The sequence below is a fragment of the Camellia sinensis genome, chromosome 7 (genome assembly GCF_055761805.1).
Source record: "Camellia sinensis isolate YWXY chromosome 7, ASM5576180v1, whole genome shotgun sequence".
Lineage (NCBI taxonomy): Eukaryota > Viridiplantae > Streptophyta > Magnoliopsida > Ericales > Theaceae > Camellia > Camellia sinensis.
Genome location: NC_138967.1, coordinates 39,461,192 through 39,533,280, shown reverse-complemented (window position 1 = coordinate 39,533,280; position 72,089 = coordinate 39,461,192). Strand labels below are relative to the sequence as shown.

The following is a 72,089-nucleotide window of genomic DNA, read 5'->3' as shown; positions in this document are numbered from 1 at the left end:
GATAAGAATTTTGCTCGGGACCAGAGCATTTCGAGTATAGAGGACATTGAGCAGCAAGCCGCACTGAAACAGTTCCAGCGGGAAAGGATCGAGGATTCTGAAAGAGTCAGGAAAGCCAAAGCCCCTGAGGGGACAAAACGTGTTGTGAGCGAGGGAACGGAAGGTACTGTGGGTACAAGAATAGCTGTAACGAAGCCGGACAGGCATTTGTCGATTACCGATGGCATGTGGTGGGAAGATGACGACCCATGTCTTGCCCACACAGATGACGACTGGGGACAAAGCTAGCTAGATGATACCTGGTATGTGGGTGAAGTAGACCACATGACTAGGAGCGGGCGGTATTTTAAGCCCCCGCACTTAGATCAACCAGAAGTGTCCAGGAAAGACAAGGAGGTGGAGAAATAAAAAGAAAAGTTACTCGAAGAAGAGGCTGTGCTGAAACAGCTGATGAGGATACAAGCAGACATCTCCATCTGGGGATTACTGATGGCTTCAAGAGTACATAGACAAGCTGTCGTTTCGGCGATGGACAAGGCCAAACTTTCAATAGACACTACACCTGAACAGCTGGTAGGGCTGGTCTTTCCGGGAGGAACTTCCCCGACGTTGACCTTTTCAGACAAGGAACTGCCGCCTGAGGGCTCGGATCACAACAAACCACTCTACATCTCTGTGGAGTGTAGAGACAAGTGGATACCGGTGGTTCTTGTCGACACGGGATCCGTCATTAACGTGTGCCCATCGAGGACAGCATATGCAATCGGGTTGAAGCCCGCGAACTTCATGCCAACTACCCAAGTGATAAGGGCCTACGACAATACAAGCAGAGACGTAAAGGGGACTGTGCAAATTCAGACCAAGGTTGGTCCAGGACAACACGATGTTGATTTTCATGTCTTGGACATTCTCGCAACCTTTAATCTACTCCTAGGGCGGCAGTGGCTACGCCAGGTGAAGGCGATTTCTTCCACTCTGCACCAGATGTTAAAATACCCTCACGGGAAGGGGGTAGCTATAGTTTTCGGGAATTCATCAATTCATCCACCACCAGAGGTGTTTACACTAGTTTTGGAAATCGAGCATGGCACGGAGGATGTCTTCTTATCAGGATTCATCCTAGCCGAGGCTCGGGTTGTTCAGAACATCTTTGCTATTGATAAGGGGTTGTATGTCGGCGCACAGTCTGTGTACTTCATGAACAAACTCCAGTACATCCCCTGGATGGGATTAGAAAAAAGTGGCTGGAAGGGCATTACTGCATCGGCCGATATGCCGCACAATCCATATGCCTTTGGTTTGGGTTATGTGCCCACCAAAGAGGACTAGGTAATGAAAGGCAAAGAGATGGCTGGAAGAGCCAGAGCCAAGCAGACCGGAAAACATTTTGAGTTGATGCACCGACCCATCCAGGTACCCTGAACGGACGCTTTGTCCGGGAGGGGGAAGACTTTCCATTTTGCGGCTTCCCAGAGCCATGGTTGAACGCAGAAAAGAGGCGCATGCCGTGATTTGAAATCTTCTTCGACTTGCAGTTACCCGAGGATGATGTCGCCGAGGAGCAGACAGGTCCATCAGTTGAGGTTGAGCAGTGTAAGGAAGTGGATTCTAAGAACACCGAGTTTGAAATAGGGGTAGCACTGGCTTGTCTACTATCAGATCCTCCGATTGTACATGAGTGCTTGGGAGATGATCTCTCGGTGTCTATGATTGGGAATGAAACGGCTGCGAGCCCATCTTCTAACATTTTGGATGCATCCGTCGCACCCTCCCTCGTCTGGCAGTACGAGGAGGGATTCTTATCGAGCAGCATCGGGTCAGGTAGTGAGCCGGAATCTGATTCCACTGAGTCCGTAGAGTCAGAATCAGGTTCCAGCTCGTCTGAGTCTGAGTCCGGTATTCCTGGGAGTGACAACCCGGATGCCACAGTCCTGTCCAGGTCGTCTTTTTCTTTCTCTTTTGAGTCTGTTGTAACAGAAGAATCAGATGGACTAGATGAAGTAATTAATGAGAATTGTGCGGTTGTGGCCTTTGAATACTTTTCTGTGCCTTTGATTTATTGTATTAATCAGGACTTTCAAAATTTCGATGAAAAAGACGAGGGAGAAATTCCTCCAGTTTTGAAATATTTGCTTGAACAAGAGCATGAGAGGTTTGTAAAACCGCTGGTTGATGAGATCATCCAAATTAACGTTGGTACTGAGAAGGACCCGCGGCTGGTCCAGATCGGGTCCACATTGTCTTCAGAGGAGCGCGAGCGCTTAGTCGCCTTATTAAAAGATTTCAAAGACGTTTTCGTGTGGTCCTGCGAAGACATGCCTGGAATCGATCCTGAGATTGTACAGCACTAGATCCATCTCGACCCAAAGGCCCGACCTGTTAAATAGAAACTCAGAAGGATCTGCCCGGACTGGGCTATCAAGATCAAAGAAGAGGTCACCAAGCAAATTGACGCTGGGTTCCTGCTGGTATCCGAATATCCAACTTGGTTGGCCAACATAGTTCCAGTGCCGAAGAAGGATGGAAAAATTAGGATATGTGTGGATTTCAGGGATCTGAACAAAGCCAGTCTGAAAGGACGATTTCCCTCTACTGCATATTGATGAGTTAGTGGATTTTACTGCGGGGCACGCATTGCTCTCATTTATGGATGACTTTTCAGGCTACAACCAGATTGTAATGGCACTCGAAGACCGGGAGATGACTGCTTTTACCACCCCGTGGGGGACCTATTGTTATAGGGTAATGCCATTTGCGCTGAAGAATCCTGGAGCTAGATATCAACGGGCTGCGACCACAATATTGCATGACATGTTCCACAATGAGGTTGAGGTGTACGTGGACGACATGATTGTCAAGTCCAAGGAAAGAGAGGGCCACTACACCACCCTGCAAAAGTTCTTTCAACAGATCAGAGAGTATAGGTTGCGGCTGAATTCTCAGAAGTGTACGTTTGGTGTTACAGCAGGAAAAATGCTGGGGTTCTTGATCACACAAGGGGCATCGAAGTCGACCCTTCCAAAATCAAGGCCATCTTAGAAATGCCACCACCAAGGACTGAAAAGGAGGTGCGGGGCTTTCTGGGTAAAGTGCAATTCATAAGACGGTTTATCCCAAAATTAACCTTGACTTGTGAACCACTCTTTCGTCTCCTGAAGAAAGGCACGAAGTTCCAATGGGACGGCCGCTGCCAAGCTGCTTTTGAACAGATTAAGCAGTACTTGCAGAACCCACTTGTGTTGTCACCACTTGAGCCGAGGAAACCATTGATTTTGTATCTTTCAGTGACTGAGACTGCAATGGGCTGCATGCTTGCACAAGAGTCTGAGGACAAAGTGGAGAGGGCTATTTACTATCTGAGCAAGAAAATGCTGGAATACGAGAACCGATACACTCCGCTGGAAAAGGCTTGTCCGGCCTTGGTATGGGCTACCAGGAAGCTGCGGCACTACCTGTTAGCTCACTCTGTAATGTTGGTTTCGAGATTAGATCCCATCAAATATCTTTTCGAAAAATCAGCACTTACGGGTAGGCTAGCTCGTTGGTTGCTTCTACTGTCCAAATTTGATTTGAAGTATGTGACGCATAAGTTAGTAAAGGGGAGAGCGGTAGCGGAGTTCCTAGCTGATCACCCAGTTGAAGGGGATGAAGCAGTTGAGTACATATTCCCAGACGAGGCCATTATGCATGTCGAAGAAGAATTTTGGACGATGTACTTTGACGGAGCATCAAACCAATATGGGTATGGGATAGGAGTGTTGCTGATAGCGCTCGACAATTCTCGTATCCCTTTAGCATTCAAACTCCAGCTCAAAGTCTGGAACAACGAAGCAGAATATGAGGCACGCATTGCTGGTTTAGAAGCTGCCCTAGAACTAGGGGCAAAACGGTTGGACGTTATCGGTGACTCGAACCTTGTTGTATCCCAAGCCAAGGGAGATTGGAAAGTCAAAGAAGAAAAGATGAGGATCTACCACCAGACCTTGGACCTGTTGATTCCTCGATTTGAGAAGCTGAACTTTGCTCATTTGTTATGAAAGAACAACAGGTTCGCAGATTCACTAGCAACTCTATCTTCCATTATAGACATCCCTTTTGGAGTCCGGATGCATCCGATCATTATCGAACAGAAATTTGTGCCGGCCTACGAGCTGCTTGCTGCCATAGATGAGGTATGAGATGAGAATCCATAGTATTACGATATCTTGAACTTCTTGGAAAAGGAAGCATATCCACCAGGGCAAATACCAAAGATAAAAGGGCAATTAGAAGAATGGCTGCTCAGTTCATCGTCTGCGGGGGTAAACTATACAAGAGAGGTCATCTCGGAATGCATACACTATGTGTTGACGCTGAAAAATCAAAGCGTCTGATAGAGGCCATCCATGGAGGAGAGTGCGGAGCGCACATGAATAGGGTGATGCTAGCCCGAAAAATCCTTAGACAGGGTTATTATTGGTCCACCATGGAGTAGGATTGTATTGGCTTTGTTCGGCGATGCCATAAATGTCAAATCCATGCAAATCGCATGAACATTCCGCCATCTAAGCTGTGCAACATGACTTCGCTATGGTCGTTTTCAGTTTGTGGGATTGATGTGATCGGAGCTGTCACTCCAAAAGGGTCCAATGGGCATGCGTTCATTCTAATAGCGATAGGCTATTTTACAAAGTGGGTTGAGGCCCAATCTTATGCGGTATTGAAGGTTTCACATGTCACAAAGTTCATCAGAAACAACATCATCTGTCTCTACGGGGTCCCAAACGAGATCATTTCAGATAATGGTTCGCACTTTAGGAAGGAAGTGATTGACTTGTTGGACAAGTACAACGTGGCTTTTCACAAGTCATCTACATATCGGCCACAGACCAATGGAGCAGTTGAGGCCGCTAACAAGAACATTAAACACATTTTACAGAAGATGGTGGAGACCTACCGGGACTGGCCAGATAAGTTACCATTTGCTCCATGGGGCTACCAGACTTCAATCCGTACTTCTACTGGAGCAACTCCGTATTCCTTGGTCTACGGGATGGAGGCTGCTTTACCTATCGAAATTGAGGTTCCGTCATTGCGGGTATTAGCTGAGTGTCAAATAGTAGAGGCAGATTGGCAACAGAGCAGGTTCGAAGAACTCATGTTGTTTGATGAAAGAAGGCTGAAAGCACTGTACCATGTTCAGGGTTATCAACGACGAATTGCCAGGGCTTTCAATAAGAAGGTTAAGTCCAGGAATTTGAAAGAAGGAGATTTGTCCTCAAAGACAACTGAGCTCTCATTCACGAGCCTATGGACAAGTTCAGACCCAATTGGACTGGTCGTTATATCACCAAGTCTATCTGGTTGGGCGGAGTTGTTGTTCTAATGGACCTAGATGGCATAGAGTTCTCACAGCCAATCAACATGGACAAGTTGAAGAAATATTACCCCTGAGTGGCTCGCTAGGCCGAAAACCCAAAAGGGCGACCTAGGCAAAAGTTAGAGCAAAGAAAAATTTGAAATTATAAAAACTGAGCTTGCAAGGTTAAAAACCCATAGAGGGCGGCCTTGGCAAAAGTTAGAGCGCAGAAGGAGAGAGTTAATACTCGAGTGAACCCAAGCCGAACTACGTAAGGCTTGATTCCCATGTTTAGGAGACGTATGCAACTTCATCCTAAAGTCCAGCCGTAAACACTTCCCCAATCAACTTTGTCCATTTGATCATGTTCGGTCATCTTTGTCTATTCAACATTCCAGAGCTCGGTTATGATCTCCAGTGCAGTGCTATTCAGACTTGGGACAACTTTCCAGTTGCTAGGATCAGGGGTTGTACATCTCAGTGATAGATCTCGGGCATGTCCAGTTCTGATCCATATCGAAAATGGTTTTGAAAAGTTTTAATAAAAGTTGATCTTGTTCAAATTAATCTTTTTACAACTTAGACCATTTTTGGACCAAACGGAAAACTTTCAATACCTACAACCTTCAATTTCATTGATTTCAATACAGAGTTCTCCTACTTTTGAATACAAATTGAAGTTGCTTTTTATTACATTCATAAAGAAAATTTGAAAGTACTGATAAAGCAAAATAAATCCGAGGCATAGTCAGGTGTTCCTGCGTCCCCTCCTAGAGCTGGTGGAAGCCTCTGATGTTAAAGTAGGCCCAATCTGTGCCTCCTCGGCAAGCCGAACTGTGCACTCATCAGAGAGGGTGCAGTTAAAAGTGGGAGTGGGGGCCAGAAGCTCTTTAGTCCTCCATGCCATGGCATACCGAGCCAGCTGTGCGCCTCAGATCAGAAATGTAGCAGGATACTCTATCCCTTCCTCCGGACAAGTCTGATCATGGCCGAACTGGCGCCGGAATCGGAATAGAAAATAGAACACCCAGTATGTCAAGCCAATCAACTGAATCCCGGGCTGACGGGTCATGCTGTAACTCATTGCCGGTAGATTAAGCCAAGGACAGCGCCAAGCAATGTCTGTAGCGGACAAGCTATACATCCAATTGCACCACCATCCCTCATCAAGAGCATCAACTAGACATCGTCGGAAAAAATAGCTGCGAGCTGAGTATGCTAGACATGGGTCCGCAACCTTCAATTTGTCCATCGACCACACCTGGGGAGGGATGAAAATTGAGAGATTAAAGAATAGAGAGGCGTACATTGAGAGAAAAGTAAGAAAAGGGTTTTGAGAGAAAAACCGAGTTTGAGGACCGAGTGATGTGAGAAACATATGCAAGATGGGATGGGAAATGTTACCTGCAATAATAGTGGACTCCACGCCAATCTAGTCGTCTCCTGGTGATGAAAAGCGTCCAAACCCATCAATGTTTCGGCTAGTGTCATAGCCATACAACTCTTACCCTTGATCAAACGAGTGCTAAACCCACTAGAGCCTGGGGCAAGTAAGAAATGAGACAGCATACACAAGCAAAGCGCGTGCCACCGATAACCTTGCCAATGATGGTCGCCACAGTCACCGGCATCAGAAAACCGACAAATCAAGCTTGAAATGTCCAACTCTTTGCCGTGAATCAATGACCCAGCGTCATGCAAAGTAAGGCTGCACATCCGTCCCAAGGCTTGGGTGTGGCCAAAGCGGAATTGTGGCAAGATTTCTTCATCGTGCTCGGATTCCAATAGAGCTTGGAAGTCTTCGAAAGTAGGACACATCTCTTGCCCGCCAAAGCTAAAGACGTGTGTCACCGGATTCCAAAATCTTGCCGCGGCATGAAAGAACGAAAAACGCAGTGGGGTACGACTCAACGTGAATAGTACATTTATACCAAAGCCCTGGAAACTCAGCTTTTCCGAGCCATCCAAGTTGGCAATCCAGTTTGTGAGGTTTTGGACAAGAAATGCTTCTATTTGGTGCAAAATTGAGCTGAAGTGAAGAGAATCCCGAAGCCGGAACTCATATAAAAGATAAGGCAGTGAGTGGAGGACAAATGTTGACGTTTCAGAGAGTCTGCCATCGATGGCCGGCAGTGGCACATTGATGGCCGGCAGTGGCACATTGATGGCCGGCAATGGCTCCTCTGTGGCCGGCAGCCCCTCCCTCATGCTCACTGGCCTTCTTGGTGAAGATCCAGCTATTTTCTGCAGAGAATTCCTGTTACCCGTGTCTTTTAGGGTCTTGTGTTTGTCCTGTCGAGCTCTGTTGCTTCTCGTTTAAGATGTATTAGTATTCAATTTTGTATTGAGTTGTAATCATTTCCCTCTCATTTATCGAGTTGTCATAACTTGCTTATCGAGATGTAAACTTGTTGAGGCTTTGTTTTGCTTATCGAGTTGTTTTGTTGTTAGTCGGTTCACTACCTGATTAGTGCAATTCGAGTTTTTAGTTTTCAAAACAAAAGTTCAAAATCATTTACATTATTGTGTAAAGTGATGCGATGCGACGCGAGGCATAGAATGTACAAATGTAACACTTTTTCAACAAAAAAGACTACTTTCATTCCATCATAGATTCTTTTTACAAAAGAGCATAGTTTTAAAAAGTAAATCTGCCTGGCGCAGTACAATATGCAAAACTACTAGTAAAAAGAAAAATAAAGCAAAAAGAAGAGTAACGGCAAAATGTCTGGATCAGCGCCAATCGCCTCAAGGCTGAGGGGTCCTCCTTGTCCTCTTCCTCGACCGAGAGGCCTCTGGAACATTGCCACCGTCAGCGTCTAACTCTGAACTCGAACCATCCCCAGCTCCATCTTCATCCTGAGATGACTCTAATCGCGGAATCACTACCTCCTCGTCAAACTCACCATCATCTGGGGTAGGCCCCCATGAACTAGTCCCTCGTCCTACTCCCTCTGCTGCTCGGGGAGGTACTGAAGGACTTACCCCTGCTCCTGCTGAGGCACCGGATGGGCCGTCGTCAAGAAAGGAATCTGAAAAAGGGCAATCCACCAAAATGCATTAGTAATCAAGATGTATTAGATGCAAAGAATAATGTGCTGTGAGCAGTGAATGATTTGCAGTGAATGTGTACCATGTGCGGTGTATGGGAGCAATGTATCAAATCAGTGTAGTGTGCAATTGTGCAAATGATGGCGTGTTAAGAAAAGACTGTGTGGCATGAAGTGTAGTTTGAAAGAACCCACTGGAATACTGTAAATACTGAGCAAGTCCACGCTCGTCTGCAGCATCCCCATCACCGAAGCCGTCATCTCAAGAGACTGACGAGTGTACTCAATGGGAGCTTGCAAAAACGTTGAAGTCATTAGTATTTTGTGGGATATCCAATGAAATCAAATGACTGTACAGAATAAAAGTATAGCGCATACCGGGGTCGAGTCGTAAACTCCGACAGGCTCGTGACCGGCTGGAGGAGGAGCGCAAGGAATCTGATAAGTCTCTCCAGCCCGCCCTCGACATGTCATAGTAGCAGGCAGCACGGGCCATGCAGTCCCCTGTCTCCCCTCAGGACCTCTCCTCCTACGAGACCTGGTCGCTCCGTCTCTCCCTCTCGCAGTTGGAGTACTCTCTCTCTCTCCTCCCCGGACACCAGTCAAAGGTGGCATCAGATGCGTCTGAATAAAGGTCGCGTAGTCACCCTCGGTGCGGAAGAAATCTGTCTCCAGCCCTACCATGAATTGAATCACCTGATCGGCAAACAATCTATGTGTCTCCCTCATTGATGGTAGAGGTGCCATCGGTACAAATAGAGCGGGCAACCCCAAGGTCTGACGCACGAAGCGCTCACTCAAAAACCAGGCACGACAGATCGAGCCCTCGAAGAGGATGTGGAACTGAGACAGAATTCGGGCAGTGTGGTACTGGTCTCGGAGTCCTGACGGGATCGCATCCCATGGCTACCACGTAATCTGAGAAAAGAGAACGAACAAGATGATCAGTCGTCAAGTAATTAATGTGGACGCACTAGGTTAATTGAAGTAATCTTATTACAGAGTTACCTCTCGCGCCGTGACCGTGTCAAAGTACTGCCGAAAGAACACGAAGCTCTCTCGGGTCCTACGACGGAGCGGACCGTCGTATACGTCGGAGAATGGGACCGTCGCTAGGGTTTCCTCCATAGGCTCTAGAGCAAGTGTCGGGAAGTATGCGTACACCCACAACTATAAGAAAGATGTGATCCGTACAGTGTATGAATAGATTGTTGAACATGCAAAAAGCAGAGCGCAGTATAATGCATAAGGAGTGCAGTTCTAGAGCAGATATTAGATTTTGTATGTGCAGTATATGGTATGAAGTGTGCAGCATGTATGATGTACAGAAAATGCAAAGCAAAAAGCATACAGCGCAAGAGCAGATACAGAAAATACAGAAAGTACAAGTGTTGAACAAAGCAAAAGTAGGGAACGCTGAGCAATGCAATGAAAAGGGAAAACTAGGTTGTGTACCTCCCAAGCTCGCCCGTAGCCGCCAATCAACCTCCCACACATCCGAGAGGTCGAGCTCATATATCCGTAGAGGGTGGGAAGGCCGGCCGCGCCCCAGTCGTAGAAACGGATTTGCCGGAGCACCACCAAAGTGCCCAGGAAGTATAAACCTACGGTATTCCACCTATTCAAAAACAAGGTGGTACCGAAAAGGAACAAGAGGAAGCCCCTGGCGTACTGCTCTGCCTCCTCATCAGTATCGGGATCCTCCCCTTTGTACTGCTCCTCAAACCAAGTGTATCTAACCATACCCGCTCGAAGAATGGGTGGACGTGCTCCAAGTAACGCATCCCATGCGGCCACTCACTCTCTTATGTCTGGATCAAGGGGAATCGGATCACCTCCTACACCCAGGCCGGTGATCATGGCAAAGTAGAGAGGAGTCATCGTCATCTCTACCGCAGTGGAAAAATGGAAAGAGTTGGTGGTGTCCCACCACCACTCCACAAGAGTCCCTAGAAGAGGGTGACTCGCTATGACATTCGTCAAGCTGTAGCAAAATAAACCAAAGCCGGTCCCATCGATGATCTGGAGGACCCTCGCGAGAAGTACATCATACCAATCCCGAGCAGTCGTAGCACCATAACCTCGGAAAGACTGGGACCCATCCTGTGGAAAATACAGTTCAAGACAGATCAGCAATGTATGGAAAATACAGTTCAGATTAGATCAGTGATGTATTAAAAATACAGTTGTATCCAGAGTAGTGATTAGTGAATAGTGACGCCTGAGGTGCGCTCGCATACAGTACATACAGGGCAGCTATGCGCGAAGTACAGTTAAATGCAAAGCAATAATGTATGAAATATAGTCAGATCAAAGCATGTGATGCGATCAAATTGAAACAGTGTAAGAAATGCAAATAGTTGAAAGTAATACTGCAGAAAAACAAAGTTGGTACCTCCACAGCAATGGCCGACAAATGTGACATTGACTCTCTCAGTAAGAGGTCGTCTGGTGCGCCCTCATCAAAATCGGTAAAAGTGTGGATGCCTCCCACCACCGGAATAACGTGAGTCTCCAGGTGATACCTCGCAGGGTCGAAGGGCCATGTGCTCAATGGTAAAGGCTGAGGCTCGACCTCTGGCTCAGCTGCAAAGTTTGCCGCCAACTCTACTGGATGGAGTGCGGGCAAGCCCTCATCATGCGGGATATCGTCAGCCATCTGAGATAGATGCAAAAATGAGCCCAAAATGGGCGAAATGGTGAAATTTTGAACAAATCAAACCCTAGGGGAGAGAAAATTCAAGTAAAGATGAAAAACCCGGGGAATCGAGAGAAGTTCGGGGGGAAATGATCCTTGAGTGCGAGAAATGATGAAAGAGGCCTCAGATGCAATTTCTGATCGGTTCAAATCGAAGAGAGCTAAGGAATTTTAACGATTCAAGGTTGTTTAGGGTGTTGGGAAACGCATAGAATGCGCGAATCTAGAGAGAAGGCACACCTAAAGGGGAAGAGAAATGTTTTCTATGCAAGGGTTTGTGAGGAAATGGGTTAGTTTTGGGTCTATTTAAAGACCCATAGCCGAAAAGACCATTTTGCCCAAATCTGCCACCGATGGCCGGTGGGGGCACATCGGTGGCTGGCATCTCTTTATTGATGGCCGACGGTGGCCTCTGATGGCCGGCAGGGGGCCGGCGGTTTTCCCTGATGGCTGACAGGCCTCCACCAGCTTCCTCTGCCCATTTTGTCTTGGTATGTGTCCTTGGATGTCAACAATTCCGAGGAGTGTTCAAAATTTGGTTCGAAACGCCTCCGTGGAAACCCGAAAATCATGTCCTCAACGTATGGTGGTCATCGCCCATCGACGTGTACAAGATGTATCCTTTTGACGCATCATAATCTTCCAGGAGGTAAACCGGAAGTTGCCTTCAAGATGTCTTTGTTAAGCATGCTTTTGTTGTCACCTAGTATTTACTTGTTGTATTAAGTACTCATTTATACTTACATTGTTTTGCATCTCATTTATACTTGCATTGTTTTGCACTTCATTTAATTGCGTTGTTTCGCACCCCTTTTATTAACTTGCGCTATTACGCTCGTTAATTGCGTTGTTTCGCACCCCTTTTATTAACTTGCGCTGTTACTCTCGTTAATCACGTTGTTTCGCACCCCTTTTATTAACTTGCGCTATTACGCTCATTAATTGCGTTGTTTCGCACCCCTTTCATTAACTTACGCTGTTACGCTTGTTAATCGCGTTGTTTCGCACCTTCTTTAACTTGCACTGTTACGCTCGTCAATCGCGTTGTTTCGCATATTTTACTTGCGCTGTTACGCATGTCTTCTTCTTTAACTTGCGCTGTTACACATGTTTTACTTGCGCTGTTACGCATGTTCTACTTGTTTTACTTGGGCAGTTACGCATGTTTTACTTGCACTGTTACGCATGTTCTACTTGTTTTATTTGCGTTGTTTCGCGTTCCTATAACCTGCGTTGTCTCGCATGTTTTATTTGCGTTGTTTCGCATTCTTATAACTTGCATTGTCTCGCATGTTTTATTTGCGTTGTTTCGCATTCCCATAACCTGCGTTGTCTCGCATGTTTTATTTGCATTGTTTCGCATTCCTATAACCTGCGTTGTCTTGCATATTTTAATTGCGTTGTTTCGCATTTCTTTAAACTTGCACTGTTACGCATGTTACTTGCATTGTTATGCACTACTTCATTTGCGTTGTCACGCGCTTTTCACTTGCATTGCTGTGCATATTTCTACCGATATTGTACCTGTTGCGTCTCTTTCTTTTACAGGCACGATATTGTATGTACGGTTCATTTGAAACTAGCGCGACCAGACGAACCCGACGGTATTGTATTCACTCCGTGTCAGACGTGATGAGAATGGCATAATTTTCTTACATCCTTTCTATTGGAATATGTAAGACTGTTATTCACTTACTTAAAACTGTTGCATTTATTGTATATAATTGCTTTGTTACAGCTTTTTTTGCATAATCATAAGTTATGCTCTTGCATCATGCATGTCATTTGCATTTTACCCCAGCCTACGGGCACATCTCTGCATGGTTATATTGAGTGTTTGCCTGAGTCTTCGGCCTTGTCAAAAATAGGTCGTCTCTGGGCTTTGACATTAACTCCCGTCACTTTGTGGATCCTGAGTTCTGTCAAAGAGGGGCAACTGTAGACACCCCATTTTCGACCGTCCTCAAGACTTGGTTATGCTTGCAGGTACACCCAACAACTAGTTCGATTGCTCGCCGAGTACTCAACTGCCGCGGCAGAACGTCACAGGTTTGAGCTTTCCAAACCCTGTATCCTTCCTGTCCCATTTTTGGACCATGTGTTGGCCCTTTCTGCATTCTTTTTTGGAAGCACAGCTAACCACCTTTTGGCCCTGCCGGCCATTAACTTTGCCCTGCCGGCCATTGATAGAGCCTGCCGGCCACCAATGAGCCACTATCGACCACCACTAATGGCCAGCAGACCCCTTGTCTCAGCAGGTTTCACGCCAGATCTTTTGAGCCAGCTGGTTTTCACTCATTTTCCCTCCATAGACGTGTATGGAGGGATGAGCACCTTTCCAAGCTTGTTTAACAAGCTTTGCATTGTTTTTCTTCTATATAAGGAGAGGCCCTCTCTCCTTAGCAGGGTTTAGCCATTTTAGAAGAGTTGTATCTCTCTCTATATACATTTCTTACTCTCTCTCTCTATTGTTGTTGGTTTTGTGCCTTAAAGTCCATTCTTCTTGCACTTTTACACTACAACACATAGAGATACACCACCACCTTCGGACTGAGGTTCTTAGGAGTGTTACTTGAGCTCTGAAACTTGGTTTTTGGCCCCTGAGGTTGCTGGTTTCGAAGTTGGACTTCAAGGGTGAGCCATTTCCATTTTAGCATTTATTTGTTCCTCATTTTGACCATCCTTGCATGTTGTTTTACGCCTTGCTTTCAACTAAAAAAAGTTCTATATTTAAGTTCTTTTGGTGGTTGTTAAAGGTCCTTTTGGTGTTAAGGGTGTTCTACCCTCTTGTATGCCTTGTTTGGCCTTGTTTTGAGCCATGCTTTAAGGCCTTCGAGCTAGTCCTTGTTTGGCCTTTTAGTAGGCATGTGGTTTTGAGGCCTCAAATCAGAGGGGGTGGCCCCCTCTCTTTTTATTTTTGTTTGCTTGTATTTTTGGCCTATCAAAGAAGCATGTATCCCTTTACTTTTGAGGCTTGGTGTAACAAGCCCGCGGGGGACCTCGCTACAGCTCGGACTCGACTTTGTCAGTCACGGTTCTAAGTCTGAACCAAAGAGTCCAAATCCGGCAAATCGTTTTTGAGAAAACAGATTTTTGAAAGAAGTGCCAAACATGGACTGCTTTGCCAGATACAGAGTCGCCACCTAAATGTTTTTTAATGGGAAATTTAGGAAACCCTGACTCGGTGCCAAAGGCCACGTGTCCGTCATCACCAAAGTTGCCTCGGCTCGGGAACTTGGGTACGATTGGGGAAGGTCACTTCGTGAGCACCCCCGCTCGCCCGATCAAAGATCGGCCTCTACTAACCGTGATATCTATTTTTGAAAACTTTGTGTGTTCTTATTCCGGTTATTAGCCTAAGTTACTATGTGATGCGCACAGCATACAAGTATAGACTGGATCGTCTGAATTGGAACAAAACATTTCATGTTTGCTTTTGAAAATGGTTTGCTACCCGTAGGTAGGCTTGAAACATTTGATGATTTATTCCGATTCAGATAACCCAACCTTCACCCACAGGCATTCAGGCAGTTATATCATATAAGCACATAGCCTCATGGTAAGCATGCTATTCATGGCAGTCACTCACACGCATGCAAGGATACTAAAGCATAAAGCTTACCAAGTACTCCAAGCCAAAACAAAAACTCATTAGAAATCATGCATGAATCCTAAGTATACAGAAATGCCTAATGCAACACATGCAAAATGCAACTATAGCAGGCTCGGCTATTCTAAGATGGTATATGAAATGTTACAACTATCATGTATTCAATTTAGAATTAAAAAATACAATGCAGTTAGTATGATGCGCCGAGCCCGGTGCATGCAATACAGATGAATGAATGCAAACATGCTGTCATACTGTATGCTAATTTAAACATGCCCTAATCTAACCATCAAAAGCGGATAAATAAAAGGGAGAAAGACGTGGGGTTGGAAGACATACAACACACACACGCACACTTATTACAGTTGTACCCTCGCGCAGAGGGTCCGAATAAATAGTACAGTCCCGAATAAAAGAATATTACAGTCCAAATATTACAGTCCGAAAAATATACAAATTCCTAATTAATTAATGAATTAACTAAGAAAGCAAGTAAAACTGGCGTGCAAGCCAGGGACTGCATTGCTTCTGACGGATGACGCGTGTCCGGGTTGCCTTGCGCGAAAATCCACTAGGATGCCCCAATTAGCCTCTGTTTTACAATTATTCTTGAAAAGCGTGCCAAGTCCCGGAAAGTTACTGATTCTTGATTTTGCTGCAACAGAGAGCAGGAAAGGGGCATAGCAGTGTATTTTCACAAATATATGCATGCCTCGATCCTCGTGCCACCAATCACGCATACCGAGGCATGATGGCCGAGGAGTCGAATTGCACAATTTAATGTAGGATGAATGCACATGAAAACACAACAAAACCTAACTCCATCATGGATGATCCGGAGTGTCGGTGACTGGGAAATTAAGACACATTCCATCACTCGGAGTACGAAATGCACCTCGTTTCCCGTGCCCGGGCTAACTCCTATCCCGAACACGATGCAATATGCATGACATGCAACTAAGATGCAATCCTAACATACATCATGCTATGAAAGTGAGATGCCTCGAAATGCGTGCACACGGGCACGTAAACCGAGAAATGACAGAATGCAATCTAAGATACAACCTAGTATGCACTATGCTGTGAAAATGAGATGCCTTGAAATGCGTGCACACGGGCACGCAAATCGAGAAAATGACAGAATGCAATCTAAGATACAACCTAGTATGCACTATGTTGTGAAAATGAGATGCCTCGAAATGCGTGCACACGGGTACTCAAACCGAGGCGATGGTATATGCAATGCAAGTGATTAAAATGGCATGGAAAATGTAACATGGGCTTATACTAACATGAGAGAGCCTCAGCCACACTCACATAAGAGGCCGGTAGATGAAAATGAAGTGCCTCGAAGTGCGTGCACACGGGCACGCAAACCGAGCCAATGGCGTATGCAATGCAATATGGCAAAAATGGCATATAGAATGCAACATGGACTTATACCAACATGAGTGAGCCTCAGCCACACTCACATAGGATGCCGATGGATGAAAATGAATTGCCTCGAAATGCGTGCACACGGGCACGCAAATCGAGGCGATGATAGAATGCGATGCAATGACATGAAAACATGATATGGGCTTATACCAACATGAGTGAGCCTCAGCCACACTCACATAGGATGCCGATGGATGAAAATGAATTGCCTCGAAATGCGTGCACACGGGCACGCAAACCGAGGCAATGATAGAATGCGATGCAATGACATGAAAACATGATATGGGCTTATACCAACATGAGTGAGCCTCAGCCACACTCACATAGGATGCCGATGGATGAAAATGAATTGCCTCGAAATGCGTGCACACGGGCACGCAAACCGAGGCAATGATAGAATGCGATGCAATGACATAGAAATGGAAAGCAATCATTCTAATAGAATTTCAGCACTAAAATATGGGGGAAAACAGTCCCGAAATGAGGCGAAATGACACCAAATGCATGGAATTGTCCCGAAATGCGAATTTAGGCACCCGAAATGGCCTATAGCTATGCCAAACATGCACAATATGGACATGTAATGTAAAGACAGAAGCTAGGCAGTCCCAAAAAAGGCACTTTCACAGTTATAAGCATGGCCAAACAGCAAGCATAGGTAGGGCAAAAATGGCATGCAAGAATAGGGGCCAAGAGAGGGGTAATGAAGCAAGTGATATAAGCAAAATTCAAACTGAAAAATTTCCTTCTACAACATTGAATAGGGACCAAAAATATGAATTTTTACAGTATATGGAAAACCTCAAATCAATATACAAACATGCTAAAAAAAGGCACAAGATTGAGGCTCAAAAGGTGCTATAACATGAAGTATACAAAATAATCACCAAACAGAAAAAAAAAAAATGTTAATGAAACATGAAGTATAGACCAAAATAAGACTATTTATAGGCCTGTAAAATGGCCAAAAACAAAAGCATGGTAGGCTGCCATTGCATGCAAGAATGGGGAATAAAAGAGAAATATAACATGAAGTGGCATATGGAGGTCCCAAACCATGAAAGGACCTAAATGAAACATGAATAATGGACCAAAATAAGCACTTTTTCAGAACTGTAAAATGGCCAAAAACGAAAGCATGGCAGGCTGCCATTGCATGCAAAAATGGAACCAAAAGGGGAGTATAAAGGTAAGTGCAACATGGAAGTCCCAAATGGTGTTGAGCCCTTCTTCAATGTTGGAGAGGGGCTCAAAATAAGCCTATTATCAGTTTACAACATGCTCAAAAACAGATTACTCATGGGCCAAAAATAGCATGCAAGATTATGACATATAAGAGGATCAATGAAGCAAGTGCATCATGGAGGGCTCAAACAGGGTTTAGCCCTCAATGAAAAGTGAAAATGAGCTCAAAAGAGGGCCACTTTCAGTTAGGGCCGGAGCTTGAAACAAAAAGCATATAGGGCTTACAAATGGATCAAGAAAAAGGGTCAAAAGAGGAGAAATGTTACTCACCCTTGAAGACTAAATCTTTTGTTGCTTCTTGGACCAATTTGCAGCTCCTTTAGCCTTTCAGAAGCTCTCCTTGTTGCTGGAAATGAAGTGGTGATGGTAGAGCTTGGTGGTGATGAAGAACACAAGGTATAGGACTTAAGGTTTTTTAGGAAAATGAGAAGGATGGAGGGAGATATGGATCTTGAGGCTTGAAGAACAAATTTTCTAACCCCTATATGTGATGCCACCAGCTGGTTATATGGGCCAAAAAGGGGGTGTAAAGGTGGGGGAAAAGGAGGCCAACTTTCCCCCACAAAATATCCCCCGGATATTGATATTTTCTGGGGGATAAAGCTCTACAGCTGTAAAGTGAACAATGCAAGGATCTCGGCCGGCCAGTTACTTTGGTTGCAGGTGGCCGGCCGGCCACACCCCCTAGCCGGCCGGCTAGGGGTCAAAAGGGTCAAGCTGATTTAGTGGCCGGCCACCACATGATAGTGTCCTCCCATGTGTGTACATCACAAATATGTGGTTCAAAGTTCAAGAAAGTGGGTCCAAGGTGTTCAACATTAGCCCGGAAAGAGGGGTTCAAAAGGGTCAAATGGAATTACTGGCCGGCCACCATTTTTTAGGGTCCTCCCATGTGTGTACATCACAAATATGTGGGTTGGGTTTGAAGAAAATGGCCCCAAGGTGTTCAACATTAGCCCGGAAGGAGGGGTTCAAAAGGGTCAAATTGAATTAATGGCCGGCCACCATTTTTTAGGGTCCTCCCATGTGTGTACATCACAAATATGTGGTTGAAAGTTCAAGAAGATGGCCCCAAGGTGTTCAACATTAGCCCGGAAGTGCGAAAAACGGGCGTCGGAGGGCGTCGGAGGATGTATAACTGGTTGCTGCAACAATTACTGGCCTCCCACCCTTCAGTGACCTTCTTAGTGATAAAACAGAGGTACCTGCCAAAAATGAACGAAAACCGTTGCAAAATGAATGTTCGGGGGCCAAAACACGCAGTTCGGGGCCCCGAAAACTGCCCGTTAAACACCGAGAATGGTATTCGACCTCGAAGTGGGTTTCTCAGACCCCAGTGTCCCTCAAAAGGGATTACATAAGATGCATGCCAAAAATCAGAGCAAACGGAGATGGTTAGGCGGTCCCGAACCGAGGCACACGGCCAACGGTCCCGAAAAACCGGAAACCGGACTCCGAAATGGGCAAAATGGCCTACGACCACGAAATGTAGCCTACGGACATTGAGAGATGGTCTACGGGACCTCTCCCTTCCCTTAGGAAAAGAAACAAAGAAAACCGAGCCTGGTTCGCAAACCGAGGCAAAGTACAAAAGAGGGTTCGGAAGTCCGGAGGCAGGGCTCACGGCCGCAACTCTGAAACTTCTGAACGAGCACATTATGCAACATCACCAAGCGCTCAATCAGTGACGTCTGAGTCTTAAGGTCGGTCAAAAATGGGGTGTCTACACTTGGTTCAGGCCCCTTTTTTGTGACTTTTAGGACCTGCCTTGACTCTTTCCATGGCTAGTTTGGTCATCTTTTGCATGCTTCATGTATGTGTAATGTAATCCCATTTGTGGCTCATCAAAGTAGCATGCCTTTCTTGCATGTGTTGGCTCCATTTCAGTAGGTTTTTGGTGATATTTTACCATGCCTTAGATCTGTTTTGGATTGGTTTTGTCACTCCATGCATGCCGAATACACTTGTAGTGTAAATCACTTAACTAGCTTTATATGCTTCATGCTTTGGCAAGTCATTTTAAGCTTGTTTTGTGTCTATTTCAGTAGGTTTTTGGTGATGTTTTGCCATGTCATACCTCTGTTTTGGTTTGGTTTGGTCGTCTTTTGCATGATCTATATACTTGTAGAACAAATCTTGCTCACTAGCCTTATGTGCATGATGTTTTGACTCATCATTCCAGCATATTTTGGCTTTGCTCCAGTATGATTTTATTCTTATTTTGGGCTTTTCTAGGACTGTTTTGGGCTGCCATGGTCATATCACTCATGTTTTGTATAGCTATAGTGTAAATGCTTTGACTAGCCTTGGGTTTTGAGGCCTCTACCATGCCATACACGTGATGTTTGCATGCTTTGCCATTATTTTGAATGTTATTTCAGTCCATGAAATGTGGTCATACACCTGCATTTGGCATGCTTTAAATGCCTTGAAGAGTTTGTGTTTTATGCTTCATGAATGGATCATTGTGCATGCCATTAAGCCTAGGCCTTTGGGTCATCATATCAATGCATTTTTGGTCTAGTTATACCATGATGTAACTCTGTTTTATGTTGTCCAAGTCATACCATGTTTGGTTCTAATAGGTGTAGTATAACACCTCTTTTTGTAGCCTTGCATGCTTCATGTTTTGGCCCCTTTGTTCTAGCTTATAATGGCTAGGTTCAGGCATGTTTTTAGACTCACCTTGATCTTCCTTGGGACTATTTTTGATGCCCTCGCCCCTTTGGGGCTTGCTTTGTATAGCTACGGCTTAAATCCCTTTGCTAATTTCGAGCTTTGAGCTTTGTCGCATGCTTTGTTTGACTTGTTTGGATGGTTTGGCATCACTCCTTGCATGATTTCAGAGATTACCTCATTGCCACATTATCATGATTATCACTCCTTGCTCATGTTTGAGAGCTATGCCCTTATATCTTAATTTTTGGGCCATCACATGTGCATGCTTTGCTTTGCATTCCATGCCATTGCTTCATCATGATGGCCATTGTTTAGGCATGGCTGAGGTCTGTCTATCTTAGTTTAAGTCCATCAAGCATGTTTGATTACATGTTGTTTCCATGTTGTATCATTGCATTTGTGTATGCCATGTTCATAGCATTGCGTATGCTAGTTATTGTTCTTAGCATTGTGCGTTATGCATGCCATTAGCCTTGTTAGGTTGTCCATGTTACGTTGCATGTTTGCATGCTTGAAATGTTTTGTATACTTGCATGCTTGAGTCGCATTGTGTTGCATGCATTGCACTGTGTTTGGTTTGGATGTTAAGCCAAGCACGAGAAACGAGGGACGTTTCATATTTCAAGTGATGAAACGTGTCTCAATTCTCGGTCGCCGACACTCTTGATTATCTATGATAGAGTTCTAGGGACTTATTTGTTTATTTGTGCATTCATTTCTCATTGATTTGCACAAGTTGGATCTTTGGCCATCATGCATCGGGATGCGTGATTGATGGTTGTGGATCCAATTATGCCTCTCTCTTGATGTTTCGAGGTGATATGGGGTGGCATAGTGCGTATATATCCTTGGGTGACCCTCCATTTTCTCTATTTTGTGTTTTGCTGTAGCTTGGTGTCCCAGCACATCAGTGGCTGGCAGTGCCCTGCAGATGGCCGGTAGTCCCTCATTATTGGCCGGCAGTGTGCACTCTTGGTCGCCAGTATGGTCGGCAGTGGCTCCCTATGCCCGGCAGGCCACTGATGCACTCCCCAGCAATGTTTTGGTAAGATCCAGCAGCAAGTTCTCAAGGACACCCTGCAGACAGAGCCTCTTGAGAGCAACCGGAGAGTTTTTCAGGACGGCAACCGAGCATGCATCCTTCCTTCTTCAAGGCAGAGCTGAGGCGGCCTAGCAATCTCATTTTAATGCTTACTTGTTAGATTTAATTTGTGAATTAATTAGTTAATTTGTTAATTAATTAAGTGTTGTAATAATTAGTAAGTAGTTGTAGCTTATTATTCATTCGGTTGTGTAATAATTAATTAGCTTGTTAGTTAGTTAGTTAGTGGATTTATATTATTTATTTGGACCCTCCGTCGAGAGGGCGAATTTTGTAATAAGTGTGTGTGAGTGTGTGCATGTCTTCCAACCCTACGTCTTTCTCCCTTTTACTTAACCGCTTACAATGGTTAGTTCTAGGGCATATTTTCAATTAGCATCCTTATGCTTTGCATGCGTGCATCCATTCATCTATATTGCATGCACCGGGCTCGGCGCATCATACGAACTGCATTGTATTTCAATTCTGAGTTGAATACATGTATCAATTGTTGCATTTCATATGACATCTTAGAATAGTCGAGCATATTTCTAGTTGCATTTTGCTTGTGCTGCATTAGCCATCTGAACATAGGTTGGATCATGTATTGATTACTAACTAGCTATTGTTTTGGCTCGAAGTACACTGTGAGTGTTTATGCTTTAGCATACTGCATGTGTGTTAATGTTGCCACGAAAGCATGCTTGTTGTGAGGCTATTTGCTTATGTGATATAAACTGCATGAATGCCTGTGGGTGAATGTTGGATTACTTGAATTGGAACAATTCATCAAATCTGTATTTTAGCCTACTTATGAGTAGCAAACTTCAAACCATTTTCCAAACAAATGGATATGCAATGCTTTGTTCCAAATTAGGCGATCTAGTCTATACTTGTGTGTTGTGCACATCACATAATAATTCTAGCTAATTAACCGGAATAAGAATGCACGTGTTTTCAAAAACAAGATATCATGTTTAGTACAGGCCGATCTTTGATCGGGCGAGCGGGGGTGCTCATAGATGACCTTCCCCAATCGTACCCAAGTTCCCGAGCCGAGGCAACTTTGGTGATGACGGACGTATGGCCTTAGGCAACAAGTCAGGGTTTCCTAAATTTCTCCAAAAATAAAATATTTATGTGGCGACTCTGTATCTGGCAAAGCAGTCCATGTTTGGCACTTCTTTCTTAAAAATCAATTTTCCAAAACGATTTGCCGGATTTGGACTCTTTGGTGATTTATCGGTCTTGCATTGCACTTTGCAAGATCAGATTCCGAACCGTGTCATTTGAGTCTGAACTGTAGCATGAGGCCCGAGGGCGCGTCTACAATTGGACTTAACCGGTTAAGGGATTAATTGGTAAGCTAAAATGAGTAAACAAAATTGAATCAAGTAAAACATGACTAAGATAAGCATGTTGTTTGCATTGCATGTGTTTGGATCGGATGTTAATCCAAACACAAAAAATATGGGACGTTTCATACTCAAAGTGATGAAACGCATCACGTTTCTTGGTCGCTGGCACCCTTGATCATGCATGATAGAGTGGCGGCCATTCGAGTCTTATGTGCATATAAGCTTGGTTTTTGCGCCATCATGCATTGAGATGCTTGATTGGTGGCTTGAAAGTCGAGCGCTACACTCCTTTAAGCTTGAGAAATGATGAGAAGTGTGGCAGTACACACATTACCTTGCAAATACATTGTTGTGCCTCTGTTGTTCTCTGTTGCAACCAGAAATTTGGAAAAATAGGTGGCTGACTGACCACTTGAGGTAGCCGACCAACCACTTTCACTAGCTGGCCGGCCAGTTAAGGTGGCCGACAGCCACTTTTTGTGGCCGATCGGTCACTAGCCCATTTTTGTGCAGAAATGTTCCTGTTTTGGAGCAGAAACAATGTGGAGGTTGGTTCAATGTTCAGAAACCAAGGCAAGTGCAAACAGAGGCAATTGATGGCAAAACATTGGATTTTCGAGCAGGCGCCAACCGAGCATGCATATTTTCCTCACCCACGAGGCCACTTTATCGTTTTAATAGTTAGTTGTAGCTAATTATTTGATTCAAGTGTTGTAATATTTTAATTAGCGTAGCTAGCTAATTCAATTCGGTTTGTAATAATTAATTGGCTAAGTTAGTTAATTAGTTGGATTGTAATAGTTAGCTTAGCTTAGCGTAGCTGGTTAGCTTGTTTATTCGGACCCTCCTCTGAGAGGGCGCAATGTTGTAATAAGCGTGCGCATGTGTGTGCATGTCTTCCAACCCCACTTCTTTCTTCCTTTTATTAAACATCTTTTGACGGTTAGTTTTAGGGCACGTTTTGATTAGCATACCTTATGCTTTGCATGTTTACATCATTCATTTGTCTTGCATGCACTGGGCTCGACACATCATTCAAACTGCATTGTATTTCAATACCTATTTGAATACATGTATCAATCGTTGCATTCATATGCCATCTTAGATAGCCGAGCCTATTTAGTTGCATATTGCATGTGTTGCATTAGGCATCTTGTATAGTTAGAATCATGCATTATTTCTAACTAGCTTTTTGTTTTAGCTTGGAGTACTCTGTAAGTTTTATGCTTTAGCATACTTGTATGAGTGTGAGTGTTGCCATGATAGCATGCTTGCCATGAGGCTATTTGCTTAAGTGTTTAACTGCTTGAATGCCTGTGAGTGAAGGCTTGATTGCCTGAATTAGGACAACTTGATGATTGTGATTTTTAAGCCCACTTTGCGAAGTGGCAACATCATGTTTTTAAGCCCACTTAAGAGTGGCAAAACCGCACTTTAGCCTACTTGCGAGTAGCACTTTCAAAAGCAAGCATGAGTTGTTTTGTTCCAATTCTTGTGATTGAGTTTATACTTGTATGCTGTGTGCATCACATAGTAAGTTAGCTAATAATCAGAATAAGAACGCATGTGTTTATAAAACAACATATTATGGTAGTAGGGGTCGATCTTTGATCGGGCGAGCGGGGGTGCTCATTTCAGGACCTTCCCCTCTCGTACCCAAGTTCCCTAGCCGATGCAACTTTGGTGATGACGGAAACGTGGCCTTTGGCATGAGTCAAGGTTTCCTAAATTTCCTAAAAATAAAATATTTAGGTGGCGACTCTGTAATCTGGGAAATCAGTCCATGTTTGGCACTTTTTGATTCAAAATTGATTTTCCAAAACCAATTGCCAGATTTGGACTCTTTGGTGTTTATCAGTTTCACATTGCACTTTGTGAGATTAGATTCAGAACCGTGACAGGAGTCCGAACTGTAGTAAGACAAATTCGCGCCTTCTTCAAAAGGGGGGCGCACAAAGAAAGTTGGGTCTACAGCCCCATGAATAATAACAAAGTAAAGGGTTAAATGAATGATGTGATGACTGGCGCGTTTTGACCTGCTTTGCTCTCCTGAGATTGTGTTGGGCGTATCGTTGTTGAATGTCGGGTTTTCAAAGCGTGTGTCTGTCAACTGTTGGAGTCGTTACATTCGAGAACTTCTCCTCAAAATTTTCGCTCGTGTTTGTTTCCAATTGCGAGTTTTCACTCGTTGCGGAGGGTGCGAAGTTGGTTCTGGAGTGTCGGGGAGAAGCCGAGAAATTTTTCGGGCTAAGGCTAGGGCCGCACATGTGGGGCCTTGGGCCGCACATGCGGGGAAAACTGGCCGCACATGTGGGAAGTTTGGAGGAGAGGTAGTGAGCACATTGCTTTAAAAGCAGGTGAGGAGGTGTGGTGCGGGGGAGCCCCGCACGTGCGGCCGAGCGCGTTTTTGTTCTATTTTTCGTGCAAAACAGCTATATTTTGTAATTTTTGCCCATTTTCACTTCATTTCAGATATATCACTCTCTCTCTACAATTTTTTCTCTCTTTTTCCTCTCATCTATCTCCACACAAACCCATAAAAGTTTACATCTTCTTTGATCTCAAGAAATCCGTAGAGATTTTGATACTAGTCCTTTATACCAAAATGATGAGCGTGTCGAGGGCTTCGTCTTGACCAGTGGAGATCGTATTCCGGCGAAGTTGATTTTTGAGCTTCTTCTTCTCTTCTCTCTTGAGGTAGGGATTTCCTTGATTTTCTTCAATGCTTCCCCTATAGATAGACATGTGGTACACTCTATTGCATAAAAACCATGTGGTATGGAATATTTTCGAAAATCATGATAGAGGGTATAAGATATGGGTGTAGAGATTGAAATTTCATGAGATGGGTTGTTGTTGGTTTAAATTTGGGATGTGATTTAAAATGTTCATGATTAGAGAGACAAAGCCCTAAATTTTGTAGTAATGCCTATTAGATAAAAATGGGGGTTAACATTGTAGTATAATGACGTCATGAGTTTAAGAAATGTGACTAATGATTTGGAAATTGAATTAAGAATAAATTGAGTTTTATGGATTGATTAGATTTAAACACGATAAGTTGATGCTCTTGTTATTTGTTAAAAAGGGAATTTTGATCATGAGATTAGAATATCTTTGGGTGCATTACTGTTAAATAGAAATGGTGTAAATTATAACTTTGTTAGCCATGATTGAAACCCCTTATTTTTAATAAAAAAAAATTGAGTTAGTTATGTTTTGGTGTAATGAAATAAATGGATTGAGACAAAGGGTGGAGAACATTAATGTGGAGGAATAAGGTGATTGATTTTGAAATGGAAGAATGGAGGACTAACATTGTGTAAATTTCAAAAATTTACTTGAGATTGATCAAATATATTTTATTTTATTTTATTATTGTGTAATTAGACTCAAGGATTCATGAGAAGTAGTTAAAGGTATTATATGTCTAATATATATATTGCTTAGAGGTTTTTTCCTTGGTCATCGGTGGAGGATGACATTGTGAATGTTGAAATGTTTATGTGTCTGTAATACACTTTTGTTATTATGAATATGGTTTAATGTGACGATTGGAAAGTGTGTAATGCGCTGAGAATCAGAGGTACCATTACCTTCCAGCTAGTGCCTAGAGAATTGGTTGCGCTGAGAATCAGAGATACCATTCCCTTCCAGCTAGCGCCTGGAGAATTGGTTGCGCTGAGAATCAGAGATACCATTCCCTTCCAACTAGCGCCTGGAGAATTGGCTGCGCTGAGAATCAGAGGTACCATTCCCTTCCAGCTGGTGTCTGGTAAATTGGCATGTTATTGTGGAGAGATGCATCATTTGGCTTACCGTGCTTCAGATAGGTAGAGCCAAGGTTGTTTATTTTGTGTTCGGTTTGATTGTGTGTGTCTTGCATTAAGATGAGTATGATTTTGTAAGGTTGAACTGTCTATATGTTGAGAAGATGTGTTCATGTACATTTGGTCGTGATAGAGAGTAGTTGTGGGAGTTCCCTACCATGAATTATTATGTCAATGCGCCTCGTTAAATTTTGAGTTAAGGGTTGAGAATGTGATGAATGTGTGGAGGCGAATCTTGTTGTATATTGAGTAAAATTAATGTGATGAAAGTCGGATTGGGTGAACATGTTTTTAAGAGAAATAAAATGGATATTATGTGGTGTTTTGTCATCAATGGAAAATATGGTTAACGAGCAATACTTGTTTAAATGGGAAATGGGTAAGGAAAGCGAAACTTGGCATTGTTGTCTAAACTGAATGTTTTTGAGAAAAGTATTAAGTAAGTATACTTTGGCTATAAAACGTCACATTATTTATATGGTTTGAGATTAGTATTCATGATCATAACTATCTGTAAGTTGTTATTGTTGAGGATCATGTTGAGATCCCTACTGGACTAATGTTCATCCCACATTGCTAATCTTTTTCAGGTGAACATGGAAAAGTCTTTTCAACGTCATGGATCTTCTTATCTGTTGGTCACGGGGCCTTTATTTGTAGGCGGAATGCCATATGTGTAAAAAGGGTTGAGCCCTTTTATCTATCCCTTTTAAGATGTAAGCCTGTAGGCAATTCATTTAATTACAATTCATGTTGCATTCATTTTATGTCCGTCTAAGACAATCCTTATTGTTGTATTTCTTGTCATTATAATGAGCTTCTATGTGCTAACTCTGAAATTGAATCCATTGTTAATGGCTTTGGTAATAAAATTTCGAGTAATAAAAAGTGGGGCGTGACAAATGATGTCTCATATCAGATTTACAAAACAAACTTCATATCAGAAACAGATTTATAATCATATTATTATTCAAATCTTATACAGAAATCAGAGTTCATGCTTAATCATACGTGGTACATCCATTAGCACTGACAAATCAAATACAGAACATAAAGGGGTCATGCTTGCCAATTCCAATAAGGAACCTCCGGTATCGAGAACAGATAACAAGCTTAAGCCATAGAATTGTTACCCCCGGGCAAGGGCTATGAGACCACGGTAGTCTTACCCCCGGACGAGGACCATGAAACCACGGTATTCTTTCCCCAGGGCAAGGGCCATAAAACCACGGTATTATTACCCCCAAGCGAGGGCCTTATGAATACTTTTCAATATATAGACAATCATTCATTGGTTCAAAACCTAACATGTCAGAAAACAGAGCATTGCTTGTCATATCATATCATCAGAAAATAATTGAAGTTAAACATAACTTTACAGAGTTATTACTCACAGATGGCTCCAAAGCAAACACACAGAGTGAACAAATCAGATAACTTGCGACTTGTGACCTATACGGATATAGAACGAATACGTACCAAATTACACTCCCAGAATCATTAACTTAGTTCTTTCTTACCTTGGTGTGTTTCTACTTCTTATCCTCATTATTATGTCTTAACCATGGCCTAGGAATGCCTAGGATGCAATGTAGATGCCAAAATGCACTTTGAAACACGTAACGAAATTTGCTAGAAATAGGGCCTTTGCTCGAGCACAACTTCCTTTGCTCAAGTGGAGGCTCAAAAATGTAAGTGGTCGCTTGAGGGCAACTTTGGTTGCTCAAGTAGTTTGTAAACTCTGCAAAAGTACTGGTTGCTTGATTTTTTTGGCTTGATGCACGCTCGACTGTCACTTGAGCGTGAGACTGAGATTTTCTCTTAAGCACAACTCTTGTCGTTTTAGCGGTCTGCAAAAATGTGGAAACTTCTGGGAGCATGCATTTTACGCTCGAGCCAACTTTTGGTCGCTTGAGCGGAGGTGCAAAAATACAAGTGGTCCCACGAGCGAAGAGGTAAAATCTAGAATTTTTAAATTGCACTCTTAAGCTCAAAACTCGAATTCAAAACCTTCAAAATCAACATTTGGGCCCCAAAACTTAAGAAAACCTGTCTAAACTTGTAAAACATGGAGAATTAAAGATCATTTCATGAAATCAAGGCCCATAAGCATGTCAATTGTACAAACTCAAGCTTAAAATGTAAAAACATAACATGAACATGACATGCATGAAATGATTTGAGCTCTAAGTTTCCAAATCATGAGCAAATGAGATGTTTAGGTCAAAAACATGTTGAATTCCTTGAACAAAACCAAGATATGGACATGCATGTGGAAATTCTTGAGAATCAACTTACAAATCTTAGTAAATTATGCATGCAAGACATGTATGAGTCAAATTCCTTCATTTCTAGTTCAATTCTCAAGTTAAACACTATAATGTCTTACATTCATGTAATACACTCTAATACTCTTTTGATTTCACATGTAAATGAGCTTGCGGTCACAAAATGTGAGTTGAATCCTTACCTAAGGTTGATAGTAAGTATAAGGTTCCAAATTGTCTTCAAATCTCACCAATTATTTCTTTCTTCCTCTTTGATTTCAATTCCTTCCTTCTCTCCCTCTCTCTCACGTGTAAGAGCTCAAAAAGCTGGAGAAAAGATGAGTCTAAGTGGTATATAGGCCTGATATAGGCTCAACTAATGAAGCTTAATTAACTTGAGTTTAAGATAACTAAGTGCGATCATTTTGTTCTAATTAATTCGTTCCGAATCGAATTTCAATTGAACCTACCATAATTTTCCAAAAATTCCAAATAACTCATATATCAAGTCAATTCTGTGATCAGATGTCGATAAGGCCTTCAATTCACATAACAAAATAGAAACATGAACAGATCTTTCTACGATAGACAAACATGAACACAAATAATGCAACACACATGCAATTAATTCAGAATATTATCTTAATTACTCATTAGGCGTAATTAATTATGGTTTATCAGCTAATCATAAGTCGGGGTTGTTACAGTCTTCCCCCCTTAAAGAGTTTGGTCCTCCAAACTCGAATTACCTTCATTTTGAAAGAACAACAGGTCCAAAGGAAACAAATAAGAGTGTCTTCTTATCATATCTTCCTCCGTCTCCCAGGTTGCATATGTTCCTCCGTGGTTTTGCCAATCAACTTTTACCAATCAACTTTTACCAATAGTATTTCTTTGTTCCTCAATCAGTTGATTTTGCAATTCACAATCTGAATTGGCCTTTCTTCGTACATACAACTATCCTTCAGAAGCGCATGGGTCGACTTAATCACATGGAATGGATCTTGTAAATATTTCCAAAGCATCGAAACATGAAAAACATTATGCATATGTTCCATAACTGGAGGTAAAGCTACCCGATACGTCACTGGGTTGATTTTCTCAAGAATCTCATATTACCCAACATATCTCGGAGCCAACTTTCCCTTCACTCCAAGTCGTGTCTGGCTTTTCATTGGAGTCACTTTTATGAACACGTGATCCCCGACTTCATATTCACTCTCTCGCCTTTGGACATCTGCATAACTCTTTTCGCGACTTTATGTAATTTTCAATCTTTGTTGAATCAATTTTACATTTTCAGTCGATTCTTGTACAAGTTCCGGGCCTAACAAAGGTTTGTCACCTACCTCTGTAACAATCCCAAAATGCGTATCAGAAATCATTTTTATTTAATTATGGGTTAATGTGCTTTAATTTAATTATATCTATTTGAATTGAGGAATTATCTATTGAGTTACGACCTTGAAATTGAAATTGTCGACTTTTAAGAGTTCAGAAACCGAAATTGAGTACATGGGTATGCCAATGGGAATTTTTAGAGCTATTTGGGAAAGTTCATTAAAAATTTATTTTGTCTAATTCATTAAGGTATGTTTGGGTGGTTAACTTTGCACTGCGAATTGAATGCCTTAGAGGCTTCAGAAACCAAAATTGAGTACATAGTTATGATCAGCATGATTTTTAGAGTCATCTGGGAAGTTTAATTCAAATTTGATTTCGTTTGATTCGTAAGGGTGTGTTTGGCTCTCCCTAATTGTGATAAGCTTATATATATATGATATATGAGTTGAACTCATCACTTGGTACTCAAAAAAAGATATCTAAGGGAGAGGAAGCTTCTCTAAGAGAGAGAGCTTAACATTCAGGGGATTTGAACACAAATTGAAGAGATTTAAGATAAAAGAAGAAGATCAACCATGAAAGCTTGGGAAAATTAAAGAGATTTAAGGGAAAGGCAAAGATTGAACTAAGGTCAAGATAAGGACATCATCTAATTGCTACCAGAAGCCCATCACTGTAAGTGATAGTATAGTAAAGATATGTTTTCTATTATCTATTTTGGTTTATGTATGACATGATTCTTTAAATATTGCATTTTATCAAAATGTACAAGTTTCCAAGAAATGTGAATTATTTGTAATATGATATGGTGCGCCCCAGGCCGTTCCGTTTATTCGTCCGCTTATGCTATGGCATGATATGAATTTTTCGGTCTTTATAACCTATTGACTTTGGTATGGAACAAAGTGTTGTACGGAACTAGGTGCTACAGTGAGAGTCACCTCTAGAGTCCATAGGAGTCACCTCTTGGGTCCATATATACATGAATTGGGCCCAAGGAGAGGTGGAGACATGTCGATGTTCTATCTACTCCATCATTAGATATAGTGATATGATATGAAACGTTTAGACCTAAGGTTGTTTTGATATATGATTGGGCTTGAGGACTTTCATATATGTGGGCCTAAGGCCGTTTTGATATATGTGGTCCCGAGGTCGTTTTGATATATGATTGGGCCTGAGGCCATTTTGATATATGTGGGCCCAAGGACGTTTTGTTATACATGGACCCGAGGTCGTTCAGAACATATGATATGAATACAATTGTTTTTACATCGCTGTACGACTCATGTTACGATGTGCTATTTTATATGTATGAATGGATGTCCTATTTTGAAATGTGCTTCTAACCTTTTTTATAAGTGGGCATACCACGTACCACGTAAAATGTTTTGTAATAATTTCAAACATGTATTCCATTTGAAGAGACATGGATTATGAAATGATAAGTGTTTCTTTGAAATGATTTAAGACACGTTTCAGAATTGTGAAATATGTTTTCCTCATGTTAAGGACATCATTCATTAACCTCTTTACTTTAATATTACTCATTGGGAGTTAGCTCACCCTTTTATTTTGTATATATGCAGGTGAGCCATCAGGGACCAACACTAGAGTTGTATCGTGGTCCGTCTCTCTGTCAAGTTGCCCGGGTTACGCCTCCGTGTCGAGACTTTAACTTTGTATTGAAGAATTATGCAATTTATTGAGTGTTATGTATATGTGTGTGAGATCTGTATCAGTTCTGTGATTATATATGTAAATATGGAAGGTGTATTTAAAGGCTTAAATTAATCTAAGTCTTCATGTATGCACAAGCTCAATGGGCATTATCTTTATGTTGGTATTTGCTTCCGCTTAAGGCCCTGTATTTGAGTAAATATTTGTGAAATTTTGTTGTTGAGGCCTAAGTGCAGGCCGGTCATGAACCAAACTTTTAGGGGCGGGTTTGGGTCGTGACAACCTCGGCCCAACATATCAGAGAACGGCATTTTCTATCATACAAAGATTCATACAGAGCCATACCGATACTCGACTGATAGCTATTGTTATACACAAACTCGGCCAGTGGTAAATAGGTCTCCTAATTGCCTTGGAAATCTAGGGCACACATTCTGAGCATATCTTCCAACGTTTGTGTTATTCTTTCTGATTGGTCGTCTGTCTGTGGGTGGTAAGCACTACTCAATCTCAATTAAGTCCTCAAAGCTTGTTGCAAACTCTGCCAGAATCTTGAAGTAAACTTGGGGTCTCTGTCAGACACAATAGATACTAGCACACCATGTAATCTCACAATCTCATCAACATACAAGTTAGCCAACTTATCCGCATTATACAAAGATTTGATAGGCAAAAAGTGGGCAAATTTAGTTAAACGATTAACAATGACCCACATAGAATCCATATCTTAAGAAGAGTGAGTCAATCCTACAATGAAGTCCATGGTAATATACTCTTATTTTCATTTCGATATTGGAAGCGACTAAAGTAGTCCAGCGGGTCGTTGATGTTCAGCTTTAACTTGTTGGCAATGCAAACATCTGGCTACAAAATCAGCAATGCTTTTCTTTATTCTAGGCCACCAGAAATTATGTTTCAAATACTTGTCCATTTTCGTGTTTCCTGGGTGCATAACAAGCTTTAAATTGTGAACTTCAGTTAGAACACGTTTTCTCAAATCCAAACAATTTGGCATACAAAGTCGATTCTGAAAATTCAACACATTGTTCTCAAACACAAATCCAGGCCTTGGTTTTGAGTCAATTTCATCAACAATCTTCTTCAAAAACTCATCATCAAGTTGTTTCTCTTTAATTTCTTCAATGATTGCAGGTTTAGTGGAAATGGAAACTAAGATCCCGCCCTGTTGACGCAATACAATTTCAATCTCATTCTTCTGCAAGTCACATAATAACTCTTTCTAACCGATAAGCAAACATGATAAATTGCCAATTGATTTTCTGCTCATTGCATTTGCAACTAGGGGTGCAACTTGAGCGGGCTCAACCCGAGTAACCCTAACCTATCTCAAATTTTTTTAGGGCTTGGACAAGATATTTTCAAATTCAGTACAGGCTTGGGCAAAAATTCAGAAACCCGAATTAAATTTGGGCAGGGTTGGAAGCCCGAATTATACATATACAAATATACAAAAATATTAAATATATATATATATAAATTATTAGTCATTACATGATATTAAAGTAATTAAGATTATTAAATCATATTGAATATATATTATATATAGGAAGAACAAAAAATCTTACTTTTTTAAAATTATTTTCACTCATAAATTGTAAAGACTACTATAGTGGCATCTCTCTTACATTATATAAATTGTTCATTTTGATGCTATTAATGATTTTCTATAATAAAATAAAATGTAAATAGAGTCAAATTTTAATAATTTAATAATGTAGCTGAAAAAAAAAAAAACTAAAATTCATTTGCAATTTGGGTAATTCGGGCAATTCGGGTTTAACTCAGGTCGAGCTTGGGAAGACAACCTCGGGTTATAATTCAAGCCTGGGCAAGTCTCAACACAACTTGGGTTGGGCTTTGACAACCTCCCAACCCAACCGAACCCGCTCGAGTTGCACCCCTCTCTGCAACGGTATTGGCTTTCCCCGGATGATACAGAATCTACAAATCATTATCATTTATCAATTCCAGCCATCTTCTCTATCTCATATTTAGTTCCTTTTGGGTAAAGAAATATTTCAAGCATCATCAGTATACACCTCACAAGTCACTCCATACAAGTAACGGTGCCAGATTTTCAAAGCGAAAACCACAGCTGGAAGTTCAAAGTCGTGGGTCAGATAGTTCTTTTCATGTGGTCGAAGTAGCCGAGAAGCATAAGCAATCACCTTTCCATTTTGCATTAGCACACACCCCAAACCCTTGTACGAAGAGTCATTGTAAATTTGAAATCCATCAGTACCTTGTTTGAAAACCCGATTCATTAGGTCCATCAATGCTACAGGTGCATTTGTTACCCCAAATGACATTACCAAAAACTTGTAGTGCCCATATCTAGTTCTAAATGTAGTTTTCTCTATGTCTTCTACCTTAATTTTTAATTGGTGATACCCGGATCTAAGGTATATCTTCGAGAACACTTGTGCTCTCTGCAGTTGGTCAAATAGGTCATCTATTCGAGGTATCGGGTATTTATTCTTGACAGTCACTTTGTTCAACTCCTGATAGTCTATACACAGCCTCAAAGATCCATCTTTCTTTTTGACAAACAAGACTGGAGCACCCCATGGTGAAGTGCTCGGGCGAATAAACTTCTTGTCTAACAGTTCTTGAAGTTGAGTTTCCAATTCTTTTAGTTCAAAAGTCGACATTCTATATGGGGTTTTGGAAATCGATCGTGTTCCAGCTACAACATCAATAGTAGACTCAATTTCCCTATCAATTAAATCTCCGGGGCAATTCATTTGGAAATACATCGAAAAATTCATTTACTACAAAGATGTTCTCTACAGTAGAACTATCAGAAGTCACAATCCAAACACAACACATATACCCTCTACATCCCTTTCTAAGTAGTTTAACAGTTTTCTTGACAGAAATCAAGTATGGGGGAGGAACTACCCCATTCCTAGTAAACACAAACTCAGGTAATCCAGGTGGACGAAATATAATAGACTTATTCACATAATCAATAGTTGCATAATACTTCGTTAACCAGTCCATACCCAATATGCAGTCAAAATGATCAAATCCCAAAGACAAAAAATTAACATACAACGTCATATTACCGATCACAATATCACATGCTGGATAAACATATGCACATACCATGGAACCCCCAGACAACAAATAATTCATAGGTTTTAGTGGTCTAGTTAATCTCCGGGAAAAAGCATGCGATACAAAGGAATGTATGGAACTAGAGTCTATCAACACATAGGCATATTGAGCACAAATAGAAATTATACTTGACACCACTGATTCCATGTTCTGCATATCGCCAGGCACTAGTGTAAATACTCAGCCTTGCCTCAGAGTTTCTCTCCCGATATTGGATCTCACATTTGTTCTTGGCACAGGACAGGTAGCATTGTCAAATCTCATCGGAAAATCTGCAATTATGTGGCTGGTCTTTCCACATTGAAAATAAGCACCAGATGCACGGTAACACATGCATTTATGCTTCCTTCCACATTCTGAACAGACTGGCATAGACCCACTACTTTGGCTTAAACTGCTTGAGGATCCTGTATTTTGCTTTTTGTTAGCAAAGGATGAACGGCCCTTCCGAAAATTGGTTCCAGGTCTTTTACTTCTCCATTCTGTTGTTGGCGTTTTGGCTTGTTTCATTGCTGCTAGGGTGGCCTCTGCCATCAATGCTCTGTCCAGTACCTCCACATATGTAGGCAATTTCAGGATGCCCACTCGATCAAATACATCCATATCTAAACCCCCTTAAATTTTTTTAGCCTTTTTGTAATATGTGTCAACCATATGAGGAGCAAATCTGGCCAACTCAGTAAACTTAGCCTCATACTTGGCTCTGGACATCTTGCCTTGCTTGAGTTCTTGAAATTCTAACACTTTCCGGTCTCTGAAGCATTGGGAAAAATATTTCTCATAAAATATTACTTTAAACTGGTTCCATGTCATAGTCCCACGAGTATCTCGAATAAGCATCCACTATCGTCTAGCTTCTTCTTTTAAAGTATAGGTGGCCAAAAGAACTTTCTAAGTTTTCGAGCATAGAAACACCTCAAATATCTTTTCAGTCTCTAGCAGCCACGTTTCAGTATTCAACGGCTCAATACCCCCCCGGAAAGATTGGCGGCTTCATTTTATTGAACTTCTGTGTTAATGAAATCATATCCATGTTTTCCGGCTCAACTGGCACTGGAGGTAGAGAAAGGAGCACAGGTTGTTGTCTTTGTTGCTGTCTTATTGTTTATGTCAAGACTTCTAACATCTGTTCCATACGCCTTATTCGAGCTTCAGAAGATTCACTTGCATCATTACTTCTTGTATTTTCCATTACTATAGGCAAACAGGACAATAATGAACACAGGCATAATAATCTTGTTCTCTGTGTTCAATCCCAAATCAATTTGCTTCATATGAATTCATGTATGGTCACATCAATTCGTTTTAGTTCAAGTATGTTCAATGGGTCACACACACAAACATGCAGATGGAATGCTCCTGGTTCTTTTTTTGGACATCCTATAGCTCATATGGACTCTTGTGTGCGGTAGAACACGTGCTCTGATACTACTCTGTCACGACCCAAACCCGCTCTATAGATTTACCATTGTAATCGGCCAGTAATCCTTGGATTACCAAAGGCCTCTGATCTAAATATCGTAAAATGTAAGGGGCTACAGAAGCAAAGATATAAAATACATTGTCCATAGAGTAGTGCTGACGTACATGGGATAGGGATTTAAAACTTGAATATATATATATATATATAACGTCAAGGTTTCATAAGTCAAGCGTTAATACACAGATATTAACCAAAGGGGCTTAGCCCTATGTACATATATCCAAAAACAGATAAAACCCAAAACATCTTTAACATATGTCACAAAACTTGACTTCTTCCAACGGGAACCTCATTGGGAGGCACAAAAGACTAGCTCACAAAACTCAACTCTAGGCCGTCAACTCAGGGCCTGGTCACGTGTCTGATCACCTACATACATAACATAAATAGTGAGCGGGATCCTAGTAAATAATAACAAAGTAAAGGAATAAATGAATGATGTCCCATATCAGATTCACAAAACAAACTTCATATCAAAAACAAATTCATAATCATATTCTTATTCAAATCTTATACAGAAATCAGAGTTTATGCTTAATCATACATGGTACATCCATTAGCACTGACAAATCAAATACAGAGCATAAAGGGGTCATGCTTGCCAGTTCCAATAAGGAACCTCTAGTACCGGGAACAGATAACATGATTAAGCCACGATATTGTTACCCCTGGGCAAGGGCCATGAGACCACGGTATTGTTACCCCCGGGCAAGGGCCATGAAACCACCATATTCTTTTCCCCAGGCAAGGACCATGAAATCACGGTATTATTACCCCCGGGCGAGGGCCTTGTGCTAAGGATGCCACAAATACTTTTCAATTGAACCTACCATAATTTTTCAAAAATTCCAAATAACACATATATCAAGTCAATTATGTGATCAGATGCTGATAAGGCCTTCAATTCACATAACAAAATAGAAACATGAACAGATCTTTCTACAATAGACAGATATGAACACAAATAATGCAACACACATGCAATTAATTTAGAATTTCATCTTAATTACTCATTAGGCATAATTAATCATGGTTTATGCTAATCATAAGTCGGGGTTCTTACACCTTCCCCTTATCGCGTGAGTGCGATTTGGCTTGTATCATTTTTCCCTTTCCGCGCGAAGAGTGGTCTGGTTTGTATCCTTTCACCCTTATCACGTGAGTGTGATTTTGCTTGTGCCTTGTACCCTCTCTACATGAAACGCAATTTGGCTCGCATCTTTCTCTTGGTTAAACCTTTCCCTTTCCTCGTGTGAAATACCGTGAGACATGCTTGTTGGTTGCACCATTTTCCTTCATTTCACGTGAAACGTGTTTGAAATTGTTATTTGCTTACTCCTTTCCGTGTGAGGCACGGTTAGATTTGTGTTAATTTATGCTTTCATTCATATGTTGTCATCTTGTTATTTGCTCATTGCATTGTCTTGCATGATCATAGATTTTTCAAAATAATCGACTTCGTGAAGCGTGTAAGTCCAGTTTTCAACTGCATTGCATAACATATCATTTGCATCTTGCCCATAAACTATGCTAGTTTGATTTCTTGCAAGGGGATATGTACGCAACTTTCGAGTTCAACCAAATTGCATTTACATTTTGATTGCTTACCCAAGTCTTACAACCTTGTCAAAATGGGTCGTCTTCGGCCTTTGACATTCACTCACGTCATTTCATGACTCCGAACTCTGTCAAAGAGAAGCAACTATAGACACCCCATTTTTGATTGCCCTTAAGACTTGGGCGCCTCATGGTGAACACCCAATGATGAAATAATACGTTGTACAAACCATTCAATTTCTTCAGCAAAGAGCTTCGGTTTTGAGTTTCAGAGCCTATAACTTTGGACCTCTTTTGGCCCAAAACCTAATTTTTTTCTAGCTTGACCACTCAGAGGCCTACTGGCAAAAAAGTGGCCGACAGGCCAATTTGATTAGCTAGTCATACCTTTTTATGGCCGGCCATGTCTAGTGGCCAGCTGATATTTTGCTGCCAATTGTCCCCCCATGTGCATGCCTTGCACCAGCTGACTCAATACAGATATTTTCGATAGAGGAACCTGTTTTTCTATAAATAAATGACCATCCCTCATGGTTTTAGGTTAGAAAAATTTGTCAAGAGCCAAAAACTTGTCAAACACTCTCCCTTTCTATCTTGCAGTATACACACTATACATACGCTTCCTAACCCAAAATTTTGAGGCTCTTTGCTAAGATTATTGAGCCAAAATTTTAGCTCTTAAGAGTGATCACTTTGTGGTTTATGAACCAAAGAACATCCTCTCTTCAAGAGGTATACCTTTTGCCATCTTTTCTCTTGTTTACCCTACTCTTTTCTTCTCTTTTATACACTGTTTTGGACTGGTTTTAAGGGTTGAAACTTGTAATTTAAAAGCTACCAAAGGTGGAGGGGTGAACCACCCTTCCTTGAACCTTATTTCATAACTTATGTCCTTGTTTTTCCGCACTTGTTTCTTTACGTTTAGCTACTGATTTTTAGAGTTTTTAGAGGCTAAAACATGTGATTTTAAGGTCCAAAAAGTTGAGGGGTTGGCCACCCTTCCTTAGGCTTGCGTACTAGCTTTATTCTTTTCCATTTTTGCTTGCTTTTTCTAGCTTCCCAAAATGATTTCAGCACTATTTTTATTAGTTTTAGGGCTGTTTTACTTCTTTATTTAGTTTATGCTTTGAATACTATGTTTGTGGTGTTGTAAGTCCTCATAGATTTGGTTGTTTAGGCCATAGACACTGTAGACCGCCCGAGAACTCCCGGCTCCGCGCGCGAGTGTGCGAATCCTTTGTTCTTAGCTACTACAGTTCAGACTCGTGTCACGGTTCTGAATCTAATCTCACAAAGTGCAATGTGAGACCGAAAAATCACCAAAGAGTCCAGATCCGGAAAATCGATTTTGGAAAATCGATTTTAATAAAGAAGTGCCAAACATGGACTGCTTTGCCAGATACAGAGTCGCCACCTAAATGTTTTGTTTTGGGAAAATTTAGGAAACCCTGACTCGCGCCTAAGGCCACGTGTCCGTCATCACCAAAGTTGCCTCGGCTCGGGAACTTGGGTATGAGAGGGGAAGGTCATGCAATGAGCACCCCCGCTCGCCCGATCAAAGATCGGCCTTTACTAACATGATATTTTGTTTTTGAAAACACATGTGTTCTTATTCCGGATATTAACTTAGAATTATTATGTGATGCGCACAACATACAAGTATAGACTAGATCGCCTAAGTTGGAACAAAACATTTCATGTTTGTTTGTTCGAAAACGGTTTAGAGGTACTACTCGCAAGTAGGCTAAGTTGTGGATTTTGCCACCCTCAAGTGGGCTTAGAAAACATGATTTTGCCACTCTCAAGTGGGCTTAAAACACACATTTTGATGAATTGTTCCAATTCAAGCAATCCAACCTTCACCCACAGTCATTCATGCAGTTAATCACTTAAGCAGTTAGCTACATGGCAAGCATGCTAACATGGCAACATAAACATCTCATGCAGTATGCTAAAGCGTAAACACTCACAGTGTACTCCGAGCCAAAACAGAGAACTAGTTAGAAATCATGCATGATCCTAGTTCATGTTAAGATGGCTAATGCAACACATGCAAAAACGCAACTAAGATAGGCTCGGCTATTCAAAGATGGCATAAGAAAGTAACTTGATAACATGCTGTTGAACACGTATTCAAGTAAATCTATTGAAATACAATGCAGTTAGTATGATGCGCCGAGCCCGGGGCATGCAATACAGATGAATGGGTGCACGCATGCGAAGCATAAGGATGCTAATGAAATATGCCCTAAAACTAACCATCAAAAGCTGGTAAATAAAAGGGAGAAAGAAATGGAGGTTGGAAGACATGCATCGCACACACGCACGCTTGTTACAACAATACGCCCTCTCGCAGGAGGGTCCGAATAATAAGCTAACTAGCTAATCTAAGCTAATTAAACTAATTATTACATCACAAAACTAATTAACTAACAAGTTAACTAATTAGGTTATTATAACACAAATTGAATAGTTAAGCACATTAACTACTTAAGTGCAAAACCAAAGTACTAGCTAGCGGGGTTGTTTGGGGTGTCCTAAATAAGTGCACTTTTGTCTTTTTAGACTAAAAAGTTGAGGTTGAAAATATGAATGTTTGAGTTAACTTTTTAACTTTTTATGAAAAAATGTGTATTAAAAAATTGTATAAATTAATTTGTAAGGAAAAATTAGTATTGGGAGTTGCAGCCGTAATTGTTGACTTTTGGTAAATAGTAATAACTTTTTAACTTTTTAAGTAACTTTTTGACTTTTTTGTGACTTTCCAAACTTAGCCTAAGTAAAGAAGCTAATTAAAGCAGTAAAGAGATGTCCTCAGAGGGAGAAGAGTGTATGCATGCTCGGTCGCCTCATTCGGAAATCCATCGTGATGCCCCAACTTGCCTCTGTTTGCAATTGTTCTTTGAACATTGCACAAAGCTCCAGATAGTGTTTACTCTACCAGGGGAACCTGTAGGAAGGTTGCCAACCAGTTATTGATGTTGCCAACCAGCTGCCGACCACTTGCCTTTGCTGCAAACCAGAAAAAGTGGTTGGCCAGCTAGTTTTTCTGGTCAGCCGACCACTTTTGCTGCCACACTTCCAGTTTGCTGTAACAGAGAACATGAAGGGGCATGGAAATGTATTTGCAAGGTATGTGTGCACAACCACCCTCCCTATCATTTCACGATCTCAAGGGAGTGCGGTTCTCGACCCTCGGGCCACCAATTGCGCATCTCGATGCGTGATGGCCGAGAAGCCAAATTGCACAATTCAATATGAAATGAATGCACACATAACACATAAAAGCCTTAAACTCTATGATGTATGATCAAAAGCGTCGGCGACTGAGAATTGAGGCACGTTTCATCACTTCAAGTATGAAACGTCCCTCATTTCTCGTGTTTGGACTAACACCTAATCCAAACACATGCTATGCAACAACAAGCATGTTAACACAATGCAAACAACATGCATGCAAACAACATGTTATTCTACCAATGCTAATGGCATGCACACACAATGCCAACAACAACATAGCATACACAATGCAATGTAACATGGCATACATAATGCAAACAACAACATAGCATACCCAATGCAAACAACAACATAGCATGCATAATGCAATGTAACATGGTTCAAACAACATGCTCAATGGACTTAAACCGAATATGGACGGACCTCAGTCATGCCAAAACAGTGGCCATAACACCTAAACTAAAGCACCAAAAGGGAAGACATGCATGCACATGCATTGGCTCATCAAGTAGGCCTAAGAACACAACTGTCAAAAGTGCTCAATGAGTGACAAATATGGAAGTGTAACAACACTATATGCACTGAAATCAAGTGTGAAATGATGTCAAATCATTCAAACAACACAAGCATGGCATGCTAGGGTCCTTAAAGCATTAAAGCTAGCAAAGAGGACTATACAAGGGACATGCAATACATGGCACAAATGAATGAACCAACCATGGACAGAGCTCAAATAGGTCAAAACAAAGACCAAAACATGCTAAGTTAGGAGCCCAAACGTCTAGGCATGCATGCATACAAGCTAAGCCACAAACAAGGCAACAATGCACAACCCTTAGAGGCACTCAAAGGGTGAAAGAAGTGGGAACATGGAAATGCTACATGCTCTGAAATGCCATGTTAAAGGATGCCAAATCATGCACATGATACAAATGAAGCATGCGATGAGGCCCAAAGCTTGAAACTAGCATAGGCACTTGCGCTATAGCTACGCAATACATGAAGCATATGGAAAATATAACCTAAAACAGTCCTAGAGCATGTTAAAATGATGCTAAAACATGCATGGACTAAAGCTAAAACAAGCTAGCATGAAGGGCATGAGGTATGATGCATGATGCATGCAAGGCCAATAAGGAGGGTTACACTACACCTACCAAGACCAAGCATGAGATGGTTTCGCCAACAAAAATTAGAGTTATATCATGGCAAAAAAACCCAAAAAACACACTGAAATGATAGCTCGCAAACTTAGGCATGAAGGCATGCATAGGGGCTTATATTTTAGGCATTAAACACCAACTCTCCAAAGCATTGAAAGAGTGACAAATGTGAGGGTATGACCACACCACATGCACTAAAATCACATATAAAATGATGCCAAATCATGCAAATAGTCCAAGCAATGCATGCTAGATTGAACCATGGCTATACAAAGCAATGCATGTGTGACCAAAACAACACAAATTAGAGCTTAAACATGGTAAAACATGAACAAAATCTTCTTAGAGTTGAGCCAAAAGCATGCTAGAATGATGATCAAAAGCATGATACACATTAGGCTATTGAATGGAATTACACTACAAGTGCATGGAGCATGCATGGGGCCATCAAACCAACCCAAAACAAATCTAAGGAATGTTAAAACAACACCAAAAACCTACTAAGATGAACTCAAAACATGCTAGAAAGACATGCTACTTCATGAGGCACATAAAGCTAGTTTGTATGAATTACATTACAAGTGTATAAACCATGCAAGGGGTGACAAAACCAAGTCCAAATAGTGGTATGCCATGCTGAAATAAGGTCAAAAATAGGCTAAGAACAAGCCAACACAAGCTTAACAAACATGCTCAAACATGAGGCATACAAAACAAGTAACCAAGCAACAAGGAGACGGGCCTCAAGACACAAGTTTTACCATTGAAAATCCACCGGATTGCAGTGGTTAAAAGGACAAGAGAATGTGATCTCAAGGGCCTAAAGTGATGGTGTACAACAAAGCCAAACAAGGCATGCAAGGGAGTAGATCACCCCCAACACAAAAGGGACCTTAACCAAACATTAGAAGCATGCAAAATCAGAACTTTTTGTAGTAAAAAGTCAAGCCAAAATAAGCATGTAAATAGGTCCAAAACCTTAATCAAAACAAAGGGTTAAAGGGCTAGTTGACTCACCCTTGTAGAACCACTTCAAAGCTACAAATCCAGCGGCTTTTCTGAGCTCAAACCAATTCAAAAACACCAAAACCAGCTCCTAGATGCCTCAGCAACAAAGGGTGGTGTTTCACTATGTGTTTGTGTGCAAAAGTGTGATGAAAATGCACTTTCAAGCACAAATATGAAAAAGGATGGAGAATTATAGAGATAAAATGATATGTATAGCTCAAGCACAATTTTCTGAACCTAAGGCAAGAGGGATGAGGCTCCCTTATATAGAAAAACAAAGGTTAAGCTTGTTGAACAAGCTTAAGGTCCAAAGCCATCCCTTCATACACGTGTATGGATGATGGTTTCTGTGCCCTCCAGCTGTTACAGTTGGCTAGAAAATATCTCCAAAAAGGTGATGGAAAGCTGCCAACCACTTGAAGTGGTCAGCCGACCACCACAAGTGGTCTGCCAGGGAAGAAAGTGGTGGGCAGCGGGGGGAGGTGGTCTGCACACTAAAAGCAAGCCAATGGTGTGGTGGCCGACCACTATTGGTGGTCCAAAGACCAAGAAAACCAGTTGGCCGACCAAAAAACTGGCTAGTAGGTAGGAAAAGTGGTCTCCAAGGGGAAGAACTGGTCTCCCACCCCCATTCCACCCTCCAAGCAAGGAAAACAAGGTTTGTGTTGAAAACAAACCAAAAAGGATACGAGACGAGAGTCCGGGAGGCAAGGCGCGCAGCCGGAAGCTTCGAAAACTAGTCTACAGGCACCAAAAGCGGTCTACGAGGGAAAAGTAGTCTACGAATACAAAAAGTAGTCTACGAAACCACAGTGTCCCTCTAGGCAAGGTCAACAAGGCATGGTTCAAAAACCAAGCCAAACGGAGAACATTAAGCGGTCCCGAGACAAGGCGCTGCCGAAGACTGCGAAAATTGAAAACTAGTATCCAAGAGCGAAAAGTGGTCTACGACCACAAAAAGTGGTCTACAGACCTCTTCCTCCCTCCAGGGAAGGTCAAACAAGGTTCGGTTCAAAACCAAACCAAAAGGGGAGGCAAGACAAGGCGCACAACCGAAGGCTTCAAAAATCGAAAACTCGCCTACCAGAGGGAAAAGTGGTATACGACCACAAAAAGTGGTCTACGGACCTCTCTCTCCCCTCCAGACAAGGTCAAGAAGGCTTGGTCCACAAACCGAGCCAAAACACAAAAAGTTCAGAGGCCCGGAGGCAAGGAATTCAGTCGAAAACTCCAGAAACTCGAAACGAGCACAACATGCACTATCACCGAGCGCTCATTCGATGACGTCTGAGTCTTAAGGTCGGTCAAAAATGGGGTGTCTACAGACATCAATCTATTTGAGTTGATAGCCTTCTTTACATAATTTCTATGTAAATATTCATATGTGTCATGATCACCTTTGCATAATCATCTACGCAACCTCCCTCCTTTCTTTGCTTTCTTTGATTAAGAGTTATCTTAAACACTATTTTGTTGCTCAAGGCATGAAAAAGAGACTTTCTATGCTTAATGGTTTAATCTCTTCAGAGGTTCATTACCAAGGCATTACATCTCTCTCATGTTAAGCACAACTTCTTGTTTGACACTTCTCTTTATCGTTTTTTGCACTTAGTGGACATAGTCATTGCTTTTGGACAAAATAAATAAATAATGGCAATGTAATGTAAAAGTGGTTAAAATTGGAATAAAAGTGGTAAAAAGGATAATAAATTGAGTTGGGTTCAATCGGACATTATATTGAACCCATTGATTCTTGAATTATTACATACTATTTAGTGATGTTAATGATTCAAAAAGCAATGTCTACCATTTCCCTTGAGGTAACTCCGTGATAGGGAGGAGGTGTTGTTACTATTTTATTTCCATTTATTGATCATTTGTCCTATTGGTTCATAGATCATCATGCAACAACTTTGCGATAATTGATGGTTTGTGAATCGAGTCTACTACTCTCTTGATCAATTTCATTATAGGGAGAGGCAGAAAAGATAAACATCCCTTGAAAACACTCTTTTTTGCTTTGTTTCAATTCTTTGGCAGTAAGACAACATCCAAAAATAGTTGCCGGCCGGCCACCTTTATGTCCTGTCGACCACTTCTTGAGCCCGGCCAGCCAACCAACATTGTTTATGCAGGTAGTGTCATTTTGGTGGCAGAACAAAGCAGAGGCTGAGGCCAAAACAAAATAATTTTCTGATTGCAAAACAGAATAGATTTTGGTAGCAAAATAGAGTAATAATTAGTTTAAGCAGGACATTCATTCGAACCCTCTTGTATGAGGGAAAACTTGTAACATTGTGTATTATAACATTGTGTATGTCTTCTAACCCTCTCCCCTCCCCCCTCCCCTCCCATTCTTTCTCCCTTTTATTTATTTGTTTATGATGGTTGCATATAGCTTCATATTTTGGTTTCACTTCATTACCATGACTTGTATCCATTTTTGCATACATCGGGTTCGATTCATCATTCTCACATTATTATAATTTCCTACTTACTTGAATACGTGCGCTATCGCATACTTTGAGTTAAGCCATGTGTCATGTTAAGAAACCGAACCTAGTAGTTGCATTTTGTATGTATTGCATTAGTCACTTGCATACTAGAGCATGCATTTTTCTAACTACTTTCTTCTATTTTGGCTTGCCTCGGTTGAGTACTAGGTGAACATTTTCTGCTTTAGCATATTGCATTTGTGTTTGTGTTGCCATATTAAGCATAATACCATGAAGCTAAGTGCTTATATGATATATCTCTTTGAATGCTAGTGGATGAAGGCTAATTTTCTTACGTTGGGATGATTTGATTAATGTACATTTGAGCTTACTTTTCCAAGTAGCACATATTCAAAATTCTTTGCAAACAAACATAAAATCAAAACATTCCAGAGTGGTGAAATAATCTATACTTGTGTGCCTCACATAGTTATGTTAGCATTGATAATTAGAACAAGAGCATATAATGTACAAAAAAATCACATCATGATTAGTAGAGGTCGATCTTTGATCGAGTGAGTGGGGTGCTCAATTCATGACCTTCCCCTCTCATACCTAAGTTCCCGAGTCGAGACACTTTGGTGATGATGGACAATTGGCCTTTCGCACGAGTCATGGGTTTTCTAAATTTCTCAAAAATATTTAGGTGGCGACTCTGAAATCTGGCAATGTAGTCCATTTCTGGCATCTCTGATGATAAATGGATTTTCTAAGACTTACCAGACTTGGACTCTCATTTGTTTAATCTATTTCACATTGCACTTTTGAAACCAGATTCAGAACCACGAGAGTCCGAACTGTAGAGCTATCATATTCGAGGAGACTAAACCCTTGCGAGAAGCACGAAAAGCAAGCTATAGGGTGAATCTGGGAAGTATGTGTTGTCTCGTTGAACTAAGTTGGCCTGAGTGTCTATGGTGAAAGTCCTAAAAACTGTGCGTATAGATGAGTGCCAATCCTGCGAACAAAATTTTCCTGAAATGGCAATAGTAGTGCTTGTAAAGCCTACGTTTACATGGGTGTCGGTTTACAGTTTTCCGCGAACCAAGTTTTTGTGAAAGGTTGAAATTGTTTTGAGATTTCCAAAGTGTGATTCACTACCCTGTTTTCTATTGTAAAGGAAGCGATTTATGAATTCTGATGTTAAGTTGGCATTACATGGTTTTGGAAAAAGATATAAAATATTTTGGCACAAGCAATGCATATACATTTCACCCTTATATCTTTGTTAAGAATCATATATGGTGTTGGATTATTTCTATTGAGCTTTGGCTCACCCTATGTGGGAACACCACTTTTAAGTGTTGATGATATACATTCGCCAATGCAATAACTTGAGAGGACTTGGAAGCAAGAGCTTCATTTTGTTTATTTTGTTTTATTTGTTTTGTACAAGCCCAAGGCTTTAACTGTGTTGGATTTAAATCCATTTTGTAATAACTAAGCATTGTCTTGGAAAACTATAAGCCTTTATGGCATTTCTTCTTTGCTCAACTCTCATTCTATTTCTCTATTATGTAACATATGCTACAGATTCAGGCTAAGGCTTGTGAATGTGTACCTGCATATGGTGGATGGTATATTTTTCTTTTATTTAAGGGCGTTACATTTTTTTGAGTGTTATATTTAAGTGTTACGTTTGGAAAAAAAATACACTAAGGAGTTTTTTTGTGTGTTATATTAGACTGTTACGCTAAGGAGATTTTTTTGGTGTTATATTGGAGTGTTATATTTGGAAAAAGTACACTAAGGAGTTTTTTTTTTTTTTTTGGAGTGTTATGTTTGGGGAAAATACACTAAGAATTTTTTTTTAGAGTGTTATATTAGAGTGTTACGTTTGAGAAAAGTACACTAAGGAGTAATTTTGTGTGTTACATTAGAGTGCTACACTCAAGAGTTTTTTTTTAGAATATTATATTGAAGTGTTACGTTTGGAAAAAGTACACTAAGGAGTTTTTTTGTGTGTTACATTAGAGTGTTACACTAAGGAGGGTTTTTGTTTTGTTTTGTTTTGTTTTTTTTTTTGGAGTGTTATGTTTGGAAAAAACACACTGAGGATTTTTTTTTGGAGTGTTACATTAAAGCGTTAAGTTTGAGTGTTACAGTTTGAAATTAAACATTTGTCCAAAACTTACTAAGAAGTTTTTGTAATCTTTTTGAAATATTTGAAAAATCCGACTTCCTTTTTGAATGTTTGAAGAATTTCTTATTTCAAGTCATTTTGTACTTATTTTGATATGTTTTCCAAATAAAAAGATTCTCACACAAAAAAATTTCCCAAATTTGATTCTCATAGATTGTGTGCCTTCCCTTTCTAGCACAAAAGGGAGGGGGGGGAAGAAAAAGAAAAAAAAGGAACATAATAGAAATAAGAGTATAATCGTAAATCTAATTTTCAAATAATATATTTAATTTACTTTTCCAAAATCAATGGGATTAATTAGTCTATAAGAAAATCTTTGGGACTAAATATATCAGCATTTCTCAAAATATGATTTATAGGTAAATTTTTCTTATTATTTTAAGATAAATATGCTCCAATTATGTATACAATGAAGCTAGGTTTGAGAAGATGAGGTTTTAAATAGAAAGCCAAAAATTTATGTAAAAAAAGTGAGGAATGCTTGGTTTGATTTTCATAAGTTTGTTTTAGAATTTGTTTTTAAAAAAACTACAATTAGTTTCGTGAGAAAAATTAGAAACACTTATTATTTATATAGTTTTATCTTTTTTGAGAGAGGAAATAATTTTAAAAAATATATATTTGATATTTACTTTTATCAAACTAGTTTCTATTTTTTTTAAAAAAAAAAATTAGAAAATCATTTAAAAAATGCAAACCAAACATAGTCTAATTTTCTTACATTCTCCTTACTTTTTACACATTTTTTTGTTATAATAAAAAAAATTTAAATCATTCCCAAACACTTCCTTTTTATACTTTTACCAAAAAGTCACTAAAAAATTATTTTTCAAAAAATGAAATTAATTTTTACATAAATGATCTACTTACTCAAAAGGCCTAACCACAAAACGGCAACTTCTGGGGTTAGACCTTATAAGGAGCCAATGCCCTAGATATAACAGTTCCGGTTTAGACCCGACCTCTTTCATACTCTTAGATCTAGAATTCTGTGTCTTTAATTGTTGTTCATACTCTTTTCATATTGTTGGTGGTTGGGTTAAGTGTTGGTCGTGTTTGAAACAAGTTGGGAGTTAGTTTTTTTCAAAAAACTCGTTATCTAGTTTTCTAGTTGTTCGCTCGAGTGGTGTTTTAGTTGCTCGAGCGGTGTTTTAGTTGTTCGAGCGGTCTTTGAGATCTCCCAATATTTTGCTGGTCTGTAAAACTTCTAGAAGTAGAGTATCTTTGCTCGAGCAGTCTTTTGTAGGTCTGAACTTCGGGGTGGGGGTCATTGTGTGCTCAAGCAGTGTTTTTGATCGCTCGAGCAGTGTCACTTATCACGTCTGATGCTCAAGCGATGTTTTGGTCGCTCGAGCAATCTGCGCATATATCAGTTTAGAAAAACAGGTTTTTGAATCATTTTTCATTTGTTCTCTCTCTCTAAAACATTTCAAAACCCTAGTTCTTCACTCTCTCTCTCTCTCTCTCTCTCTCTCTCTCTCTCTCTCTCTCTCTACTTCTTGCTTAAAACCTCAAATATATCATCACCCATTGATTTCTCCACCATAGCTCTTCGGAGAAAAAGGTAGAGCTCGTCTAAAGCTTGGTTTTAATCAGAGGAGATATTGTTTTCGGTTTAACTTCAACCCTTGCTCTCTTTTTTCTTCAAATTTTGAGGTAGGGATTTCTTAAACCTTTGGTATGATTTTTGCCTTAATTATTTGTTTATTGAAAAAATCTAGTGATTTGGAATTTTGGATTAAACCTAGGATTTGATTTTGAAATGTAAAAGAGGGATTTTCAAATGGGTTCTTGAGAAAAGTTGTGGGGATGTGTTTATGATTGAGACATGTTCAAATGGTGGATTTCTATACTTAAATTTGATTTTGAAAGTAAAGGGGGTTTTTATTCTAAAATCATGGATATTTGGTTTGTGAAAAAAAAAGAAGAGAAAAGATGTCAGATTTTGAAATGATGAAATGAATGTGTATGTTGATGATGATGGTAGAGTTGGATATGTAATATCACTCCCATTTGAAAATTACGAGATTATAGCTTTTCTTGGAAATTATTTGTTGAATAGAAATATATATTTTGGATTATCAGTGGATAATAGTTTTGATTGTTGCAGAAATTGCATGAGAATTAGGTGAATTGAAACTAAGTTCTCAGACATCTTGCATTAAGCATTGTTTCATACTTAAAATGTATTATTTTGAGAAAAATTGGTGAATACCTTGGTGAATCTGGTTAGGGATTGTGGTTGTGGTTATTATATTAACCTGTGTGTCCTTAGTGAAAGTTTAGAAACTCGCGCGGTTAGGTGCTGATCCTTCTTATTAGTACCGATAAAATGGCTTTGGTAGTGCTTGTATAGCATACTGGCAGACACATACCTAAATATTCCTAGTGTTTTGTATACACTGTTTTGTTTTCTGATATTTAAAAGGTTATTTTCATGAATTGATATATAATCCGACATTACATTGTTTTGAGATGGAAATGTGAAACATTTGACAAATGGTATGCATATGCATTCACCTCATGACTTAAGATTTATATATTGTGTTAAAGTATCTCTACTAGGTTTTAGCTCACCCTACGTGGAAAACAATTTTCAAGTGCTGATGATATTCTTCCGCCAAGGACATAGCTTGGGAGGACTTGAAATCAAGGGTATCATTTTGTTTATTTGATATAAGTATTTTTGTACATGTCTTGGGCTTTAATTGTATTGAGTTAAACTCATTTTGTTGTACCCAAGCATTGATTTGGAAAGATGTAGCCATTAGGACATAAAATTACTTGATTCTCCTTTTATTTCAATTCATGTACACATGTCATATGCCTTCAAGATCTAAGATTTATGAATATATACGCCCATATATCATCTTTTGTATGATCAAGGATTATGAATGGAATATTAAATGTGATGTTATTGATCAATTATAAGTAATATTATGAGATGGGTTATTGTTAAAATTTCGGGGCGTTACACTAGAGGTCACCCTTAGGTGGTTATTACATAGTAAGGTCACTCAATCATGTAGCAGTAAGTCATGGACTCGCACATAAACGGGATTCGAACTCACACTCCTGACACTAGGCACGATTCACCTAGGCTTGAAAGGTTTGTCCTACCAATCATATGTGTTGTCGCCTGGATAGTTGGCTCCAGGAAGAGTGGAATCTAAGACCTCAGGACTTATGTCCCAAAGTCTTACCAAAATGTCACACCCCTTTGGGTTAGCGTTCAGATCCTCTCCTTGAGGATCCTTCTTCATTTCCTCCCTGCAACGGCTGAGATCAGCTGTTGCATATCTAACGGCTATAAAAAAAATTAAAAAAAAAATTTGAAAATTCTGATTTCAAACCACTAACGTTAACGTTCAACTCAAACAAATTAAAAATATTTTTTTATTACTTCGATTTGCCGCTTTACATCCTATTTTAAATTTTGAAATTTCTGATTTCAAACCTAACTATATATATGTACACATTTCTCTCTCTTCCTTATTCAATCTCCTCTCTCTCTCTCTCTCTCTCCATTTTTTCACACTTGCAAACAAACAAAAGCCACCGCCGGCACCGATGATCACAAGAACCGTTCACCACTATCGTCGTCGTCTACTATTATTGCCACCACTTGGTATAGCAACTCTGACCTCCCTCATATCGTTCGTTGATTTGAAAGTCATTGACGAAATTTCACCAGAAAATAAGAGTCAATCTGAAAACTGAAGATGGTTGGAGAAATAGAAATCTGCATTTTAGGGTTTTTTTTTCTTCTTATTTTTATAATGATTTGTAAGTCTGTGGATTTGCGGTGGCTATTGATCTGTAGAATTTTGGGTTTAGTTGTTTGTGAATTTGAGATGTTTGTTTAAATGTCTCAATGAAATGTTGATTTAGTTACATGTTCAAAAATGTTAAAGAATTACAACTTCTGAATCCATTGCAACAGATACGATTATGATTTTATGAGATGAGACCAATATATATATATTTTTATTGATAATTTGGTTTTTTTTTTTTTTTGTGGTAATTTACATTCTCTAAATAGACAAGCTATTCATTTTCAAAACTGTCTCATTCTCATTGCCATTATTCTAAAAAGACTAAAGTGTTAGCTTCAATATAGTGAAAACTCCCTGAAAAAAATTTGATGGCAATTTGAATGGCTTAGAAAAAAATGGGATCTATCGCGGCTCTCATTTTAATTATTCGAACTGTTCATTTTGTTGAGCATTTCATTTATTTTATCTACATAAAAAATTAGGTCAATTCAATAATTATAAATTGTTTAATTTTTTTTTCATCAAAAAAATGTATAGTTTATTTTTAAAAATATAATTGTTGTTCATTTTGTAAATGAAATTAATCTTGGACATTTTGTCTTGCTTAAAAATCCAAACCGCATTGCACACAGAACTCAAAACTTTATTACTCATCTGTTTGTATATAAAAGTTAATGGTTTGATTTTCCTCATTCATACAATTACATAAAGATTCAGACTTCCCTCTATTTTTAGCAACAAAAGAATCTCAAATAACATATGTACATATATCATCATAATAGCCTTACATAATGCAATGGATTCACACGTTTTAATGGCACTGTTTAGCACTCTGAGCAACAGGTAAACTAACATTTCTTTGAGAACTTTAATCAAACATCTAAAGTTCACGAAGCACTCAACCCAAAACTTTAAAAAGAATTAGTAAGAGTCACAAACCCACAAACCAATTTTAAAAAAGAGCAGAAAAAACACCTAAAATACATATTTCTATTTCGGTGGCCACCTTCAGTTTCAAGATTTATTTCATTTTTGGTGAAATCTCAGTGCTGACACCTTCAAATAAACGAACAATGACACAGAGGGCTAAAATCTATGTTGTGAGAAACCTTTAAATGGTGCTCCTATTTTCAGTGGCAAGAGCCTATGTTCATGGAGATATCATTCAAAGCTAAGTTTGAAGCTCCAATTTTGCTTGTGGGTAGCTGGTGGGCGCAATGATTTGAGAAAGATAGGAAAAACGAAAGGAATAAACACAGAGTTTATCTGGGTCATGGATGTGGACTGGAACATAGAACGTGGCAGTGGCGATGGCGGTAGTAGAGATTGCACTGGTAACTGACGATGACGGTGGTGAATGGTTCCGGTGACCAACGGTGCCCGCGGTGGCTTTTGTTTGTTTGCAAGTGTGAAGAAATGGAGAGAGAGAGAGGAGATTGAATGAGGAAGAGAGAGAAGTGTGGGTCGACCCAGTGACGTGGCATAGTGTCATTCGCCAGTTTTTTTTTTTTTTTCTTTCCTGCCAATCACCCACAGCCACGTGGGCTGGGGTCGCTGGGGGTCGCCCATTACTGGAGGTCGCCCGCATTTTCCATATAGTTAGGTTTGAAATCAGAATTTTCAAATTTTAAAATAGAATCTAAAGCGGCAAATCAAAATAATAAAAAAAATATTTTTAATTTATTTGAGTTGAACGTTAACGTCAATGGTTTAAAATCATAATTTTCAAATATATATATATATATATATTATAGCCGTTGGATCTGTAACGATTGATTTCAACCATTGTAAGGAAGAAATGAAAGAGGATCCTCAACGAAAAGATCTGAACTCCTTAGGTTAATGATCTTAGAGCTTGTTTGGGAAATGTTACCATAATATATATATTTTTAATCTTTTTATCATTTTTATGTCACATTATTTCTCTAGTTTTTTTTTACATATTTTTTCATAAAAGATCAAAAAAAATTACTTATTTAATACTTCTCAAATAACCCTTTACTCACTAAACCTTAAAGAGTTATGTTAGAAATCTCAAAAATTTTACGAAAATTTTTATTAAATATTTTACATGGGTGTGGGACTCATATCATATGTGTCCTATGCAGATTTCACACTTATGTGAAATATTTAGTAGAAATTTTGGTAAAATTTTTAAAATTTTTAACATTTTTAAACCTTAAAACATGAATGATTTAAATCATACAAATAAATTTAGCATGGACCCCACAAAAAGTCTGAGTTGCTGTGACCTACTCGGGACTCCGGTTTCGTTGGGTGGTTTGGTGCGAATTCTTTAATTAATGTCCATAATGATAATTATAATATTTTTGGGGGATTTAAAAGTGTTTTAAAAGGTTGGTCATTTTGTCTATATTTTTGTTAATTTTTTCGTTTGTAGGTATTAGAAAATTGACAAGTATTTCAAAATTATTTTTAACTTTTAATTTGAACAAAATGATCAAATTAAAGTGTAAAAATCAAATTATTTAAATTAAAAATATAAAAACAAAGTGAAATTTAAATCAAATTAAAAGAATTAAAAGTGTAATCTATCCAAAATCTATCTATTTATACTATATATTATAGCAAAGGGAGTTTTCGTGGAAGAGGCTACGAGAGTTTCAAAGTCCCATCCTAAAATTACTATTTTTTGTAATTATAAAATAATTACAAAAAATTCTATTGGCTAACTTATTCTATTAGTGAAGCACCAATAAATCTCAAAATGTGATTTTGTGAACTATTTGATCATTCCTTTTTTTCTTATTAATCCAAAAGTCTGATTAACGTGAAAATTATATAAAAGAGTAGCCACTTAAACGTTTGGGTTTAATTTTTAGGGATAAAAATGAGTTTCTTCAAATGTGAAATTACACACTTGGGCAATCCGCACTATAAAGGTTTTGGATTTTCCCACCTTTTGGAATAAATCCACATTACGAACAAGAATGTAACATTCCAACGTACACTCCAATAACGTAACACTCCAATATAACATATTGAAAAACTTTTTAATATATTTTTTCCAAACGTAACAACGTAATACTCCAACAAAATTTCTTAATGTACTTTTTTAAAACGTAATATTCTAATATAACATACAAAAAAACTCCTTAACGTACTTTTATCAAATGTAACACTCCAATCAATGTAGCATATTAAAAAACTCTTTAGCGTACTTTTCACAGACATGACATTCTAATGTAACACACACACACACACACACACACAAAAAGACCCTCTTTAGTGTACTTTTTCCAAACGTAACACCTGAATCAATGTTATACACTAAAAAAACTCCTTAGTTTACTTTTTCCTAACGTAACACTCCATAAGTTTCAACACCCAGCACTAAACACGTTAAACATCCACCCAACAGATGTTACCGAAATAACACCCCCCAATCCCCTAAAAAAATATTCCAACACAAATAACATTTTTATTCTCATCTCACAAACAACTAAAAGATTTGGAAAAAAATTGTTCACAGAAGGGCAATCAAGTAAACTCAAATGACACCAAATTAAGCAAATTCTCCTATCCAAAAACAAAAAGGACTAATTGGTAAGAAAAATAAAAAATACTTAGGACTAAATGGATCAACATTTCCCCAAATGGGATTTATAGATATTTAAAATATTTTATTATTACTAATTATACCATAATAGAAATAATTTCAAATCTTTCCTTATTTTTTTTCACACCCTCTCTCTCTCTCTCTCTCTCCCCTTAAACTTTCTATGCAACCCATCTTATTACTAAATTTGTGAATTTTTAAGTTTAAAAAATAAAAATAAAAAAGCATAATCTATCATTTTCTATAATGATTCCATGATTTAGGATTTAGAAAAGAAAAAATGAAGAGATCTTTCTTGTATACTCTTTCTCTAACCAATTCTTTCTTCTAACCCAAAACTCCAGCCCTCATACATCACACATTCTCCAAGTCTTTCAGGTCCTCATCATCCTATAAATCTTATATTCATGCAATGATGTAACTCATTATTTTTTTCTCTATCTTTATGAGATAATTGGAGGTTAGTTTATATTTAATCTCTTACATTCCTTAAATCGACTCTTTCATCTTTTAAGTACACTATTTTTTCTTTTTTTACTTCTAATCATTTTTTTGTTTTTGCATTTCATATTTTATGTATCATTTCTCCCTTTACTCTCTATTGACCATTATTTGTTGGAAGATATTATTTTACTAGAATTTTTATGCAAAAATTTACCCTAAAATGACATGATACTGTCATTTGTATGATAAAAAAAATATGCCAATGGACTCTTTAATTGTTGAAAATTTTACCCATAAATCTTACATGGAGGAATGTTGATCCATTTAGTCCTAAGAGTTTTTATTTTGAAGCAATTAGTCCTTTTTATTTTGGAAAGTTATATTTATTTTGATTTGCTACCATTTGAGTTTGTGAATGCCCTTTTGTGATTCATTTTTTCAATTTTTTAATTCATTTTTGGGATGGGAATGGAAAGGTGAGGTGTGGAAAATTCTTTTTTTGGGGGGTTGGTAGCTAAAGTGTTGGATGTTGATTGGGAAAATTTACATTTCTATTAGTGTGGTTTTCTAGTATTACATTAGAGTGTTACGTTTGAAAAATGTACACTAAGGAGGCTTTGTGTGTTACATTGATTGGAGTGCTATGTTTGGGGAAATACATTAAGAAGCTTTTTTAGAATATTATGTTGTTATGTTAGAGAAAGGTACACTAAGGAGTTTTTTAGTATGTTACATTAAAGTATTATGTTTGAAAAAACGTACACAAAGGAGTTTTTGTGTGTTATATTGGTTGGAGTGTTACATTAAAAAAAAGCATACTAAGGAATTTTTAGTGTGTTAGACCGTCTCCAATGGTTCATCAAATTTGAATTTGATGAAAAAACTTACTTTTTGCTCCTCCAACGATTCATCAAATCCATCATCAAATCTAAGATTTCTTAAATCTTTCATCAAATTGAGGATGGTTGTGACTTTCATCAAATCACTGTTCATTACCGTTGGATTTTTACCACCGGATATCCCCCAGATAACCACCTTAAGGCAAAAATTTGTGAAAAAATTACATTGGTCAATCGTCTGCCCGGTTGATCGGTAGTTTGATAAAGCCTTAAAACCCCCTATTGAAGCACTTGATATCGGTCATGTTTGGTGTAGCTGTTAAAACAGATTATAGATTATAGCTTAACAGATTATAGATTATGACTTTAATCAGAAGCTGTTAATCTGTTTGGTATAGCTGTTAGATTATAGATTTAAGTTACTGAGTAGTTGTAAACACTCCATTTTTGACCGGCCCTAAGACTCAGACGTCACCGGTTGAGCGATCGGTGATGATGCATATTGTGCTCGTTCTGAGGTTTCAGAGTCTGGGCTGCGGGCCTTGCCTCCGGACTTCGGGGCTCTTTTGTACTTTGCCTCGGTTTGAGAATCAGGTCCTATTTTCTCTTCCTGAAGGGAGGGAGAGGTCTCGTAGACCATCTCTCAGTGGCCGTAGGCTATGTTTCGTGGTCGTAGGCCATTTTTCCCGTTTGGAGACCAGTTTCCGATTTTTAGAGCCGTCGGTCGTGTGCCTCGGTTCGGGACTGCTTAACTACCTCTGTTTGCTCCGGGTTTTGGCACACACCTTGTTTCCTCTTTTTGGAGGGACACTGTGGCCCAAGAGACCACCTTCGTGGTCGCACGCCACTTCTGGTACCTAACAGCCTGTTTTCGGGGCCCCAGGCCGCGTGTTTTGGCCCCCGAACCCTCGTTTTGCATCGGTTAGGGTTCATTTTTGGTATGGACCCTATTTTCATTGTTTACAAGGTGGTAGGATGGTGGGAGACCAGCAATTCTTTTGAAAACCATTTTCTCTCTCCTCTAGCCGATTTTCTTGACAGAAAGTTGGTTTTTCTCACTTTTGGACCTTAATTTCTGGTCTCTCATACCACCATTGTGTTGTACTCATTTGGGAGGCCACCAATATGGGTAGGCCAACCAGCTTTTCTACCTGACCCTTTTGAACCTTGCTAGAAAGCTAGTTTTTCTCTCTCCTAGGTCACATTTTCTGGTCTCCCACCATACAGCTGTATTCTACTCATCTGGGAGGCCACCTTTCTGGTATGGCTGACCAGCATTTCACCTTGACCCTTTTGACCCCTGGTCAGGGGAAGTGGTTGGTCGACCACTTTGGCTGGTCGGCCAACCTTCTGCTTTTTGGCCTTCCTGAGTGCAATGCAACTGTGTCAGTTGTGTAGCACTTGACCCATTGTCCGAGATTTTAAGCCTTTTGTTGGTCTTTTTAAGTTGGTTTTGACCCTTTTGCTTAGCTTCTTGGAGAAGCTTGACCCTTTTGGTTAAGCTTCTTTGAGAAGCTTTGACCCTCTCTTAAGGCTTCTCCAAGAAGTCTTGGCTCTTCTCCTCTATAAAACCAACACTCCCCCTCCATTTGCAAGGGTTTGAAAAACCAGCCAGGGGATATACACTCCACCCTCCATATCTCTCTCATCCAAGCTCAAATACCCCATTGTTCTTGGCCATTACACCACACCTCATACCACCTCAACCATCCATTCAATCATCTTGGAGCTATTTCTCAGAGGTTGAAGACTCACCTTCTTGGTCCAGAACTTGCTGCGTTGCTGTGCTACAAGGGTAAGTCCTCATTTCCCCTTTTTTTTGTATTATTTTGCTTCATAACTTAGCCCTATTTGAAAGTATCTTTGGGTTTTTATATAAACTAAAAAGTGTCCTATTTTGAGCTCCTCTTGAAGTTTGATTAAGGACACTTTTCTGTTTGAGGTCATATACCTCCTTGTATGCTCTATCCCTCTTTGTAGGCTTATTTTGCTTCATATCTTAGCCCTACTTATGAGCATTTTCAAGATTTGTCATAAACTGAAAAGAGTCTTATTTTGAGCCCACTCTTGATGTTTGATTAAGGGCATTTTTCTGTTTGAGATCATTTACTTCCTTGTATGCTTGTTTGCATCTTGTTTTGAGCCTTGCATCTAGGCCTTTGTTGCATGTTTTGTTTGGCCTTCTAGCCACTGAAATCCAGTGAATTTTTAGTGGCTAACATACTATTTTGAGAGCCAAAATCGGGGGGGAGGGGGGTGACCCCCTCTCTCCTTGTCTTGTTTGTTGGCCCTTTTGGCCTTCCAAAGGGGCTCTATCTTGCATGCTTTGAAGTCATGTTTTAGGCCCTATTATATGAGTTTTGAGGTCTGCCTTAGCTCTTTCCGGAGCCCTTTAGGTCATATTTTGTGTCCCTCATGCATGTGTGGAGCAATCCTCCTCGAGGCCTTTCAATGGGGACCTTTCATTGCATGTTTCATTGACCCATTTCAAGGCCTTTTTGGTGAGTTTTAGGGCTATCATCACTGATTTCCAAAGTTGGTTTTGCCGTTTTACGTGTCTATCTTGTATGTGTTGAGTAATCCACCTTATGGCCCTCCAAAGGAGCCCATCATTTTTGCATGCATTGGATACATTTCAGTGGTTATTTGGGCATACTTTAGCATATCATGTTCCTATTTGTGGCTGGTTTGGCGACCTCTCTTATGCTTCATATACATGCCATGTAAACCATGCTTACTAGCCTATGTCGCATGTTGTTTTAGCCCTTCATGCTAGCACCTTTTGGCCATGCTTGAAACTAATTTGGTGCAAGTTTAAGACTACCTTGGCTCTATTTTCATACCTCATGATCAAATAATGCTTGCTTAGCATACTTCTGGTTCAATGCATTTGCCAAGTTTTGAGTTTCGGGGCTTATTTCGTGCATTGGGTGACATGTTTCCATGATTTGGGACCACTGAGCATCTTATTTCAGAGCTGGAAATTGTATGTTTATATGCCATCTTTTATCCCTTGCCATGTCTTGGTAGAGTGGCATTTGATGCCTTAGCATCGATCCTTTGCATCCGTGCATGTTTGCATGTATTTCGGTTGTCTCATTTCCATCATATGGCCACTGATTTGAGTGTGGCTGAGGTCCACTCGTATTGGTTTAAGTCCACCTTGCATTGTGTATGCCATGTTGCTATGTGTTCTTCATGTTATGTTGTTAGAGTTGTGTATGCCATGTCATTCCTCGCATTGTGTATGCTAGGTTGTTAGTCGCATTGAGTATGCCATAGGTTGTTAGTCACATTTAGTTCATGAGCATTATGCATGCCATGTAGTGTTAGCATTGTATATGCTAAGTGCATGTTTGCATTTCCATCCCTTGCATGTTTACGTCATTCAGTGGCATTGCATCTAGGATCGCATGTTAGAATTGCATTCATGCATATCATGCATATTGCACTATGTTTGGAGTAGGGTTTAGTCCAAACACGGGAAACGAGGGACATTTCGTACTCCAAGTGACGAAACGTGCCTCGATTCCCGGTCGCCGACGCTCCGAATTATCCATGATGGAGTTTAGGCCTTATTGCGTTCATATGTGCATTCATTTCACATTAAGTCGTGCAATCCGACTTCTCGGCCATCATGCATCGAGATACGTGATTGGTGGCACGAGGATCGAGGACCACACTCCGTAGAGCCTATGCAATGACGAGGAGGGGGGTCGTGTACACATTTGTTGAAAGTACCTTGCCATGTCTCTCTTGCTTTGTGTTGCAGAAAACCAGGATCCAGGGGCAGAAAGTGGTTGGCCGACCAGGTTTTCTAGCAGGCCGACCACCTTTTTTGGTATCCACCACAAAGGGTGGTCAGCAGGTATTTCCCAAGCCAACAGCTGGTCGGCAGTCCTCCCAGGGTGGAGTTTCAACCTTCTGGAGCCTTGTGCAACTTTCGAAAATCAATCGCAAACAAAGGCGAGACGAGGCATCGCAATGGAATTTCCCGACGAGGCGACTCGAGCATGCATGCATCCATTGTCATCCAAAACAGAGCTGAGGCGGTCCATGAACTTGCATGCTTGTTTATTTTCTTTCCAAGTTAATTTGTTAATTAATTAAGGTTTTGTAATATTTAATTATTTATTCGGACTGTATTATTTATTCGAACCCCCCGAGCAAGGGCAATGTTGTAATAAGGGTGCGTGAGTATGATGTATGTCTTCCAACCCCACGTCTTTCTCCCTTTTATTTATCAGCTTATGGTGGTTAGATTAGGGCATGTTTCAATTAGCATACTTATGATTGCATGTTTGCATCATTCATCTGTCTTGCATGCACCGGGCTCGGCGCATCATACTAACTACATCGTATTTCAATTTCGAGTTGAATACTTGATAGTTGTAGCATTCCACATGCCATCTGTAGAATAGCTGAGCCTATTTTAGTTGCATTTTGTATGTGTTGCATTAGGCATTTCTGTATAGCTAGGATCATGCATGGATTTCTAACATAGCTTTTGTTTTGGCTTGGAGTACTCGGTAAGTTTTATGCTTTAGCATCCTTGCATGCGTGTGAGTGACTGCCATGATAGCATGCTTACCATGAGGCTAACTGCTTATGTGATATAACTGCATGAATGCCTGTGGGTGAAGCTTGGATTATCTGAATTGGAATAATGCATTGACTGTGAGTTTTAAGCCCACTTGAGAGTGGCAAATCATCTTGTTTTCTAAGCCCACCTGAGGGTGGCAAATTCGCATTTTAGCTTACTTGCGAGTAGCAAACCGTTTCAAAAGCAAACATGAGGTGTTTTGTTCCAATTCAGGCGATTCAATCTATACTTGAATGTTGTGAGCATTACATAGTAAATCTAGGCTAATAACAGGAATAAGAATGCATAATGTTTTCAAAACTCGATATCATGGTTAGTAGAGGTCGATCTTTGATCGGGCGAGCGGGGGTGCTCACGAAGTGACCTTCCCCAATCGTACCCAAGTTCCCGAGCCGAGGCAACTTTGGTGATGACGGACACGTGGCCTTCGGCACGAGTCAGGGTTTCCTAAATTCCCCCAAAATAAAATATTCAGGTGGCGACTCTGTATCTGGCAAATCAGTCCATGTTTGGCACTTCTTTCTAAAAATCTGTTTTCCAAAATGATTTGCCAGATTTGGACTCTTTGATGATTCATCGATCTTGCATTGCACTCTGCGAGATTTGATACATGACCGTGACTTTTGAGTCCGAACTGTAATGAGCCCATATGAACAAAACGGGGGGGATTTCCCTCCCGGGACGTTCGGGGACGTCTACAGTTTCTGGCGACTCCGCTGGGGAGTTAGAGAACTTGACTCGAACTCGTGATATCTGGTTTTGACTACACTTGTGTGTTTCTTTACATTGCATTTGCATTGGTGCGCCTAGGACACCGTGTTTGCCGTATACTATTCCTGAACAGTTTGCCAGAGGCTCGCTTCGAGAAGCATGCCATAAGGCTGACCAGTTGCGGGCTCTACCACGACGGAACACAAACCCCGGTTTTACCGGGGCACCCTTTTTGACCATTTGACCTAGTGCATATCAGAATCCATAGCGACTATTCCAAACTAGGACAGGTTACTTACTCGATCATAGGTTGTTTGAAACAGCTGTATGCATAGTGAAACCCTAGCTCCTGACAAAATAGGACAGGGAAACCCTACCCCAACATAGGGGTGTTTTGGCTCTCACTTGCTTGTTACGTACTTTTAGAGTGCGTCTCTACAGGGAATGCATGTATCAGTTTGCAAGTTCGGGCATCAAGCCTGCAGGCACCAATTTAGTATTTTTGGGAATCAGTTATCTGTGGGTATCAGATTCAGTTTGGGGACAGTGATTTGGGGATAATGATCAGTGTTGGAGAGTAGTACTTTCAGCTTATCAACTGTGTGTTGTGATGCCCAACTGTGTGTTGTGTATTTATTTTAAGCCGCTATGCTGTCCGTTTGTCTAGTTGTTTATTTCCTTATTATTGCTTTATTTATCTTTTTGCTAGGTAGTTTAGCACAATTGCTTCAGACCAAGCAGATATTCCCCAAGCACTCTGGACAAGAGGTCACCGACTCAATCGATCTGAGGATCTGGTTGACGGACAACCAGTGTTCCACTCTCTACTCCCAGTTATCAGACGGAGATTGAGGAAACGCAGTGTATCCGAGCAAAGATTGCCAGATCAGTGGACTTTGAATAGTCAAGTTGAGCTTCCCAAGGTTACTCTAGAGTTAGACCTACCGGTAGTTCAGATATATTAGGGCAATATGGCAGGAACGACAGGAGTTGAGGAAATGATGCGTCAGATGCAGGACACCATGAAAGCCATGCAGCAGAACGCTGTTCGTCGAGATGAATTTGCCAAACAACAGGCCGAGATCATGGCCCAGCAGGCAGAGCTAATTGCCAGGCTGCAACAACAAACCGAGGCATCTGCTTCACATCAAGCTCCTCCACCACCAGGGGTTCAGACACCTGGGGAAACACCCAATGTCCAGGAAGGTACGGACATTCTGGTAAGGCCGGCTCCGCCCCCAATTTTACCCCAGCTATCCAAAACACCTACCAATCTATCGGACTCTCCTTTCGAGTTCGAGGTCGACCCTACCGTGTTAAAATTGAGCAAGCTTGAGAAGTTGTTCAAGAAATCCCAAGAGGTGAAGTCTATCCCGGACATCGAGGATGGGTACACGGACGTGGCTGTGACGCTGCCAGATAGGTTCAAAATGCCACAAATCGACCACTTTGACAGATCTGGAGATCCCATGGTGCATCTCCAGTTGTTCTCAAATGTACTACGGCCGATGGGCCTCACCAGACCGCAGAAGCTTTCATTATTCGGCTGGACCCTGTCGGGTGTGGCCGCTATCTGGTACGCAAAATTAGAAGATGATGTTAAGCAAAACTAGGATGAGATGGCCAAGGCTTTCATTTCACAGTACTCCTACAACACACAAATCGAGATCACAACCCGTGATCTTGAGACAACAAGGCAGGAGCCTAAGGAGAGCTTTTTAGAGTTCGTAGCCAGATGGAGGGCGAAGGCCTCAATGATGACCCTAAAGCCTACCGATAAAGATCAAATCTGGATGATTATGCGCAATCTCCAGCCTAAGCTGATGCAAAAAATGATCGTACTCCCCTTCCCTACCTTTTCAGATCTGCACGAGATAGGAGTACAAATTGAGAATGCCTTGAAACATGGCTTGATTGATAATGACAGAGAGCAACCCAGAAGAACCTTCAACCTCAACAACAATACAGGCACCAGCAATGCCACAAATGCTAGAGCTTCAGAAGTAAGCATGGTCACCACCATTCCCCCTCCAAGACCCATGGCAGCTACACATTTCTCTGGTACGTCCGGAAGCAACACACAAACCACCAAATACCAACGTCAAGGCCAAAGGACTTTCACCCCATTATATATGCCCCTGTCCAAGGCTCTGGGGGTATTAATCAGGAAAGGGCACTTTAAGCCCCTGGAGCCGAGGCCATTGCCAAATCCACTCCCTCCCTCTCATAACCCAGCAAAATACTGCGCATATTTCCAACAACATGGTCACGACACTGACTAATGTTTTAGATTGCGTGACGAGATTCAGGACCTCGTTGACAAGCAGGTGATTGTGCCTCAAGAAAAACCCAACATCACGACAAACCCTCTCCCACCGCACAATCAAGCTCCACCCCCCAAATGTATCAACTTTATCCAGACTGGGGTCGTGTCTTACGATCCTAGCATATATATCACCCCGTCCCACCTACCCAAGCCAGAGGTGCTCCTTCCTGACTGCACTGATTTGTGCATGTTGGACATCTCCAGAACCCAACCCGAACCAATGGTGGTGACTGCCAAAGATAGAACAGGGGAGATTTCAGGGGAGAATGGGATTGTTGAGTCAGAATCTAAGGAATCTAGGAGTTTTGATGAGGAGGTATACAGTCCAAGTGACTACATTCTATCGGTAGGCCAGGTTGGGCCAAATGTGGAATTGCCAGCAGGGCAGAGCTTTATGTGATACAGGGGGGTGAATCTGGTCAGAGGATAGATGACTTGGCAGTTGTGGAGGAGGACTTTGCTAACCTCCAATTTTTCAATGAACAAGATCCAGAGGGCATGGTAGTCAACTGGTCAGATTTTGAGGAATCAGCAGAGGTCACCGGGTGGCTTGATGACCTACCAGATGTTGTCGACGAAACTCAGTTGGGACAAGGCCCGGCAGGGGCAAGAACATCAATTGTGGCCGGAAGGGCCGAAAATCAGAATGCATCGCCAGAGAACACCGATGCTAAGAATTTCGCTCAGGATCTGGGCATTTTGAATACAGGAATTATTGAATAGCCAGCCGTACTGATGCAGTTGGAACAAGAAAGATTTTGGAATTCTGAGAGAATCAGGAAGGCTAAAGCCCTCGTGGGAACTGAAAGTGCCGTGTGCATGGGTACAGAGAATGCTGCGAGCATGTGGAAGGAAAGTACTGTGGGTATCATTGTACCGGAGCCGGATAGGTGTTTGTTGGCTGTCGATGGAATGTGGTGGGAGGACGATGATCTATGTCTTGCCCACACCGATGAGGACTGGGGGAGGAATCAACCAGACGATACCTGGTACATTGGTGAAGTCGACCATATGACTAGGAGTGGACGGTATTTCAAGCCTCCACATCTAGATCAGCCAGAGGCGTTTGGGAAAGATAAAGAGACAGAGAAGCAAAAAGAGAAGCAAATTGAAGAAGAGGCTATACTGAAGCCGTTAAAAAAGATACAGGCAGACATCTCCATCTAGGGACTGCTTATGGCATCACGAGTGCATCGACAAGCTGTCTTATCGGCCATGGACAAGGCCAAGCTCTCAATAGACACTACGCCCGAACAGTTGGTGGGTTTAGTTTTTTCGGGAGGGGCTACCCCAATGTTGACTTTCTCCAAGAAAGAATTGCCACCTAAGGGTGCGAACCACAACAAGCCACTCTACATCTCTGTGGAGTGCAGAAACAAATGGATACCTGTGGTGCTCGTTGACACAAGGTCCGCCATCAATGTGTGCCCGACAAGAATAGTATATGCCATCGGTTTAAAGACCGCGGACTTTGTGCCGACAATCCAGGTGATTCGGGCATATGACAACACGAGCCGAGAAGTAATGGGGACAGTGAAAATTCAGACCAAGGTTGGGCCGGGACAGCATGAGATTGACTTTCACGTCTTAGAAGTTTCTGCGACCATCAATCTACTCTTGGGGCGGCCATAGCTGCACCAAGTGAAGGCAGTTTCATCCACCTTGCATCAGATGGTGAAATACCCCCATGGGAAGGGAGTAACCATTGTTTTTGGGAATTCATCGATCCATCCACCACCAGAGGTGTCTACACCAGTCCTGGAAATTGAGCACGGTATGGAGGATGTGTTCTTATCCGGTTTCACTCTGGCTGAGGCCCGGGTTATGCAGAACATTTTGGCTGTTAATGAGGGGGTGTATGTCAGTGCTCAATCAGTATACCTCATGAACAAGCATCAACACATCCCCGGGATGGGATTGGGAAAGAGCGACCGGAAGGGCGTTGCAGCGTTGGCCGAGGTGCCACACAAGCCGCATACTTTTGGTTTGGGTTATCTGCCCACCAAAGAGGATTGGGTGAGAAAAGGTAAGGAGATGGCTGGGAGAGCCAGAGCAAAGAAGGCCAAGAAGCCGTATGAGTTAATGCATCGACCCATCCAAGGTACCCTAAACGGACGCTATGTCCGGGAGGGGGAAGACTTTCCATTTTGCGACTTCCCGGAACCATGGTTGAACGCGGAGAGGAAGCGCATACCAGGCTTTGAGATCTTCTTTGACCTACAGTTATCCGGGGATGACGTTGCCGAAGAGCAGATGGACCCATTAGCTGAGGCCGAGCAGAGCAAGAAAGTGGGGTCTGAAGATGCCAAAAGTAAAATAGGGGTAGCGCTGGCATGTCTACTTTCAGATCCTCTGATCGAACAGAAGTGCTTGGGGGATAGCTTGTCGGTATGCATGATCGGGAATGAAACGGCTGCGGGCCTACCAGCAAACATTTTGGATGCATCTATCGCACCCTCTCTCATTTGGCAGTATGAAGAGGGATTTTTGTCAAGCAGCACCGAGTCAGGTAGTGAGCCGGAATCTAATTCCACCGAGTCTGTTGAGTCGGAATCAGGTTCTAGCTCGACTGAGTCTGAGTCTGGTATTCCTGGGAGTGATAACCCGGATACCACAGTCCTATCCAGGTCGTCTTTTTCTTTCTCTTTTGAGTTTGTCGTAACCGAAGAATCGCACGATTTGCATGTGCTTAATGAGAATGATGTGGTTGTGGTTTCTGAGTACTTTTCTGTGCCCTTGATTTATTGCATTAACTCAGACTTTCAAAATTTTGATCAAAACGACGAGGAAGAAATTCCTCTGGTTTTGCAACGCTTAATTGAACAAGAGCAGGAAAGATTTGTTAAACCCTTAATGGATGAAATCACTACTGTGAATATTGGTACTGAGGAGGACCCGTGGCTGGTCCAGATCGAGTCCACGTTGTCTTCGGAGGAACGCGACCGCTTAGTCGCTTTATTAAAAGATTTCAAAGATGTTTTCACGTGGTCCTACGAAGACATGCCTGGAATCGATCCTGAGATTGTACAGCATCGGATCTCTCTTAACCCCGAGGCCCGACCCGTTAAACAAAAACTCAGAAAGATTTACCCGGACTGGGCTCTCAAGATTAAGGAAGAGGTCACCAAGCAAATTGACGCAGGTTTCTTACTGGTATCCGAATACCCAACTTGGTTAGCCAACATCGTTCCAGTGCCGAAGAAGGATGGTAGGATCCGAGTATACGTAGATTTCAGGGACTTGAATAGAGCTAGTCCGAAGGACGACTTCCCCTTGCCACATATCGACGAGTTAGTGGACTTCACAGCGGGGCATGCTTTGCTTTCGTTCATAGATGGCTTTTCAGGCTACAACCAGATAGTGATGGCACCTGAAGACCGAGAAAAGACTGCATTCACCACCCCGTGGGGGACTTATTGCTACAGGGTGATGCCATTTGGGCTGAAGAACGTTGGAGCTACATATCAACGGGCCGCGACCACGATATTGCATGACATGATCCACAAAGAGGTTGAGGTGTATGTGGATGACATGATTGTCAAGTCCAAAGAAAGAGAGGGCTACTACACCGCCTTGCAAAAGTTCTTTCAAAGGATCAGAGAATTCCGGTTGCGGCTGAATCCTCAGAAGTACACGTTTGGTGTTACAGCAGGGAAAATGCTAGGGTTTCTAATTACACAGAGAGGTATCGAAGTCGACCCTTCCAAAATCAAGGACATCCTAGAAATGCCACCACCAAGGACTGAAAAGAAGGTGCGAGGCTTTCTGGGTAAAGTACAATTCATAAGACGGTTTATCTCAAAATTAACCTTGACTTGTGAACCACTTTTTGGCCTCCTGAAGAAAGGAAAGAAGTTCCAATGGGATGGCCGATGCCAAACTGCTTTTGAACAGATCAAGGAATACTTACAGAACCCACCTGTGCTGCCACCACCTGAGCCGGGGAAGCCGTTGATTTTGTATCTGTCAGTGACTGAGACCACAATGGGCTGCATGCTCGCACAAGAATTAGAGGACTAAGTGGAGAGAGTCATCTACTATCTAAGCAAGGAGATGCTAGAGTATGAGACTCGCTACACACCATTGGAAAAGGCTTGCTTAGCTTTGGTATGGGCTACCAGGAAGCTGCGGCACTACTTGTTAGCTCACTCCGTAATGTTGGTTTCACGACTAGATCCCATCAAATATCTCTTCAAGAAACCGGCACTTACGGGTAGGCTAGCTCGTTGGTTGCTATTGCTTTCCGAATTCGATTTGAAATATGTGGCGTGCAAGTCAGTCAAGGAAAGAACAGTAGCAGAATTCTTAGTCGATCATCCCATGGAAGGAGGTGAAGCAGTTGATTACTTATTCCTAGATGAGGCCATTTTGCATATCGAAGACGAAACTTGGACGATGTACTTTGACGGAGCGTCAAACCAGTACGGGTATGGGATAGGGGTGTTACTGATAGCACCCGACAATTCCCGTATCCCTCTAGCATTCAAACTCTGATTCGAAGTCTCGAACAACGAAGCAGAATATGAGGCATGCATTGCCGATCTAGAAACAGCCCTGGAACTAGGGGCAAGACGGCTGGACGTCATTGGGGACTCGAATCTTGTTGTATCCCAAGCTAAGGAGGATTGGATGGTCAAAGAGGAAAAGATGATAATGTACCACCAGACCTTGGATCTGCTGATTCCTCGGTTTGAAAAGCTAAACTTCACTCATCTACTAAGAGAAAACAACAGGTTCGCAGATTCACTAGCAACTCTATCTTCCATGATAGACATCCCGTTTGGAGTCCGGACGCGTCCAGTCATTATCGACTAGAAATTTGTGCCGGCTTACGAGCCAATTGCTGCTATAGATGAGGTTCAGGATGAGAACCCCTGGTATTACGATATTTGAAATTTCTTGGAGAAGGAAGCATATCCACCAAGGGTAAATGCCAAGGATAAAAGGGCAATCAGAAGAATGGCCGTTCAGTTCATTATCTGCGGAGGTAAATTGTATAAGAGAGGTCATCTGGGAATACATAAACTGTGCGTTGAAGCTGAAGAATCGAAGCGCCTGATGGAGGCCATCCATGGAGGGGAATGCGGTGCACATATGAACAGGGTAATGCTAGCGCGAAAGATCCTCAGACAAGGTTATTATTGGTCCACCATGGAGGAGGATTGTATTGGCTTTATTCGGCGATGCCACAAGTGTCAGATCCATGCAAACCGCATGAACATTCCACCGTCGAAGATGTACAATATGACTTCGCGATGGCCATTTACAGTTTGGGGAATCGATGTGATCGGGGCTATTACCCCAAAGGGGTCAAACGGCATGAGTTCATCCTAGTCGCGATAGATTATTTCACGAAGTGGGTTGAGGCCCAATCTTATGCGGTGCTGAATGCATCGCACGTTGTAAAGTTTATCGGAAACAATATCATCTGTTGATATGGGGTCCCAAACGAGGCCATTTCAGATAATGATTCCCACTTCAAGAAGGAAGTGATTGACTTATTTGAGAAATACAACGTGGCTTTTCATAAGTCATCCACATACTGGCCGCAAACCAATGGAGCGGTTGAGGACGCCAACAAGAACATCAAGCACATACTGTAGAAGATGGTGGAAACCTATCGGGATTGGCCAGATAAGCTGCCGTTTGCTCTATGGGGCTACCGAACTTCAATTAGAACTTCTACTGGGGTGACTCCGTATTCATTGGTTTATGGGATGGAGGCCGTTCTACCTATCGAAATCGAAGTTCCGTCTTTGCAAGTACTGGCTGAGTGTCAGATAGCCAAAGCAGATTGACAGCAGAGCAGATTTGAAGAACTCATGCTCTTGGATGAAAGAAGACTGAGAGCATTGTACCATGTTCAAGGTTATCAGCGCAGAATTACCCAGGCTTTTAATAAGAAGGTTAAGTCATGGAATCTAAAAGAAGGAGATTTGGTGCTCAAGGACAACCGAGCTCCCATCCACGACCCTAGGGGTAAGTTCAGACCCAATTGGACTGGTCCCTGCATCATTAAGTCTATCTGGTCAGGTGGAGCTGTGGTTCTGATGGACCTAGATGGCCTAGAGTTCTCCCAACCGATCAACATGGACAAGTTAAAGAAATATTACCCCTGAGAGGCTTGCTAGGCCGAAAACCCGAAAGGGCGACCTAGGCAAAAGTCAGAGCACAAAAAATTTTGAAATTATAAAAACTGAGCTCGCAAGGTTGAAAACCCGCAAAGGGCGGCCTTGGCAAAAGTTAGAGCATAAAATGAGAGTGAAAATACTCGAGTGAACCCGAGCCTGAACTACGTAAGGCTTGATTCCCATCTTTGGGATATGTAGGCAACTTCATCCTGAAGTTCAGCCATAAACTTTTCCCCGATCAACTTTGTCCATTTGATCATCTTGGCCATCTTTGTCTGTTCAGCAGTCAAGAGTTCAGTTATGATCTCCGGTGCAGTGCTTTTCAGACTAGGGGCAACTTTCCGCTACTGTGCTGTGCCGTGGTACTATTCAGACTAGGGGTAACTTTCCAGTTGCTAGGATCCGAGGTTGTGCATCTCAGTGACAGATTTCAGGCATGTCCAGTTCTGATCCATATCGAAAATGATTTTGAAAAGTTTTAATAAAAGTTGACTTTGTTCAAAATTAATCTTTTTATAACTTAGACCATTTTTTGACCAAAGTGGAAAATTTTCAGTACCCACAACCTTCAATTTCATTGATTTCAATACAGAGTTCTCCTACTCTTGCATACAAATTGAAGTTGTTTTTTATTACATTCATAAAGAAAACTTGAAAGTACTAATAAAGCAAAAAATCCGGGGCATAGATAAGTTAGGTGTTCCTGTGCCCCCTCCCAGAGCTGGTCGAAGCCTCTGATGCCAAAGTGGGCCCTTCTTGTGCCTCTTCATTGAGCCAATCCAAGCACTCATCAGACAAGGTGCAACTGAAAGTGGGAGCGGGGGCCAGGAGTTCTCTAGTCCTCCATGCTGTGGCATACAGGGCAAGCTGTGCACCTCAGGCTAGGAACGCAGTAGGGTACTCTATCCCCTCTGGCGGGCAAGTTTGATCATGCCCGAACTGACGCTGGAATTGGAACAGAAAATAGAAGACACAGTGTGTCATGCCAATCAATTAAATCCCAGGTTGACGGGTCATGTTGTAACTCATTGCCGGCAGATTGAGCCAAGGGCAGTGCCAAGCGAAGCAGTTTGCAGACAAACTGCATATCTAGTGGTACCACCACCCCTCATCCAGGGCATCGACCAGGCGTTGTCGAAAAAAGTAGCCGCGAGCTGAGTATGCTAGGCAAGGCTCCACAATCTGTAACTTATCCATCAACCACACCTGGGGAGGGATGAAAAATGAGAGAATAAAGAATAGAGAGATGTACGATGAGAGAAAAGAAAGGAAAGGGTTTTGCGAGAAAAACTGAGCCTGAGAGCCGAGTGATGTGAGCTATACATATGTGAGATTGGGTGGGAAACATTACCTGCAATAGTAGTAGGCTCCCCGTAAGCTTAGCTGTCTCTCGGCGAGGAAAAGCGTCTAAGCCCATCAATGTCTCAGCCAATGTCATGGCGATATAGCTCTTGCCCTCCTTCAAACCTTGGGCAACCTCAATCAACCGGACACTGAATCCACTGGAACCCGAGGCAAGCAAGAAGTGAGATAGCAAGCATAGGCAAAGAGCGTGTCGCCGATAGCCCTGCCAATGATGGTCGCCGCGGTCACCAGCATCAGAAAACCAGCGAACCAAGCTTGGGATGTCCAGCTCCCCGTCATGAACCAATGATCAAGTATCATGCAAAGTGAGGCCGCACATTCGTCCTAGGGCTTGGACGTGGCCAAATCGGAGTTAAGGTAAGATCTCCTCATTGCACTCGGATTCCATCAAAACTTGGAAATCCTCGAGGGTAGGACACATCTCTTGCCCGCTAAAGCTAAAGACGTGTGTTACCGGATTCCAAAAC

The 72,089-nt window shown here is 41.2% G+C and overlaps 1 protein-coding gene across 1 annotated transcript; it reads right to left on the bottom strand.

Annotated features, from left to right (window-relative positions):
* Positions 1-32,419: 32,419 nt before the first annotated feature.
* On the bottom strand, positions 32,420-56,640 carry LOC145795746 (uncharacterized). The gene is made up of 2 exons (XM_082880627.1): positions 56,536-56,640; positions 32,420-32,833 (listed from the first exon to the last, which is right to left on the bottom strand). The coding sequence occupies exons 1-2, from the start codon at positions 56,638-56,640 to the stop codon at positions 32,420-32,422; spliced, it is 519 nt and encodes a 172-aa protein (XP_082736753.1).
* Between the last annotated feature and the right edge of the window lie 15,449 nt (positions 56,641-72,089).

Bases quoted from the DNA above. Each gene is read 5' to 3' on its own strand.
- LOC145795746 (XM_082880627.1), bottom strand. From the start codon at position 56,640: ATGAACAGTGATTTGATGAAAGTCACAACCATCCTCAATTTGATGAAA. The intron at 32,834-56,535 runs GTAAGTTTTTTC...TGTGACTTGCAG, and splicing joins AATCGTTGGAGGAGCAAAAA to AAGAATGAGATTGAAATTGT.